Source organism: Echiichthys vipera (genome assembly GCF_963691815.1).
Source record: "Echiichthys vipera genome assembly, chromosome: 3".
NCBI classification, from domain to species: domain Eukaryota; kingdom Metazoa; phylum Chordata; class Actinopteri; order Perciformes; family Trachinidae; genus Echiichthys; species Echiichthys vipera.
The window spans coordinates 28,050,764-28,122,852 of record NC_139828.1 but is presented as its reverse complement, the minus strand read 5'-3'; positions in this window follow the sequence as shown (position 1 = coordinate 28,122,852).

Genomic DNA, 72,089 nt, shown 5'->3' with positions numbered 1-72,089 from the left:
TGGCAACAGCCAGGTTTCAACCAGTAGAGGGCAGTCTCTAACACAGTGTATGGATCTGTGTACGTATGTAGGAAACTTAAAACCCGGAAATGAGTTAGCATTTTTGCTCTTCCGGTTCCCTCGTCTGACAGTCAATTTTCCTTCAAATTCTGCACAAAAGTTCAGTTGGACTCAAGCGTGAACTGTTTAGATTTCTGAGGTCAAGGTCTCGGTGACCTCACAAAATGTATTTTTGGCCATAACTCATTATTCAAAGCCATAACTCAGGTCTAGAAGGGGAGAGACTTGGTCAGACACTGAATTGCTGGCACTTTTCTTCTAACTGTGCTGATTGTATAGATCTTCAGATTGAAGATGCGTGTCATGCATCAACATTTCACCAAAAAAGACACTTAATACGCTTAATTAAATTCCTTCAAAGTCTTCACTACATGTATTATATGAGTCTGGACAGTTTGGATGTAAACTGCAACTTGACTGGTCGGCGGAGGCATACAACTGCATATAGGCAGTAATTCTAGTCTTTATAGCTTTGATACTTCCTGTACTATCCAATTTGAATATAGTATTGTTTTAAAAATGTGGTATCGAAAAGTATTGAAATATCTTTTTACAACTCTACAGTCCTTTCTAAAGTCACAATGCTTTTGGAAATCTGTTATTTGGTGTTCCAGGTACCCCATTAGTGTTGCAAACCATGACAAGCTAGTTGCCTTTATATTCACTCCTCTTGCTCCTTTGTGACTGGTTTCCTGCCGTGCTCTCAGCTTTTTGCGTTTTGAAATGCTTTTGAATGCCACATGTATTCAACTGCTAGACATTTATTGAACGACCACTTATCTTCACACTAATTAAGTTTTAAGAAACACATCCATCAAGCTATTGAGGCAGTTAATTTACTATTGCAGTGTGAATCTGAAATTCTCCTCAGGATGATGCACATATTGCACACCACCTTGTGCTGGGTTCTTCCACAAACTGGCTTAAAGATTATATGAAAATGGCCATTGATAAATCTTTTTCACTATTGTAAATGTTGCTAAAATATATCAAAATAAATATGCATTCAAACAATATAGTCTTAATTGTATAGTGGATGTTTTTAAATGTAAATATTTGTATATTATCTTTGATTTTACAAAGATAACATGACATAGACTTTAAATATCCCTACAGTACTGTAGTTAGCAACCAAGCTAAAATTCATTACCGCAATTTCTTCCATTCCTAACGACACCTCCCTTTATTTCAGCTCCTCTGTCTCTGCTCTGTCTTCCCCTTTGCATAATAAACCTCCACCCAATTTGTCATGAAATCCCTCATTTGCTGGATACTCAGAAAGGCAGATTATGCTTATTTTTCATTTGGACAGTGGGAGATGGAGCCAGGTGTTTGGCAGCAGCAGAGTGTTCAGGTGTAACTGTGCCGGTGATGGGACATGACGAGCAAACGCAGATGAAGGATGAGGCGTGGAGGATTTTGGGAAGAGGGGCACCCCTCGACTTGCTCCCTCAAGAATACCCCCACTGATAGGGAGGAAGTAAAACTTTCTTTTGAATGACTTCTTGCTAGAATCAGCTCCTATTTCTTAATTAGCCAGTTGGAGCCATATTGAAAATACAGCTGTTAATCTGGGACAAAAGAGAAGTGATGATTCTGCTCTGCTCAACAACATTAATTCATGTCTCTCCAGACAATAGTGGTGTGATCTATAACATAACGTACATTAAATCAGTCGGGTCTGGCTGTAGTCATATTACGTGAACAACATTGGCATAAAAGCTGTCGGGTTCCGGGTTTATTGGGACATGATTACAGAGCTTGAATACAAACGATATATAATGGACCTCCTCTTGCATAGTGATCTACTCTTGTAAGGTGTGTTAATGAGGAGACCAGTCCAATTGACAGTCTACTCTCTGCTCCATAAATGTGTGTATGAATGGTTTACTTAAACCTTGTTTTCTAAACCCTTTCCACTCTTGCACAATATTCCAAATTTTCCCTAAACCCTTATTTCCTTTTCGGACATCGGGCACAATAATTCAATATCATGAACACCTTTACAATCAAATACTGTCGAGTACACTCAGAGGTTTTGTTGTACAGGAGCCATATACTAATAGACCTGTGTGAAGGTTAAAACGTGGCGTTTACTGTTTCAAATAATGACATATATTGAATAACCTTGTTAAAGTGCCCATAGTGTAAAATGTTTTCCATTTCTTTTTTGATATAAATTAGGTAGAGGTGCTCTTTAAATGCTGTGAAAGTATCAAAACGCTCAATCCACAGAAAAGTGCACACAGTCTGTATTCAGAAAATGTGTCTTTAAACGAGCCGTCAGGACTTCTGTGCGGTTTTGACGTCACAACTATACTATATATACTGTAGGTAGAAAGTGTTGCTACACTGATGGTACAGTCGTTCCCCCCAGCTGCAATGATGGTGCAGAGATGCTGAAATCAGAGATACCAGAAGACCTGGAAACACTGACCAATCAGAGCACACTTGGCTTTTTTAAGAGACAGGAGCTTAAACAGAGACAGACAGTATGAGAAGAATAATGTATTTTTGGAACATTAAAGCATGTAAACATGTTCTAGTCATCCTGACCACATCCTCAGTCAGGAATTCTGTTTGATGCCTTCAGGGTGGCGTTAGCTTTGTATTTAGTTGTTTGTATCTCGTGGTCCAACCAGCAGATGGGCCAGAAAGGAGTGACGGTAATGAGCTGTGATTGGTAGCAATACACCAACACAACAGGACAGGAAGACCACAAGATTATATAAATGATGCAGACTTTAAAACAAAGGTTTTTTTAAATACTTAATGCTGAGCGACATACTGTGTATTTTAGTGAAAAGCATTTTAAAAAGTGTCTATTTAAAATGAAATCTTTAAGTTGTTATTCTGCTGTAAAAAAAAATCATCTTTTTTGAGTCAAGTGCTGCACGATTGCTCTATTTTCAAGTTCCTATCCTTAAGCTTTCAGTAATGCTTGATTTATACACTCAAGATTACTGGTGGTGATGGAGAGTTCATTTTAATAATACAGGTCTCAGAGTTCTGTTCAGAATGACACGTGTAGCGACCACAGGGGGCAGCAAATGTAATGTGATGGCAGCTACTCAGAAAAGCAACAAAAGAAGAGAAACTCAATTGTCTGAAACCACGGGCTGACAGGATTCATTGTCATTCTGTTTTATAAAGAAGGCAGTCGACAATGTTGCGTCACTGTCTTTTGTGTTCCGTATCACCTCCACGTCTTACATGTGTTCTTTATTGGTGAATCCTATCTGAACAATGAAAGCTAGTATAAAGAGAGACAGTTACAGATTTCCGCTACATTGAATGATCTGGTAAACGTTAAAGTTGATGCAAAAGAAAAAGAACGCAATGGTTGTAATAATTATTTCTTATATAATTATAGTTGATTTTTTTGATTATGATAATTGTACTACAAATTTCTCTGCTGTGGGCCTAATAAAGAAATGTGTTATCTTGTTAATTAAAGGCAGTGGAGGATGAAGTACTCAGATCTTTTACTCATGTAAAAGTACCAACACTACAATGTAAAAGTACTCGGTTATATATATATATATATATATATATATATATATATATATATATATATATATATATATATATATAGTACATTATACTGCCTATCAAGATATAGAGTAGAGGTATAAAGTAGTATAAAATGAATATAACTAAGTGAAATACATGTAACTCTAAATTGTACTGTACTTGCTAAATCTAATTATTATTATTATTATTATTTTTATTACTAACTTTGTGAATGACCCCCTTTTTTCACTTTACTTGTTGTGCTTTTGAAGGCCAGTGATTGTGGCATTTCTGTATCTCCTGTCATGTTTGACATCCCTGGGTTTGACATTCAAGTAAAAAAAAAAAAAAAAAAAGCCAGCAAGCTCATAAGCAGCCAGCCCTCATCATGTATGCCCCTGAATTAAAATATCCTCTGCTTGAAATATTGACTTTAATATCTTATTTGACAAATGAATGTAACCTTTTGATGTTAAATCCATACTCGATGTTGCAGAATATTATAGAAATACGCAGAAAGGGGATAGGAGGGATTATTATCTTTTTTCCTGCAGAGAAATTACATTTTATGGTTGTAACACCAACCTCCCCAGTGTTCTTTTTAGTCCATGAGGGAAAAAAAGACAGGGCCATTAAGGCAAAATGAATGCCTTTTCTATTTGCCTCATTTCCTAAATGCATGATAATAAGGGCCAGCCACTGAAACTAACAATACTCCTTAATGAATTGAACTCCAAAGAATTAACCTACGTTTGCATAATGATTCACAGATGTTTCCATCAATGGTTGATATGCATTAGTTTTGTTGTTTTGTGGATTCATGTTCCATTTACCAAATACATGTTCATCTCCTCATATCATTATGCTGCAATCAAGACATTATTTGATGATTTCTGTTTTTGAAAAATAGGTTTCTTGTTATCAGAGTTGTCTGGGGTGACATTTCTAAAAGCTATCATATTAGAATAATGCCACAGTTGATGTATTGGGTATAATAATGGTCTAATAGGGAACAGTAGGTTATAACAAGTATAGAAAATGCTTTTAGCTAATGGACTCTTTTAATAGAGATATTGGCATGAGAGCATCACAAAGACAGAGTTGTACTAATATAAAAATTAGCAAATTGTTTACCCCAGGTGGTTGAAAAAAGGTAGGACTCATGTTGCCATGTCATCAGCCCATGTCACACAGGCAGTTTAAGTGAGACTAAATGAAATGAGTTTAATGACAGACGTTTTTTCTCTCACTTTAATAATTTCTTGATTTCTCAATTGCAAACAAACTCCTTAGGAGAACCGATTTCATACAATTGGACAAGGATTTCCTTTGAGGTTTTTATCGAAGTGGGTACAATGTTTTCATGAGCGAGACTCCCTGAATGTTTGTGATTCAATTCCTAAAAAACAATTAAAGGACTCCCGCACACTGGCCGCTTCGAGCTGAAGTTGGTAACTTCCTATGAAAAATGTTTTGTTTTCTTTATATTTGCTTTATCCTGACAGCACAACGAGACAGACAATAAGTGGAAAAAGTCAGTATTTCTGCCTCCACCTTCTGTTGCTGTCTGCTCCAAGAGCCCTCTCTGGGTGCCCCTCATGGCATCGGTTAGTTTTCACCGAGCCCGACCGGCAACAACCAATCAAAGCTGAGGAGTCTCTGATGCAGCTTCAATGACTGCCCTGAACTCTGATCAAAGTGAACCTAGGCAGTGCTGATCAAAAACGAATCAATATTATGTTAATGTAATATATATATTATTACTATTTCTCACAAAGTGTTTTGAGGAACATATTTTTTTGTTTTAAAATGAGAAAGTTTGTCCTGCAGGTTAACAGTGCAGTGAGTTGCTCATGGTGCTCTTAAAACTGTAGAAAATATAGCTGATCTACTGTATATCATGTTCCATAGCTCTAATGGTAAAGCATTTCCACCACTTAGTGGTTGCATTTACTCCAAAATGGACCTAGTACATTGTGACAGTTGGCTGCAGCGATGCATCGCTAATGTAGCACTGCTCCAGTAGAGGAGAAAAAAAAGACTGCAAGTAAATGCTCTAACTATACAGGTTTTAATCCGCCCAAAAAGCCTGAAATGAAATGCTTTTATCATGTTTGTAAGGCCTAAAGGATACACACTGATTTGATAAGCAATGCTGAGTGCAAACAAAGCCATGTTTGTTTATAGTGAAAACTCCACAGGGTAACTGTAATTATCTTTCATAAGTTAATCCTGGCCTAATTAATTCTAGTTGTTTTCTTTAATGTATTTACCCAGCTACTTGGACAGATATTTCCACCACATGTTCTTCAGTATGATGAAGTGGTTTGTCCTAGTTTATGTGCTGATGAACTCTTCATTGGCTACAACAGAAGCATGTCGAATCGCCATAAGTCTCCTGATCAGCGACGTTGGCTCATGCACTGATGCTAGGTAAGTTATTTCCTTCTGGGCAAATTATATATTATGTGTCCAACTAGCATATCTAAACATGAAAGCAAAACAAGGTTATCTCACAGCCCTCACTCCTTTGATACAGTAGCATTGTTAAATAAGATGTTAATTGTAGTGTCTTTGCTTCACAGAATTGTATCGTCTGATTCGCTCTGGCTGATTGACTTTGCGTTACCTCAGGCTCATTATTTGCATAATGAGCATTTGGAGTTGAAGCAGCGTATTGTTTGGCCAAGAGGTGAGGATGAGATGGTTGCTTGAAATAGGTTTGGAAAATGTTTTTTGCATGCACTCTTTGAGGTACAAAACTGCAATGTTTACATGGTATTTAAAACAAAATAAAAGTTTTTAAACATCACTTAACCCCCCTTCCCACCGGACAAAGAACCCACTAACATCTGGCTTTTGTCTTTAGTGGGAAAGGTTACAATCAGCCTTCATTTCTAGAACAAATTACTCTGTACCAGTCACAGGTATGTATATTTATCAGCTTTCACTCCGATGGGCAGTGATGGTCACATGACACCAGGGTGGACAAGCGTTTTACAGCGCAATGCTATGACATGTCACCTCCGTTGGTAACTCCGTCCGTCTCCGTGCAAGCAGCGATCATTCCCAATTAGTCAGCAGTGCGTTTAAAAGAGAGATTAATTCATCACGGATATAAACAAGTACATAACTCTAGCATTTTCAGTAGCCTACATGGTACTTTCTACTTACCAACACTGTTTGTGACATTGATTTGACACCGCAGAAGTCAAGGGGTGTTCAAATACCAATTGTTTCCTTCACGGTAATGATTCCAATACGTGAACTTGTGTATCTTCCCATATCACAGCTGTATACTACTAACCATGTACAGTATGGACATGGTATGATTGCTATCGTTGTATGGCCACAGGTTATGCATACAGAGAATAAATACTATAGAACTTGCTTTTATCATCTATCAAAATTAGAGAACAAATAATAAATACTTGATTTATTCTGAAATAATGTTATTTTTTATTGTTCAGAATTTGATAGAATGTCCACTGTGGCTATACCACTGCTGTATAAGCATGTTTTTTTTTTAAATAACCAAGGCACTTCAACAAAAACCTTTATTATGTTAAAAAAGCAGTGAGCAAAATTAGAGTAGTAGAACACTTTCAGATACCTCCCAGTTGTTGGTGTTAATCTGGCACTTGGTGATACTTTACTTAATTGTTGGACACACCCTATTTATCTGCAGCTCTCCTGGTTACTTTATAAGATGGAAGCTGCTTTAAGTAGAGACCCTGAAACAGCAGGTTATCCAGATGAAGGCCAAAGGGATGACCCTCTCAACCATTGCAACAGAGGCTGGTCATTCCAAAACTATGATTTCAAGCATATTGAAACTTAACAAGTACACAGATTAATTTTAGTCCCTCAAGAAGGCCGGTCGTCCACATAAAACAAGTGCACGAGAAGGATGGAGTCTAGGATTTTGGAAAGACTTTCAATGGGGAATTGGTTCAACACTGCAGCTTGAGTTGCTCACCAGTTCAGTGCTGGACAGGGCAAGGATCTGTCTCGGCAAACAGTGTTTCGCCGTTTAAGACTGTTTGATCTGAAAGCTCACTCTGCAGTGACCAAACCTCTCATCAGCAGAAAGAATCAAAAAGGCTAGACTTGGTGTGGCTGGTAGCACAGTGGTTAGAGCAGTCGCCACATGTAAAGAGGCTGAAGGTCCTCAAGGCATCGGCCGTGGGTTCAACTGTGTCCTTCGGCTCTTTGCTGCATGTCTCCCCCCCCCCTCTCTCTCACCCATTTCCTGTCTTTCCTATCAAATAAAAGGCTTGAAAACTGCCCAAAAAATAATCTTAAAAAAAAAGGCTAGACTTGCATTTGCTAAAGGGCATGTTGTGTGGACAGGGGATAACTGGTCCAGAGTGCACTTCAGTGAATAGAGCAAATTCAATTTATTTGGGTCTGATGGGAAACAGTGTCATGGTTTTGGGGATATTTTCTGCAGGAGTTGGGCCTCTTGTACAGCTACATGGCAGGGCTAATGCAAATGTGAACCTCCTTCAGAAACATGCAATACCTTCACTGCAATGGTCTCCCAATCAGCTGCAATTATCAATTCAAGACAATGTCCCCTGTCACACTGCAAAACAGATTAAGCAGTTCCTTAAAGCTAAGATAAGTGAAACAATGAAATGTCCAGCCCAGAGTCCAGATTCCAGATCTGAACCCCATAGAGAATCTCTGGAAAATTCTTGGCAACAAGTAATGTCTAAGAACCGCACTAGAGTTACTCAACCGTGGAAGAGACTGAAGAAGAATGGACCAAGATCATTCCAGAGCAGTGTTAGAAACTAGTGATGTCCTGTGGGCGCAGATGTGCTGAAGTCATTCAAAGCTGTGGCCTCTACATTTCTTAATCCTATAGCCCGAAGAAAATATGGTTATCTTCTCTTCTGACACAATGGTCACTAATTTTACTATTTATGTTTTCCCCCAAAAAAGTGTGTAGTTGAAATGCCTTGCCAAGTGTTTGTAATTTATTCTCAAATTTTGATCTCCAGTGTAGTTTGACATGGTATCGTGGTATCGGATCGGTGCATAGCCTTGCGTACTCTCTGATACTGATACCAGCCTTTTAGGCAGTATCAGAGGCATTTCTTTTTCCAAAGCAGGGCCCCTGTGACTCCTGTGGCCCCTGTGGCACACAGTCAGTTTCAAATGAAATGTATCACTGTCACAGTCTGAAAACAACAGTAGATTTCAGAGAACAAGTGCCAGCTGTAAGGTGGCTTATAGTGGGCCATTTCAGGGCTTTGCCTGCAACAGCAGCTTCATAGCAGGACAGTTTACCCTGCTGCTCTCTTTCGCTGTCTCAGCTTAACTCCATCCTCTATCCGGGGACAGTCACCTGCAGAGGGGCAGATGGTCTCATTTCTCCCACTGGGACTGTGTCTGTCACGGGCAGCAGTGTTGCAGTGCCAAATTCTGCAACATCTTTTTTGGAAGTATTCAAAGCATTGGTAATGCTTGTTGTAGAATTAATTTAACTGACTGTTTTCTTTTTGAATATGTGTATGGGGATCATCTATACATTTCAAATGAAGAGCTGGCAAGCCTGTTGTTGATCAAATCAGCTTATGTTGTAGATATGTCCACCCCTCACTGCAACAATAAAAGTTGCTTTTTTACACTTTCAAAGGATTGATATAGTGATAGTATAGTATAGTATATATACTATAGTGTTTATATTTTGACCTCCTGTCCACATGGGGCATCTTATTTTGTGAGTTGGCATTTATTGATCAGATAGTCTGAATATGTTGTATTTGTGATTTCTTCATCAACAGGAGCTGCCTGATTGGATCATTTTAAGGGTTTTAATGAAATATTTCTTCATCCAAAGCACAAAGTGCAAAACGGAGATTGACTTGGTTTAAGTAACACAGTTAAGGGCCGTCCATACCACGCCGCGCTAATTGCGATGACGTAACGATAATGTTCACGTTGCATGCTCTAGCTGATATTATCACATAATACACTACTACAGCAGACGTTGCAATGTGACATTACAGGGATATCCGTAGCAATATTCTACATATTTGTGGATCCAGGTATATTTTATGAACCAAAAATTGTAAGGTTATTGCGGTTCCTGGGGAACAATGCCATTTTTGCCAAGCAGCGCACAGAGCTCCAGATTTGTCTTAATCCTGTATCTGCATTGGATGTTCTAGTGTCAGGCCACATGACCTCCTCATAAATGTGGATGTGTGTTCCCAACTTGAGTAATGTATAATTGGCTGTGTAAACCGAGATGTATGACTTGTGTTTAACATAGCCGTTATGTTATGTTCGTTATGCTTTTGTCAAGAGACAAAAGCGGCAGGAACATAAAACTGCTTGACTGGCCGCCACTATCCCAAGCAAATCAAATATATAGGTATGAAAATTACTACAATATCTTCACTCTATACAGCACCCTTTTTTTCTAAATAAAAGTAATGTAATAAAAGTAATAAAAGTAATGTGCATCATTTGACCAAATGAAATTAAAATACATAGAAATTAAAGTTGGCTCTTTATTTTCATGTAAATATTTAAAAAAACAACACTCTTTTTGATTGGACAGTGCGGGCCCAATTACTGCTCAGGCCAGTTCTGAGATAAGCTAAAGGTATTTCCTCAGCAGTCTGACAACAGCTATCCGATCCAAAATAAATAGGTATTATTTTCCTGCATATACAGTGGCCGATTTGCCTTCCATGTCCCACATCTCAACACCTCATTAATATTGCATGAATTTGTTAGTGTCTTCTACCTCTTCTTTACCCGTCCACCCCCCAACCTCGGTGTCTGCTGAAGCCAGAGGGTACATCTGATAGTCAACTTGCATCTCCTGCTTTTACCAGACTTGCAGACAATGGGATAGTCTCATATGCATCCCAGGATTATCCTCAACTGTCTCCCCTTCAGAAAGTCATTATAGAGAAGTGTCAAAATAAATTAGATCAGTTTTCACTTCTTTCTTCAACGCTGTGAAAAACACATTTTATGTGTAATTTTCACCCAAATAAGCTGGAGATACAGATGAGGAGACTCTTCACAGTTATGAATGAAGAGTCTACTGAATGAAATCATCGACAGAAGGAGGAGCAAGGGCAGGCTTAGAAAAATAAATATTCAGAATGGTTCATGATCATCTGTGTTGTGGGTCCAACGTCAAATTGCTTGACCTCTCATTACTATGGAAGCATTTCTTTAAAACGATTAACATGGTTAGTGGTTATTTGTCTGAATTTAACTGGTGTCCATGTGCAGAGCCACTCCCTCATTACAGCAGGCAGTGAGGGCAGCAGCATCGATATGATGTGGTAATGAAAGCCCTATCGAGGCCAAGGGAAAAGGCTACAGGGAAGTGGGAGAAGGAAAACAGGTGGAGTGCTCTGAAAAGAAGGTCAACAATGGAAAAATATTTCTGGGGTATTATTCAACCCTCCTGTTATCCTTGGGCTCAGTTTGACCCCATTCAATGTTTAACATCTCTAAATACATGGTTGACATAATTTAACATATTTAATGACTTTTCCTTTATTTAATTGGGACAAACCTAAAATTGACATGATTATATTTTTCCATTGTCATGTACACATACTTGTTGCATTGGTGTTCCTTTTGGTCAATTTGATAATTTGTATGATTTAATTATTGTTACTATTATTATTATTATTATTATTATTATTATTTATTTATTTTTACAATAAAAATATTTAGACATGTTTGAAATTGTTTTTCCTGAGGTCAAATTGACACTGTAGGTTATACATGCTACTGTCCTTGATAATGCAAATTACTTTCATTCCAAATATTATAATTAACACAAAGTAGTACTTGCACATAATATACTTACTTCAAAACTCACAAACAAATATCCCTTGATCCAATTTTTGGTCAATCAGTAAGATTTTTTCTGAATATTTCCAATGTCATGTTATAGGCATTCTGGATGTATGAGAAGGTGTTTGGGGTGCTGTGTTTAATTTAAAATGCTATTTAGGTAGTCAACAAAAACTTGAGTAACAACTTTGATTATGATCATTCTCTGGATGTTAAATTGCTGGGGTCAAATTGACCCCAAAGCTAAATGGTGTAAAATTTGAGGGTTACAGGAGGGTTAAAGGTGCATCTGTAGAACAACTTCCACCTTTCAGAAATAAAGCTCTAATTATGCCCATCTATTTAAAGCACCCTAAACATTTGCATGGGTGCATGTGAGTGAGCATTTGAATAAGATAGATGCAGACGTTGGCCGAGCAATAACCAGTGCATAGACAATTCATTGGCATCATACTACTGAGAATACAGTAGCCTAATCTGAAAGCTATAATTTGAATTTGGTTGTCAGCATCAGCACAGACTGACTTCAGTTGGCAGGTGATAGAAGCTTTGTGCCTCGCAGAGGATTAAATTAGTTTCTGACCTCTTGTGTGAAAGTTCTTTTCTGTGACCACTGAGACCATTTTCAAGGTAGCTATTAGCATCAAAATATATGAAAAAATATTTGATAAAAGTAAAAATATTAAGGCTGAAATTCCAGTATGTGCAATGAATAAAAACTATCTGGTTTATATGGAAACCAAAACTACCACTTAATTGCCATAACCCTGCAAATTCATTAATTTCTTTGCAAATCATGATTGAATCTCAGTCACAGAACTACATTCTTTGAAGTACCTCACACAGTAGGCATCTCACATCAGCTGTCAAAGGCAGAATTACTGCTTTGACATCACTGATTGGATTGTGGCTCGATGTGCCACATACAGTAGTTTCAGCTCCTAAAGAGGAGCCTAGCTGCTGTTTTTTATTCAACAATAAGAGAAGGAAAACCATTTTAATATAGTTTGTCTTTTCCTCTGTACACTGTATCTCAGAGCTTTCATGCAGTATTCACAAAGCAGAAAAGTGTAAAGAAGTCATAGTAATAGAAGTGTATCATTATAGTTTTGTAATGTTCTTTGTGTGAGAGCTTTGGACAAACCAGTTGTTGTGTTGTTGCATCATTACCTAGGAGTTTGGATGTGAACTCTTTGTAGTCAAATCTTGACTCTGCGAAATCCAAGATGGTTAGCTCTGTTACATTAGGCTGATATTCAGACTAAGATGCCATTTTGTTTCACCTTATTCATTGACGTTCCTATCCTCCACGGCAAAATCTCCCAGCAGCAAGCAGACGGAACGGGCTGTAGCACTAGCTAACTAGCATTAGATGAGTCGACTACCCATATAGCTAACTTACTGTGGCCAACCTTATGTTGTGAATTTAACTGTAGGGTAGCCTAGTACTGTTGTTCGTGGACAATCATCCTAAAAAATAAATGTGAGCGTTTTGATCGCTGTAACATTACTGTACAGTTTAGCCACCAAGAATTAGCGTGTAGCTTATCATCGTAGTAAACTGGATGAAATATCACATCAATAAATTAGGTCTCTACTGGATTAATGTTACCGTGTCACAAAATAGCACATAGTTAATGAAAAAAAACAACAATGCTGTGTGGCAGGAAAAAAATATTATTTATTTTACTGAGTATAACTGACATTGTGATTTACAATCACCAAATATCGTCAGTGTTTACTGTTTGGCTTTGTGACAGAGGCCCTGAAGCCTCAAAGTAAGTACACAACTAAAGAAAATATATGACATAATTGACATTTTTATACAAAAATGTTACATATATCTTTAATCAGAAAAATGTTAATGTTAGTCTTGCATAGCCAGACCTATCTAGATGTAGGTCTAGCTGCAGCCAATATCAGTATGCTATAGGGCAAAACGTTCTGGCTGTTTTTTTTTCCATCAAACCAATTACAGTTGCCTCGGGGTGGCCCTGATGGGGCCAACACAAAATAATCGGGAACTTGTTTTGGTGGAACATTTGCACTAGGGGAGGAAAGCCTTGGCATTAATATGACTTAATCCCCATGCAAGATATATTATATACATATTCTTTATAGACCTTGTGTCAGGTTTCCCGAAATGGCAGACAAGAGCCCAACAGCACGGCACAAAGAAGTTCAGGCGCAAAAACAGAGTTTAATTCGAAGCCTGGGTCAAACCAGGTAATCAGTCAGCACGGCAAATAAATCCAGCGGGAGCAGGCAAAAGGGGTAGTCAAAAATCCAAAAGGTAAGTTGAAACACAGATAGGCAGGATCATAAAAACTAAACAATGGCGAGTTAGGCGAACACACACTAAACGATCTGGCGGAGAACTGAGAGAACTGGATCGGTATATATACTCGGAAGGGGTTGATTAGCTGATGAGGAGAAGGTGAGTGTGGGGGATGGGACAGACCAGGTGAATGAAATCAGCAGGTAGTGCAGAGCAGAGGGGCGTGGCAGAGTCGGAAATGACATGAGAGTTAGTGTTGGCAAAACAGGGAATAGACAGATAAAAAACTAAGGCCTGGCTGAAGTTGTGACACCATGACAACCATTCACCAAAAGAACCAAGCGATCTTCATCGAAACTTGCCATTTTCTGCTTGTAGGTTGCTGGCTAGGAAATTGTTGATTTCTGTAGCGGCAGGGTTTTAGAAAAAGGTAACATACAAATAGTGGAAGGGGAGGCAAATACATGGCCAATGGCCGGCTTATACACGCAGACAGATTATCTATCTGTTGACTTACAACATGTACAACTGTTTTGATATAATTTCTGTGGAATATCAAATTTTTCATGTAGGAAAATGGCAATGGCAAACAGTGGTTTCTGTAACCTGTGGAAAAATAGTTACACATGACACAACAACAGACATATTTCCATTTAACAAGCTAATGGTGCAAACCAATATTATAATATTATCTTTAACTTAAAATAATGCTGTATAGTACAGACCCATGACTGAACCATTAGGACCTATTGTGCTGTTTTTGTAAGGTGAGTGTGGATCAAGACTGATTCGCTGGTGTCTCTCAGACAGTGAGAGACCCAGACTGCACACAGTCCATCTGCATGCTGAGGTCTCCGTCTGGCAGGAAGAGAAACAAGCATCTTTTGTTTCGGATAAAATGATGAAAACAGAAATGCTGTTTCATTGGAAAAAGATGTAAAATGTGAGGCTGCCCCATTAACTGCTGGTAATTGCACCCATATGTGTGACTGATATCTCGGTTTAGAAAATCTCTTTCTGATAATGTTAATAAAAGTGACTATGAAAGACCAATAATTCCCTTTAACTATGACTGCAGCATTGAAATGATATGGTATATCTACTGAAGGACGGCACACCAAACAAGCTATTACTACGTGTTTAAATGTGGGGGGAGAATTCTGAGAACTCTTTGGAGATTACATTTTGTTAATTGCCATCATCCATCAAGCATAACATTCATAAATGGGATAGCAATTGGACATTTAAGATAATGCTCAACTATTATGATGGACGATGGTTTCAGTGCTTGTGTTCAATCTGGTTAATGTCTAAGATAATAATTTAGCTTCAATCAGTCTTATTTGAAATATTTGAAATTACCACTACCTCCTGAGGCACTCAAGGGTTCTTGTGGTCCACAACTAAGAACACATATAATGTACCAAAAATGCATTATATACTCTGGGCTATTATTTGTTGCAATAATAACACATCTTAGGACAGTATTTATTAGTAGTTGGCATATTTGTATTTGACATGAGGCTGTCACAAATTAGCTATCTGTTAGCTATGTATCTTATCTAACCAACAATGTGGAGAAATACATAACAATTACAGTACAGTTAAAAGCTTTTACAGTCAATTAGAACAAGGTCTGATAAGGCCCTTCTTCAGCTGGAGTGATGGCAGAGAGTCCAAGTTTAAGGCCTTCTGAAGGTTATTCGATGTATAAGGAGCACTGTAAGAGAATAACAGTTTTCCTAGTTCAGTTCTGATGAATGGAATGTGGAGCAGTAACCTATCTGAGAGCGAGTTTCCAGATTATGTGAGTTCAGAGTTAACAAGCATGAGATATGTAGTGGATGCATCTGTCTTAAAGCCTTTATAGCTGAATATAAACCAATGCTGGTCTTGCCTCACAGCCAAAGAGGGCCAGCTGACCTTTCGGTAAAGATGGCAGTGGTGGGTGTTGTAAGAATCACCATTTATGAACCTCAGGGCTGAATGGTAGACAGCATCCAGTCATTTCAGTGTAGAGGCGGCAGCTTTCCCATGTATAACATTCCCATAATCTAATACTGATAACAAAGATCAGTACACTGCTGTTTCTGTAGTAAATAGGGAAGCAATTCTTATTTCTGTACAGAAAACAAACTATTGTTCTTAATTTAGTAATCAGTGTGTATATATAATGCTTGAACTTGAAGTTTATTGTCCAGTCATTCCCCTGCTGCTCCCACAGCTAAATGAGCTAACTAAATGACAGCACCTCCACTTAGCATCAGTTAGCGGTTAGCATTACTTTTGCAAAAAAAAAAGATTTTGAAGCTGTTATTTTAATGTAAATTAGTTATGCAATGTTGCATTAAGATCTATAAAAAAACTCTGTTTGCAGTAACTCTCATTTTCGTGTTGTATTGTAGTTTCAAAAGTTTAACTGCTGGACACGTCATGTCTCCTTCACTGAAAAATCCGTTCTCAGTGTATGGGTGCTGAGAGTGTCACGTTTCCACACACTGCGAATTTACCACGTTTGGCTCCAAAGTAGTTATGATGTCACAAACATGTCTTCAACTGTGCTTTAACATGAGCGCAGGGACACTTTCCCCCTTCAGGAGATGAATGTGAAAACCACCTTTTAATGTCAAAATGAAGTTAAGTAACAATACACTTTCACAGAAGTACAGAGTAACTCTAGCTAACTTCCCCCACTAATTTCCCTGGGTTTTACAGTATAACTAGGCAGGACTTACACTTTAAGTGTAGTTACTCTCTAAGACACAGCCTAGTTATACTGTAAAACGCAGGGAAATTTGTGGGGAGGGCGAGCAAAAGTTACTCTGTACTTCTGTGTAAGTTGGTGTAAAGCATGATGTAAGTTAACCAGCGTTACTTGCTAAGACGCAACCTAGTTACGCAGTAAATGTACGGGGGAGACAGGGGGAAGTGAGTGGGAGTTACTCTGTACTTGTGTGTAATAAGACGCAACCTACGTGGAAAGTGAGCGGTAGGTACGCTCTAAGTCGTGGGTCGTATTATGTAGTGTTACCACTTTGTTTTAGTGTTAGATTCATATGTTATATTTGCCCAATATCAGACATCAACTGTCAACTCGTTACACTCTGTTTCAGTCAATTTGGTGGAGTAGGTGGACTCAAAGGTCTGGACCAAGCTAAGTGTTAAATAGCAAAGTTCAGAAATGGAACACACACACACACACACACACACACTCTACACTGAGGCATCAAAGCTAGTACTAGACTCAACTCTGTCATTTACCTCTAAGCTTCGAGTCTTGAGCTAAAGCAGTTTTCTTCTTCTGTATTTGTACGTACTGTAATCTACTGCACAAGGTTTATGTTTTGGGAATCAAAGGTTACATCATCTATACACCGTGATCCATCATCTCAGTTTGACTTTCAAAAGTGTCAGTGTCAATAAATGACAAGCAGGTGGAGCTGTGAGCAAAGTTAAGCACAGAAAAACTCCCAGTAACATTACAGTATGAGACTTCTTTTTTCTCCAAAGAGAGCCATGTGTAGATGATTTTTTTTTCTCCTGAGAAGGTTCCTTCTCATATAGAGCTTATTACTGTGCAGCCTGCTTCCACACAGTTAAGTCTATGTAACATCAAACCTTGCTTGCCTCTCTGCACTTACTCCATATCTGGCATAACTAGAGGCTAACAGTCTCATTTTAATTGATGTTACTTCCACATCTCTGCTTCTTCCTGTGCATTCCGACGCTAGTGCTGGTTGGTGCTGTAAGTGACAGTGTGGAGAGGCGCTTCCAATCCGGAGGTGGCAAATAATCAGAATAATTTGTCTGCTGTGTGTGTTTGTGTGGGGCGATGGCCTGTATGTACTGCTTGTCATTTTTTCAATTACTCGAGCTGTGGTTAAATGTTCATTTTCAGCAGTCAGCCCGGAGCAAAAACTACTGAGCCCCATTAGGTTTTACCCACAGCCTCACACTCATTAGTTTTCTCCGGTCAGACGAGAGTGAGGGAGAAGCTGGGCCCGGTCTTTCTAAAGAGGTCAGGGTGGAGTCTTTGTACAGCCACGGCAGGGATTGTTAAGGAGTTTCCAGGCAGTATCCTACAACAGTAAGATTGCTGTGAAGACTTGGGTGACCTTTGTAAGGCAAATCAGCGCACACTCCTAATTGACCTTATCTCTTTTTCCTTCTCCGTGTTTTTCCTCCGTTCTCTCACATGTGTAGGAAACTACTGACCTATGAGAGAAGCTGCTAAACATGACAGCGCAAAACTAAGGATAATGGTGATGTTTAAAATCCAGATTTCAAGAAAACTATTGGAATTGTACATTCTCTCTGCCGCTAATAGGTACGGGGGCTTTTATCTTCCCTCTTGCATCTAGCATGGTGCTTTCAGAGCAGTACAGGCATCATTAACCAACGTCCTCTGTTTCCATTGACCTGAGGGATCCTGTCTTGATTTTGTGCTGCTTCGGCTCTGCCAGCTAAATGGAGGTTACAGGGAGATTGCATCCATTATTGAGGTATTCAATTCAAATGTCACCCGTTTCCACTTGGCACTGTTTTCTCTTCCCTAATGTCTGCTCGGGGCATGAGGGAAGTGGGTGGCGAGGGAGGGGGACACCAGTTTTTGTGTCTTGTTGTCTCAGCACCGAGAGGGACTTTTTCAGCAGACATTAGCAGGGACGGATGCAAGGTGACACCGTTGTAAGTCTCGTCACTTCACCTTGCACTCTGACACCCGAACATTCTCTAGCTCTCTCTACGCATGGTGAGTATCCTCCTGAGCACAGGCCTCTAAAACAAGGTTGATTGTAACTATTCATCATCCAGCCTCCACTTAATTGGACCAAAAGTAGATTGTAGGGTGGCACAAGCCTCTCAGGTGGGTGTGGACGGAATACAGTTGAGATAAGACGCTCAAAGTACTTCAGGTGCTCACATAGAATAAACGCATTTTGTCTCCACGCGCAGGTTACCCATTTAGCCACTACAGACTCAGCTTTCATTACCCGGTTACCCTCCTGTCAGTGTAATTCAATCCTATCATCCCTCAACCCAGTTGAAATTAACAGGTAATTTGTAAATGTCACTTTGGGTTAGACACCTCATTTTCTTCCTTTTCCAACAATCCAGCACCCACAGGCTAATTTTTCTTGTCTTTTGAATAAGGCTTTCATTCACAAATAGAGTTAGGGTCCACTAAATAAATGAGAGTAATTGATGAGGGTAAAAAAAACGTGATTTACCGTAATCAATGACATACTACCCAGGATTCCTTTAGTTACTGTAATGCATGTCTGCCGTGATTCTGAGGCTGTTCATTTGAGAAATGAGATGTGAGCAGAGGGTAAGAGTATTGTATTTAGTATCTTGTAACACAAATACATGCCCACACACACACAAACTCATTTTAAATGACAGCTCTTTTGTTAAGTCAGGGGCCAACACATAGAAAAAACAAGTTTAACCTACATGTAATGGCACTGTAGAATTCTGACTAGATTTATCTGACTAGATTTACAAAGACTGCTTAAAGGGCAGGGCAAGTTTATTCATAGAGCACATTTCATACACAGAGGCAATTCATAGTGCTTTACATAATATATTTAAAACATTAAAGGAAGGAGATACATCTGAAACAGCAAGATGCAAATTAACGTGTTAGAAATCTCTTTAAAAACCGAAAAGAGAAATAAATGCTCGATAGGTAAAGATGTAAGTGCAAGGTGGATAATGACGAGTGCTTAAGGCTGAGTCAAAGGCAGAGGAGAACATAAAGGTTGTTAAGCTGGATTTAAAGGTAGTTTTATCTTCTAAGCCTTAGGCAAGCCTTATCTTCTGTAAGGGGGGGGGGGGGGGGATTCAAATCTTGTAGCAGACTTGAATTTTAGAAAAAGTGACACCCCTACGGGGAACATGTGATTAGCGTTGTGAATTCAAACAAATCCACGTGGTGATATTTTGGCAACAACACTACTTTGTTAGGACAAGAAAAAGATTGTGTGTGTGGTACATTTGTGACATGACAACAGGATACGAAAGCAACATTATATGCTGTCCCCTCGGTGAAAGTCCTGTTTTTGTTTTACCCATCCACCACCCCAACCTCCTCCCTACACGGACTTTGTCACTCTTACTTCTGGAGCCCTTGCTGAACGTCTAGTATTCCCACAGATAGATTTGCATTCAATACAGACGCTGAAGGGTGCCTTGTCCGAGGGCTGGGACAAAACAGCAGCATTTGATGCCCTGGAAATGAGCACATGCTGCCCAAACACAAATATGAATGAAATTAGATCATTTATCAATATGGCTCTTCCATACTCTCAGTTTTTTTAGTGGACCAAATAGATCAAATTCTAAATATACAAAGAATCATTTCTGGGTGTTGGTGACTGTAAAAACCCTTTCACCCTCTTCCAGTCCCTTCCTTTGAAATGAGTGTGGATAGGAAGCAGTCTTTTTGGGCCAGTGTGCACCATGTGATCCTGCAGCACTCCAAAGTCACCTCACAGTCCAGCACTGTTCCCAGGTTCTGACAGGGTTCAGGAGGCAGAGAGGGTTCAGTATTGACAATTATAATAGCGAGTGTATTTTGTGTTTCTGATTTTTGTAATTTACACTTCCCTCATGCTCCCACCAGGGATGCTATCAAGCTCTCTCTCCTATTCTTTCTCTTTTCTTCCTTCTTTCTTCTCCCAGTTTTCTAGGGGAGTCTTCCTTATCTGTGTAAGGTGCATTCTTGAATGCAATATTTATTTTGCCTCACTTTACCTAAAGCTGCTATAATCTATATTTTATTTACACAATAGATCAATTGTCTGTGTGTAATGTGATGAAACTACATGTGATGTGTAAGGGGTTGATTGTATTGACATTTTTATTATTACACATTGTTATTTTTATTTCAGCTTATTATTTTGACATTACTAAACCTTTACTGTTTTAATTCAGTCTCACCACTCTCTTCAGTGTCATTTCCAGATGCAGTAGCCAGCTGTTGTCAGTGGAAAAGCTCTAAATCACAAATTGCATATTGGGCTTTACAGATAGACTTGACGTGAACATTTCTTGTGTGTCTAAGGATTTTAGTTACGTGCCGAATATATCGTTTGGTCTTCCTCATAAATGTAATGATAATTGCTGAATTTGTACTCTAAATTTCAAACTGTTATCTGTAACTAGTCCAAGGGTGCACTACTAGCTCCTTGAAGATGCAGAGATAATGCAAAATTGCATAGAGGGTAGGCGCAGTTGCACATGTGCAGGCGTTGCATTCATAAAAGCCTTCACAGAGCTATCCTGCATTTATTCCTGTAGAATCATGTTTTTATCACAGAAATATCCAGACGGAGCCTTTCTGATTATATATCATACATTTTACAACAAAAACAATACTGGGGAAACAAATACTATGTTAATATCAGTAATGTGTTGATATTTAGGGAATGGCTATTGGTGCAGAAGATATTCAGGTTTTTTGAAATCATCATTAGGAACATGAACATAATGACCAAGCATTTCACTTAGCTAGAGGAGACTAATAAGGGAAATTGTTCCATTGAATGCAGCGCAGCCTTTAAGGCCAGGAAAAAAAACAAAAAGAATTTAGGCTACATTACAATATTACCACAGCCCAAATCCCAGATAATATCTACTCTCATTCTGAGGATATTATATTTATTGATAAATTGCCAAGCTGCAGGTGGGACAAGCATACAATTTGTTCGTGGCAATAAATCAATCCAGACAAAGCATCATCGGCTTTCATACATAATGTATTATTTATCAAGAGTCCAAAATGTTTGAGCAAATTTGCATAAACAAGCCAAAATTTAATGTGGATCACTTCAATCTATAACCTCACATTGTGACCTCTACTGTTACGGACTACTTTGATCTAGGGGTTATCACTCTTCCTAGCCTGGAATGAGCAGAAAAGGTTGAAAACAAGAAAAAAAAACATATACATGGGGGCTGCTTTCAAATACCAGAGAGAAGGCCTTTGCTGGAATAGTGGTTAGCATGTTCCTACGAAAAGGCCTCACCAGCGCTGGTGCCGGCTCTCGTGAGTGATGAGCTCCTCCGTGTTACTTCAGTTCAGTTTAAGTTGCTAGTGGATCAATTCTTGGAAACGACAGTGCAGGTCTTCATGAGCTTTGCAGTGACGTCTTTTATCCCACACTGCGGAATCACACCCCCAACCAGCTCTCACATGAAAACCAGCTCACAAAGAAAAGAAAGAAAGAAGAAAAAAAAGGAACTCTAACCTCTAACTCCTAACACGACAATTGGAAAAACACACACACACACACACACACACACACACACACACACACACACACACAAACACACACACACACACATATATATACATCTCACATTTTAGGGCATGTAATGCTTTTGTTCTATAGTTGTCTCAGAGCTGTTTCATGACCATCACTCAAAATAGCATTCAAGCTAATTTCCCAATCAGTCAGTGCATCAGCTAAGTGGAATTCAAGACTGATTTCACCATTTGATACGGTGTGCCTGCAGCCTAAGAGCCTCTGTGTGATTGATAAATATAAGAATTGAGGAGACATTTAGACTGGGAAAAGGCCTCTCTCATTAAAAATATGGTGTTCGTAATGAAAAGGAAATAGAATTAGCGCTGAGAAGGATGAAGGGGAGCAAATTGCTGTAAATATTGTAAAGACTGATCGGCAACCTCCTCCTCCAGCCACAGCAGAAAGTCATTATGTGGGTTTTGGATATAGGTTCCCCATGACCGCATATTTATTATCTATCTAAATAGAATCACTTACCTCTGATGCTGGCTCTGATAGCCAGTCACCACAAATATCAGTTCCCCCTGGTGCCTCTGTCGGCAAATTTTACATAAGGCCAAATGATTATGCGCGCGACCAGACAGGATTGCATTTTGTTGTTAACTTGATCCGTTTTTTCCTACGAGAAATAACCATTTGTGGGGGAGATTTTCTTTCCCTTTAAGAGTGTAGATCCAACACTGTTTGACATCCTCCATGGTGGAAAATGAGGTCAGTGGTAGAAAGTCAGTGCACTTTAAAAAACAGTGAAAGAAAAAACGCCTCTTCATAGTTCCATGACTGTTATGTGGCCATAAGCCTCCTCCATGATCCCGTATCTTTATTCATTGCACCTTATTTGTCAGTATGGTGCAATTTAGCTGTATTTTTTTCCTGTGCAGCCATTGTTCAGGCATTAAGAGTTATGACAATAAATAAATGTATTACAACGAGGGATGCAGCACAATGCCTATTCATGAAGGCAACATATGCAGTGCTGAAAAGCATGTATGCACATAGGTATTGGCCCATTTGTCAAGGCAGGAGAGCTAATTATCTCATACCATGCGATATTGTTTTCAACCCATGCATTTCATTTTGCAACATTAAAACATACGTGGTGGAGGCAACAGAAATGGTGTCCATGAGTATGAATGCATTAGAACATTTTGGGAGGTGATGTTGTATTAGAACTCCACAGGCATATCAGCATGCTACACCTCTTTTGGTTTGTCATTCATCTTCCTCGGCAAGGGCGGGGAAAAAAACCAGTGGGCAGTGACGCCTTCAGCCAACTTGGCAAGTTAATGAAGGTAATTTGATTTTATACATAATGGCTGCCCATGCCACGAAGGGCATAATTGCACTCGAAGCCTGGGCGTCATTTCGTGGTACCAGCCGAGGCCCTGTGTATTTCCTGAAGGTTGTGCAGAGGCAAACAAGTTCCTGATTCAAGTGAGATGGGACTGATAGCTCGGTTTCATCTGCTAATAGTTGATCTTATTTCCCAGGCAGCTGTGAGCTCTACTGTCACAGTGTGACGGCAGCAGCTTGGTTTTAGTGAATCAAGCCAGTTCATTACTACATGGCAAACAAACACCATAGTAGGCCTTACAGTCCTGGGATGACTCTGAAAGGAACATGGTGGTGTCAACACAGTCCTATTTGATATTGTGGAATCTGTTTTTGTGTGATTTTTGCTGTCGGTTTCAGAGATATTTTCCTTGTGACAGTGGTACATCGCTTTCTTAATGCAAGTACTTGTTGTGTATGAATAATAATACTGAATTGTGATTATAGAAGTACAGTGAGCTACTCTTAAAACTGCCATGTTTCTATAGTTGGAGATGATCTTCACAATCTGTTATTAAGAAATGTTGACCCCTCTAAACTGAAAATACAAACAAATTATTTTTAAAATTGTTCTTTAATTCATTACATTCCATTTCAATCTGATGGATAGATGAACGCTAACGACGAGATGAAACAACATAACAAGCATGACATTTTTATAATTTCCATCTGTTTTTCTTTCAAAGCATCCTTTTCATTGACATTTCCCTTTTTTTTCTTACAAACATTTACAGAATTTTACAAAAATGTGGCACTTGAACTTTATTAGGTTCTGTAAATAAATAAATATATTCATTAATACATCAAGTTCCAGTGTAAACACAGAAACACTAAAATAACTCTAAACTAAACTAAAATAAGACAGCACATAATGTAATGGACAGCGCACAAAGGAATCACAACCTACATGGCATATACGTATTACATTGTCATGGAATTATTTATGTTCTGAATGATTGTCATCAGTTAAACATATGAAGAAAACAACGCCTCTCCTCTGAATCAAATGAAATGACAAAATAATGGTAAGTTGGATGGAGTCTGAAATACACCATGCTGAAGTTAATTAGTGATTTTTTCTCACCCTATAATTGGATCCTAATCATCATTGGGGTTCAATCTATTTTCCTAAGACCTCTTCATTTGATCATTATCTACAAAGCCGTGGCAGATATTATAGGCCATATTCCTTTACTCTGCCATACAATCTAAATGGATCTTGTTTCAAAGCCTCAAGGACAGTCTGTGATGAGCCTGACTAGATTGTACTTTGCTACTTATCTTTATCTGCAGAGATGTCTGTAAGCATCATAAAGCACAGGTCAATATACTGTTGTGTTACAAATAAAACTGTAATCAAACTTCAAACCAAAGAATGTATAAATATTACAAAGCATGATTGCAGCAAAACTATCAAACTGACCTCAAAACCAGAGCATGACACATCCATATGTAGATTACTTTGTCTTTGGAGGCAGTGACCTTTTAATTATCCAACATTCTGTCTGACAACAGCCGGTTACTAGCTGTGCTGCTGAATGTGCAACGTGAACCAACGTGCATACGTGTAAATTTGACAGCCATGCTCAAAATCACCAAAATGTTGTTTGTATTGACCAAGTCTGGCTTACTGGATGCACAGTGCTGGGATAAAACTTCCTCTTCCTCTTCTCCACTATCTATTTTGCAAGGGCACCATCGCTGCATCGGGAGCTTAGCGCCGCCTGTTATGATTGTGATTGGTTTAGAGAAATGTGAACAAGCGTGTGTTTTTTCCCCTATCTCAGAATGATGGTGTAACCAGACCATACTCCGCCATTGACACAGCACTGTGGAGATCTAGTCTGGCTATGTGAGGCTAGTATTGTCCTCTTACTGTATAACAATGTTCACTCAATGCCAGGCATGAAATAGAAAGCCACTGGACTCCGAGTGCAGAGTGGATAAGCACTCCTACAGATTCTCAATATCCTGCTAAAAGCCTGCTTCTTTCTCAACTCACTGTCTACCTTTACTAGTGGCTGTACACTTAGCAATAAAAGTTCCTCACAATTGTGTGTGTGTGTGTGTGTGTGTGTGTATTTGTTTGTGTGCCATGTCCAACACTATGCTCTTTCTTTCACAGATGCAATATTTGGGCTTTGTGTATGTGTTTAGCTGTTACCTTGATTTAGACAAACGTGAAATGTGTGTATGAAGGAAGATTACAGTTATTTTATAGTTCATTAATCAGTTATTATCAATTCTGTAGATCTGTGTATTTACCCTGGAGATCTAAATTATTACAAATGATTAATACTTGATTTATTCTATTCTGACACACACACACACACACACACACACACACACACACACACACACACACACACACACACACACACACACACACACACACACACACATATACATAAACATATACATATTATTTAGCACAATTTACTTTTTCACTATAAGCTAATGTTGAAAAAATTGTTTGTGGCAGGCACAGCCTAATAAATGAAAATGAGCACCAGTAAATGCGGCAGAGGCTTTGTAATGAGCACATCTTTGATGACAGCATTAGCTAACATTTCTGTACTGGTATTATTTCCTGTTTTCTGGAGCCAAGCCAAGTTGAATATAGTGTAATGGCACTGAGAGTGTTGAGTGGTTTGTTGGAATGAACTACATTCTTTGATTTTAGTTGAATATCAACAGCATGGCATCAATGCATGGCCTGATGGAAAGAGCTGTGCTCTTTCCTCTACAGCATAATGATAGTCTACTGCGTGAACATTTATTTTCCTTGTTTATACAAGAATCTTTTATGTTCCTTTACAGATTTTTTTGACTGTCTGGTTTATTTCAGCAATGTTTTAGACTCTCAACTCCATCTTGTTTGAAGAGGTTTGGGATGATCCACCTCAGCTTGGCATTACCTTCCACCATGATGACATACATTCCTACATGCATGTAGGAATTGTGTGTGCTCTGTTCAGATAGATGTAATTGAGCACACTGTACGTGTCTAAGCTTATGATTTAAAAAAAAAAACTAACATTCTTACATACTTACAGAAAAAACTGTCTACATTTCTTATGTGTACAGTATGTGTGTGCATAGTGCAGAATTGATGTAGTTTTTATTTATTCCACGCTTTCTTTATAAACCTAATTTTTATTGTTGTTGTAGTGCAGTCACGTCAGACCAACTGTTTGTGTGTCTGTCAAATAGAGAAACTTTCTTTTTATAAGGTCAACAATCACGGTTGTTTGCCTCCATAATCTACCATAAAGCCAAAGTCCACTTCTGAAAATGGATCATTAAGATTTTGATCAATCTTGTTCTTTCGGTGAGACAGACTTAGGAAATGCCATCAGAAAATTGCATTTCCCAATGACATTAGGCGCCCAGTTGACCATCCAATTCCATGTGTTTCTATTGAGATGTTAAGATCTGATATCGTTTGGGTCAGAAATCCTGCTTTTTTCTCTAAGTGAGGCAATTAAATTTCCTTGATGGTCTCTGAGAGCACTTAGCTTAAGAGAATACACTTTTAAATCAAAAAGCTTTCAATCATCTCAAATCGTATTTGGGAGAAATTTGCCCGAGAGTGTAGTGTCACATGCAATGCTATTGAGCATGTGACAGAGTCGTGCTGAGATGGGCAATGTTGGAAAAGGTTATTGTGCATGTCTCTGTGGACTGTGCATTGGCTGCGACATGTTGTTTGTCGGCATTACAGTGTAACTTCATATCAAAGACAGGACAGGATAAGAGAGGCTGACCTTAACTGAGGAGAGCTCTGGCAAACTGACACAACATAAATGAAAGATATTCAGATAAGTTTATGTTTTACAGGAGGAGAAAAGAGATCAATTGTGATCCAAGAATGATTTATATAAAGAATGATATTTTCGACACATTTAGCATGTAATATAATATGAATCAAATATTAGCACAGTGTTGGAAATTTCAAACATGCGGGGGGGGGCAGCTTTTGCCTCCACTGTCTTAAAAATCGGGGCATTTACAGAATGTTGGGGACACTTTTAAAAAAATTAAAATACATTAAAAAGTGGACCATTGCTATTATCAGTGCAGTTCTATGCTTGTGTGCATGTATGATAGAGAAGGAAACTAAAATGAATGAATCAGGTAAAAATTGAAATGATGGTTCAATGTAGTTCTAGGATATTGACCTAAAGACAGAATGTAATCTGATAGGACAGAGGTCTGATGATTCTATTCCGGCTTGATCCTGCTGATTGTTCTGCGTAATTTGAATAAAGTTTTTGGAAATGTTCTACCTTAATTTGTGCATTAAATATTACATAGTCATTACACATAGTGAATTGCCTAAATCTTTTAAATCTTTATGGCCATAATTTATTTTCATATATCTATTGTGCCTGCAGTTAACAAAAAAAAGGTGATCTTGTTGTTAGTGTTAAATATTATATTAAATATAAAGAGCTTTAGTTAGTAAGGGTGAAAAATAGGCAAGATGACGGTCTGGCAGTCTGCCTCATTTTCTTTAACTACCTGTTCACTGGTTTACCATCCTGCTCTATTTCACGACAGCTAATTAGGCAAGTTTTATAACCAGGTTTACTTAACGCTGTCATGCGAGGATAAATTACCATTTTGCACTTCTCACTTAATCATTTTAATTACCACAGGCAATTTATCAGGCTGTCTTCGGGGTATGAATAATTGCAAAGATTATTAGATGAGAGTACAAACTGTATATACCAGGATATACAGTAAGAATATATGGTATATTTTGAGGAGACTGAAGGAAATATGGTATATGGGTTTTTACAACCTACTGCTAAATTTACAGCCCATTATATTAAAGTCAAATGTGTTAGATGCAACCATTTTCCAGTCATTCACAGTCTGTCCTCCCATCCAGAGATCATAAGCAATAGACAGAAGGCTCACTGTTATGCAGGTTTACACATTTTAATGCTTATGTGCATCGGGAGTATGTTTGGGAGGGGCGGGCCCTTTGCTGACTTTGTCCTGACATTCATTCCCACATTATATCAACAACGAAAGAAGGGATGCACCACACACCCCTCCACACAGATCAAAGAAGGGTGTGCAGCACTGCTGTGGGCTTACTTGAGAGACTACCAACATGAAAATACCACATCCCAGTCCTCAGTGGGGGGCCGTTCTGTAATTGTGTCTTGTCAGACCTCCAAAGTCCCTCTCACAGCTTCGTACCTGACATTTTCCTCCAATGAATTTATTTTTCATTCTTTGGTATTTTGGCAGCGGTGCCACTTGTGACCAAATTTAGCTCTTTTCTCCCACCATGTGTGCTGCGAGCCAACGATACAAGTGTTTGGAAATTGCGCTGTCTATGAGAAGAGAACGTTACTCCCATCAAGAAAAGGTCAACTCATGCAACTGATGAACGGGCAAATGCACCAGTGGTGTATCAGTTTATGATTCATTGGCTCACATGGGCCTCACTGTACAACACTGCAGTATGAAGAGAAAAGTCATATCAGTGATTCATCTACAGAATCAAACATACCATAAAGCAATGTGTGTGATCAACCCTTAACAAAATGGACATATTTGTGGCACTTTACAGCAAGTCCCTACTGCTCATAAAACTTGCATCAAATTGCAAAAAAAAAAATACACTATCATATTATGAAGGGCTTTGACCACAACAAAGAGTCTAACCACCATGAGTTACCAGTTTTTCAGCATGTTTTTGAGAGGCACAGACAATGATTGCTACATTTCAACAAGAAATAATGTCTCAATGAGTGGATTCATTAGAATAGATTTTCACCCAAATTTTAAGCCTCGACACATCCAAAAAAAATTGTAGTTCATGTTGTAAGAAGGTGCTGTCGGTTTTAATTGTGATTGTATTTCTGGTATAATAAAAACAAAACCTGTGACCTGTCAAGCCACGCAAAGCCAATTACAAATCACCAATGCAGTCCTTAAAACCCATGGAAACATTTCTCTAAGTCATGTTTGGACCAACGGCCAAAATACATGGGCTGCAAACGCGGCTATCGCAGGATGCCCACAGCAGAGCACAACCATTATATCCAATTGAAGCTGCCACATGGGCCACGGGAGAAGCGGCTCACCTCTATTTAGGTTCTATTTTCGTTTGTTTTGTTCTCTCTACGCAGCCCTCCAACAGGCTAAAACAATGTAGAATTGTGTGTAAAAACAAAAAAAAAACAAGTACTATCTGTTTGAAGATGAATAGAATACATACCTCATTGTATCAGAGGTTAATGGGAGGCAGCACAGCTTCCAAACCTGCAGAAACAACTGTATTATCACTAGGCAAAACTCAATATGCCCACAGTGAAGCTGGCAACAGCCAAATTATCTGTTAACATATTCAATTTTGAATACAAACAAACATGAAAGAAGGCCAGAAAAGGACAACATACACCTATATAACTAAAAACAGAATGCTGGTATTTTTGAAACATCATCCACACTTAACCACAGTTGTGAGCTACTGAAAATGGAGTTTTTGTAACCAGAGTCCAGGGTGAACTTTTGTTTAGAAGTCCGGTTTCAGCAGTTGTGTGTGGATAGTTTGACACCACACTTTGCGACGGTAAACAGTCAGTTGTATCCATGGAGACTTGTGGAGCACTCTAGACGTGACCAGCTGACGGAGGCGGATTTTTTTGCGGTTTCACGTGGAGAGAGATATTTTTTATCACACTGGTGGTGTGGACGGGACATTTGTTTTTTTAAAAAAACCCATTTTCTTGTTGACTAGGCCTAAGACAACTAGCAGTTATATATATATATATATATATATATATATATATATATATAACCCTTTTAAATTAGATTAAGGTTTAATTCTAAGGTTTGTTCTACACAAAATAGGTTATTTTAGTATAAAAATCCATATTTTTAATTTAACCAAGTACCCTGTATCACAAATACATGTCTGGCATTTTTAATAAACAAAACACACTGATGTATCGCTCCAATGAACAGTTAATGTGGTTTCTACATATACTATATATTTATATTGTGATAAACTGTGGCTGTTTCATGTTGTAGGCAAAATATCATTACACCTGCAATACGTCCCAAAACCTTAGGAACCCAAGGAACTATTTAATGATAATGACTACAAAATAAAGTAATCCATTGTACCAGACCATACTGAACCTCACTCAACAGCATACATGTCTTACCCCCCCCCCCCCCCCACCCCCCACCCCCCAAAAAAGAAGCAAAGCCTAAATGCAGCTTTTTACTGTCGATAAGGGCTGGGAGAAAGTGGCAAGACTTCTTAGCAGCAGTAGGTGTCAACTTCTACTTCTCTTTGTAAGCTCTGAAATAAATCTGCTGTAAGGCCCTACAAATTAAAGAAGTAGTGACTGCTTAATTTAGTTTCATTTCTATCTATCTTTACAGCAACAAAAATTACAGTAACTAATATACAGACTGACTGCCTCAACTCAACGATACGTTCAGCACAAACACACAATGTAGTTAATCATGTACTGTTCAGTACTACACCTCTGACTTACTGTAGTGCTCCTTGAAATCTCCCTGTGCTAACATGCTGTATGTCACTGAGAGGACTGAAGATTAGCATATGACATGACAGATTACATTAAATCATGTCTGCGCCGTACTTTATGACATTAGCCTCTTAGCCCAGGCATACAGATGCATGCAAATGCTCCCCCAAACCCTCTTATTTAAATCTGCTGCATGACATGGCACCTTTGATATGATTATTAGTCATCTAAGCAACTCGACTTCACCCTCATCAGATAGGAGATGTCAGCGGAGTTGAGAAATGATGGCCACTTTGAACATGAACCTTGACAAACACTGAAAACCAGGCGACTGTCCGAAAATGTTATTTAACAAAGGATCTCTGAGCAGAGATTTTTCTTTCTCTGACGACTAAAACGCTGGACTTAAAGTCTCAGCGTCTCCTGAAATATAAAAGAAGAAAGTTGTCGAGAATGTGCTTGTTCTTTTCATGCTGTCCAACTCATTAGTAACAGAAGTCTGTCTCAGCCATAACTGCTGCCCAGATGGCTCTGCAATCTGCCCCGTGTAAAGAGTGAATCATCATAATCACACATAATCTGCTGTTTAACACATGCCTTTTGCTTCATTTCTTAAAATTATACACTACAGTAATACATGAATCAAGCTCTTTCTTTTGAAGAGCCGTAAGCGACAGAGATTGTGAGTTATCATGCAGCGATCTAAAAGAAATGAGTGATCTTTATATTTCAACCTCATTCCAATTGTCAGTCTCATCCAGTGTTTGCATATACTGATAACCCCCGTCTCCTACTCTTTGGGGAGGTAGGGATTGTAGATACTTCTCTCCAATTATTCCCAGTGTCATCGGAGAAGCCCGCAACACCACTCGAGTGTCTTGTCTGTGCTCTGTGGTCTTTAATCTTAATTATAAAGCTATCATTACAGCATGAACCCTGGGCTGCCAACAGTGGAGCCCTGGGCTCATCTGCTCCGAATCAATCAAACTAAGTTCTGCACTGGAGGACTTTTTCTCTTTTTTCAATCAGGTCATTTTGATTCTCCCTTATCTCATTTTCATAATTATGCTTGTCCCTTCTCTAATGGAGTGAAAATGCTCTACCTCCCGAAGCTTTACATGGTCAAGTCTGAATATTTAAACTGTGTCGAAACCTTCAACATCTGACCTTGCTTTAGAACTTTGTGACAATAGCTGTTTTTATTTTATTCAAACTTGCTATTTATTCACAGCTTCGGTGAATAATCCAAAAAGATCAGGATTTGTTCCCAGCAGTGCTTAATAGAGGCTTGTTAATTGTGGAGGATGAGACAAGAACAAAATAACTTCTGCAGTTTATTGTTTATGAGAAGGTGTTAGATATGGAGTTCTGTTTCTATGAAACACCCTTTTTCTCACTCAAATGTTCAGTCTGTGCTGTAAATCAAGGCAGTAAAATTGGATGACAGAGAAAAAGTTGGCAGCAGCCAATGAAAAATTCTCTCTATCTCTAACGCAGCTGACATCTTAAAGCTGTGATCAAGCAGAATGATCAAAGGCATTCAGTACTCCACTGAGAGTACATCATACATGTGTGTGTGTGTGTGTGTGTGTGTGTGTGTATGTGTGTGTGTGTGTGTAGGGGGGGGGGGGCAAGTACACATGCAAGCCTATGTGTTAAGCATGCATGTGCGTCTGCATGGCTGAGTTGAACTAATCACACACAGACACAAACATACACACACGTGACTTTTTAAATAAACACACAAGCATATGTACGTGCCTCTTGTCTTCCATGACCCTTTCCATCTCCCATAGTGTGTGTGTGTGTGTGTGTGTGTGTGTGTGTGTGTGTGTGTGTGTGTGTGTGTGTGTGTGTGTGTGTGTGTGTGTGTGTGTGTGTGTGTGTGTGTGTGTGTGTGTGTGTGTGTGTGTGTGTGTGTGTGTGTGTAAAATAAAATTTTACTTTTTATAAGAAATCAGTACACATACTGTATATCCACTGTTTGTTTTTACTTGTTAATTAAACTGTTCAAAACTGTAATTACCAAAAGTAAGACCTTTCAGTGTTATTTATCTTTAAGCAGCGCCCCCTACATTAGTGTTCTCCAGGGAGAGAACCTTTTTGGTATAGACTAGCAATGTCAGTAATTTAATTTCATCGGTTCAATATCATATATGCTAATCAACTTCCTCCCAATGGCTACACAGGAAGTTAACCACCTTAGAGCAAAGACTGCATATGAAGATGGACGTCACATCTCCACTTCCTCCTACTATATAAAAGTGAAGTCAAAATATACCAGCTACGGGCGCCCCCTTCTTGCTCATTTGGAGCCACTACAGTACAGTAGTGATCCGGAAGTGGAGCTGCGGTAACAAAGTCCCTCCCATATGCTCTCCCAGCCAATCACAGGTGGTTTCACTCTGTTTTTATAACATCAAATAACTAATTTAGGTTACTAAACTCGAACAAACAAAAGTGTGATCAAAAATTACCTAAAATGACAGAGACCAGCTTGAGGAAAAATTATTTGACATGTACTTTGATTATTTTTTTTATGTCCCATCTGCTAACACGATGGATTTAAGACCTATACAGGAGCAAACCACCAGGATCCAGATGTTTTGGCTCCACCTTTAGGGAGCTGTTAATCTGTCCATCTTTATTTACAGTCTGTGGCATAGAGGCAGAGGTTAGCCGTTATTTAGCCCCGCTGCTATATTATCATTTGAGTCAGGCTGGAACACAGTGGTTGTCTAATTGTGTGCTGTAGAATTAGTCTTTAAAATGATTTACATAGAATCATACGTAAAGGTGTGCCTTGGAAGATAAAAACATTTGATAGCCACTAGTTTAATATATGCAGATGTGAGGACTACCTGTTGCTGTGAGTTTTGGTAATTAGAGATCAAAATTAGAGAACTAATAAATACTTGATTTATTCTGAAATAGTGTTATTTTTTACTGTTCATAATTTTATAGAATATCTGCAGAGGCTATAGCACTGCTGTACTGCATGTTTCTTTAAATAACGAAGGCACTTCAACAATAACCTTTTTTTTTGGGGGGGGGGGGGGGGGGGGGCAGTTAGCAAAAAATTAGAGAACACTTTCAGATCCCTCCCAATTATTGGTGTTAGTACCTGGTGACAATTTACTTAATACTTAACCATATTTATCTGGCAGCTCTCCTGGTTTCTTTACGATGGCGAGCTGCTCTAAGGAGACTGAAACCCTGAGACAGCAGGTTCTGAACAATAAATTGTTTAAAATCATCAGCTATATAAAATAAAATGAGAAAATGCTTATCTCACACAGTATTATACAAAAAATTGTCTTTACCATGTTGATTATACATATAGACTATTTATTGAATTCCCAGAAAACACGATATATGTTGTTATCAAGATGATAATAGCTGATGAAAATGACCTATATTGAGGTAGAAGATTTTGGCCATATCACCCAGCCTCAATAGCGCTACAGTTTAACAGATAGTCAGTGAACTCATGAACCTTACGTCTACAGGGGATAGACTCAAACGAAGTCCTACACAAAGACCTGTAAGTCACATCATTCATCATTAAAGACGACGAAACAGATCAAAGAGTAGATGAACTGAGCTTTTCAGCTTTCAACAGGAGCTGCAGGTACGGTATTGCTTCCCACTATCCATGCCCCCTAGTCATAGCACAAAGGGAAAGGGAGCCTGACAAGTGAGCATATGACAGAGAAGATTATGTTGAGTTCATAGGTCACATTTCTTTAATGCGCAAAACCCTCCAAAATTCCTTTTATTGCTGTCTGGGAGAAAGCGAAAGCCTTATTTTAATGCGATTGAACGGCGGTCCTCATTGGTTTTAAAATATGCAAAGAAGTACATGCTAACATTAACCACTGCCTACATTATGTATCCTCCTGAAAAGTGTTTTATCAGCACTCGGCCTGCTTTACTTTACTTTTAAATATTCAAATTAGCACAAAACTAAAACATCTACCATGCAAAAAAGGGCTCCTCTACATTTGATTTTTAAATTAAGCTCACGATTTTCATATGTTTGGTTAAAAATTATTTGGTTTATTGTAAATTCTGTAGAGTTGCATTTTTTAAAAGGAATTGCTGAAGGCCTAACTACCCAAAGTAATCAATATCATTTCTGTGAGACTGAAATACAGTTTTGACTAAAGTAAAGTTAAAACTGATTTCAGTGACAAAATACCTCCATGGTTTACTTTTAGCATCTTAAATAACTGGTCAGCAACACTGTTATGCTGAAATATGTTTCCAAGATTACTATGTGATGCAAGTATTGCATTTCAGGAGTTTAGTTCCACTTTGGCTTCAATTCCACTTCAAAATGTTTGAGACTCAAGAGTGAACTTGAAAAAGTACTAAAAGCACGGTATGATCATGTGAGAGGGTCTTAAACAAAATGTGTTTTTTCACAGTTACACCATAGGTCATAAACTAACAGATTAATCTCTCACCAGTTACTTTGTGTCCATTTCTCAGTCTTTAGTGGTTGATTCTTTCCCTGATGTGGACTTTATTTAGATGGCAGGAGGTTTAAGAGGGAGAGGGAAAAGCTTTTACTGTGGTTTACATTGGCCATGTATCATTGGGCTTACTAAAAACTGAAGAGCTGTTCCTTGCTTTTTAGCACTCAATCTTTCCCCCCGCTCTTTATTCCCTAACACCCATCACAAATTTGGTCTGGTATGTGACTGCTAATTTATCCTTACAATGTATGATATCCTGTCATCTCCTCGTTTGTCCCTGAGTGTTTCTAATCTGAGATAATCCCAGTCAAATCCTTTGATTGTGTGTTTGGACGCGATCCATCTCTAAAGAAGCAATTTAATGGGCTTCATGGCACTTGGTGTTAAGTCATTTATCTAGTGCATTGGACGTGGATGCTTGTTTTAATAAGTGCTCTTCATGAATCGTATTAGACGTGCCATTTAATTAGGCAGAGTGTAGACCTATCCCATACCAACAAGTTCTCCAAGGTTTTTTTATTTGGAGCTGAGTGCTTTGTCAGAGAAGGTATGAACTCTTCACACTTTGCATCTGTATAAAGTCAAAACCCTGATCAAAAAGGGTCTAAAAATGCACATGAGGAATAAGCATGGGATATAGGCCTAGTGTTTATAGACTGAAACCAAAGCTGCATGGCCCAGGCAAAAAGTCAGCATTCTCACCAGCTGATGATTCACATAAAAGACATGGAAATAAAGAAACGGCATTGTTATTTTATTGCAGGCCAGAGCCACTTAGCCCTAGTATTATAGTACAGTATAATAAATGAAACTATAATTAAAATACAGCTGTTGTTTTAATGTAGCGTGACTGTATGGGCAAGACAGAAGCACTAAATATACAACAGCGTTTTGGCTCTGAAACAGGGGATGTAATGTGACCCCACAAAATAATGTAGTTCAATAATAACACTGGATTACTTGCTGACTGACTTGGTAACACTTGGTGCGCAAATAAACACACATTTTATTTCATTTCTTACGAGTTTTGTCTTTTACATTTTGGATTTTTACACTTTTCTTCCTTTTTTGTTTTGTTTTTTTTAACTACAATGAACCTTTTTACAGCTTTTTTTGCACTGTAAGCTCTATAGAAAAGTTATTACTCTTATTATTCTTCTTATTATTGTTATTTTTATTATTATCATTATTATTATTATTATTATTATTATTATTATTAAGCAGCTAGACACAACAGTTGCTCTTCAATGTTACCATCTGCTTTTTTTAAATAATAGAAGACATGTTTTTGTAATGGCTGTATTTCTAGTTCATACAATTTTTGGTCATTTCAGGAAAAGAACTACTGCAGGACCATTTTAAGCTTAAGAGACTCTTTAAGCAAAAAATAAATTGTGGCCAAAACATTTTTTTTTTCTCCTAGACCTGAAAACATAGACTACTAATGGCTCAAATAAATGTTACTTTGGAACTTTCCACTGATATTTGTACTTGTCAACATGCAGAAATGTGTGGGGAAATTCCAAGATCTGTTAGTCATTTCCCAGCAGTGTGCAGACATGATGGTTTGATGCAACACTGTTATTTTTAAGAAAGCAATCTCCTACATTACATGCTCCTCCTTCATTATGAAACCGTGCCACCCTTACACTCTTTTCTCTTCAGCAAAACTGCATGTGGTGGAAAAAGAATCTACCTTTGTGGTGTTTTACAATCATCACTTTCTCGCTCACAACATCTGTTTTTAGACAGTTATGACATAGAATGCACCGGAGTTCACCGGAAAACTTTTCCTTTTTAATTTTTTCCCCATTTGGTTTCCTGCCCTGACGTGCGGCAGCGTGCAGCTGTGATTGGCTGCCCATTTTCATAACTTCCTCACAAACAAAAACACTGAGCGATCAGCTGTCAGTGAGTGCCTTAGAAAGTGCAGATGTGCAGTAGTACATTTTAAGTTTTGACATTTGTCTCTGGATGTCCATATAACACCAGCAAGAGAAAACAGAGGAATGTTAACAGGAAGTGGATGAAACTGATAGTATCTGGAAGTACTCAGAAGTGAGTGGAAGAAGTCGTCTCTCCACCGCAACAAAAAGTGAACTATGGGCAGTGAGTACCAACCACTGTCTTCACCAGAGTCATGCAGAAGTTTAGTCAAAGGTATGTATGTTGTCCTAAAGTTTTACTTTCCATTTCATGAGGAACATATTTTACACTTTCATACATTAATACTAAAAATCTGATGTGTTTTTAATGTGGTCTGCTTTCTCTGTCACCCAGATGTTACCACACTGAGACTAGGGCCTGTATCTATCCAGCATCTCATTACCCCTCAGAGGAATTGTGTTGAAAATGTATCAAGGACTAAACTCACTCCTACCTCCGAGTCATTTAGCATTCTTCCTGCGGTGGATTTCAACAAAGAGTAGTCTTTTTCTCCTAGGAGAGTGTTTTGTAGCTGTCTTACAACCCTCAGCTGCAAAGAAATTATAAAGCATGATGATGTATCATGGTTTTCTGAAAGCTGTAGTTTGGAATTTTAGAAAGTGGTAAAATTAGAAATGCAGAAAAGAATATGTAGAAATTATGTGTATTATCACATACAATTGCTAGGTTAAGTTAATCATGCTAAAATCAATAACTAGCTATCTTAAATAGCTTAAGTTGGGTTTTTATTGGAACATATTTACATGCTTTAATATATACCTGTATTCACCCTCTGTCTGAAACGCTCCGTTAATGCTCCTGTGTCTGTAAGACACCCTGTTGATGAAGCCCAGTCTGCTCTGATTGGTCAGTGTTTCTGGGTCTTCCTCATCTGTGTCTCTGCATCGTCATTGCAGCCGGGGAATGACTGTAATGTCACTGTGGCGGTACTTTCTACCAATATCCCTTTATCAGGAACACCATATATGCACTAGTTTCTTGCCTGATAAAGGGATTTATAAAACGGATGGCTCGAATCAAGCAATCTCATTGGTTGTTAGCCATGGTATAATTCCTGTATACCACGACTATGACGTCCAATTCCTTGTCACAATTCTATTTCACTCCGCTGTCATCTTTGTATAAAATGTAGGGACTTTAAAATAAACTGTGTATGTTAAAGATTTCAACATATTTCTATAGTGATTGGTTTCCCTTATTTCGAACAACGCTCTGTGTTACCTACTTTCACTGTATTTATAAGACATGAAAATCTCACTTTTACATAATGGGACCTCTTAAAAATATTTACCTATAAACCATTTACATAATAGGCTACACATAAATACACAGATGCAAGCCAGTTGTGTGGCTTAAAAAATAAAGAGTAATTAGCTATACTAAACCCTTACATTGGTTTACAATGCTGATAACAGGGCCTTTAAACGTGCAGTAGTGCACATGCGGCAGTAATCCCCCTCTCACTGACACTTCTTGTAGAAGAGGCACTCCGCTGATTTTGCCCATCAGGTTGAACTTACTCGTCACACAAAGTACTCCTCAGCCTGTGAAAACAGTTATCCTATAAAATGTCTTCTGTGGCTCTGGATGGAGCTTTCTGGGCTGTGAAAAATAACTTCTATCTCAGCTTGGACTGCAAATTTATATCAGAAAGCCTGCGTTACAAACTGGCGGCATAGAATTTACCAGAGAGGGTGTCACTAAAGATGGTTGAATATTGGAATATAAAAAGATGGCCCCTGTAACTTATGAGCCCTTGCAGATGTTTTAAATATTAGGTATTTCTATATGTCCAAAAGTCTTTGGAAATACACTGTAAAAATATGAACAATTCTCTCAGACATTATAGGCCCATCATTGATCATTTAAAATAAATAAATAAATAAATAGCTGATTAACCTACAATTTGCAAGAATGCAGCCTGATGAAATGAATTAATCTGCACATCATCTGATGCAGTGTATGAGCTATCAAAGTTTGATTCACTACTCCTGAAATTGTGGTCATTGCAGACCTAAAGCATTACTTTTGCTGTAGTTGCAAGTGGATAGGTTTACTCTATAATCTCATGTTGTGACTTGGATCATATTATAGTTCAAATAAATGAACAGAAAAATACAATTGGAGTTCTCATTGGTTTTTGAAACACTAATAACTGCTTCCATCTAGAGGTGCTCTAGGCCTGCGCTTGGAAGTCGTGACAGCCGTGGTGTTAACTTACCAGTCCCCCAACCCCCACTCAACCCCACCCCCCATTGTAGCCAGATGGCTGTCACACAGGCAGTTCCTTGTCCAGACCATGCTGATTTCCCATCATTCTTTTGTTAATGAGGTCGTTAGCAATGCAACGGACAATTAAATGATCTCAATCTGGCATTTCCCCCATTTGTTTACTATATAGTGTACAGTAAAGTGCTTGAGACTCATCAAATAACACTGCTCTGTTTGACCGCGTCTGTTCAGATTATGGCTTCTATCATATTCTTTCTCGTGATTCATGTCCGTGGCACCGTGCAGCAGGGAATTAAAACATCACTGACAGACGCCCACCACTAAAATCATTTTCAGACAGTCAAGTAGTATCAACAAAGCACTGGATAGAGTCCGTGTTGGTACATTTTTCATCTGTGATAGTGGCAGATCAGCGTCTCCAACTGACAAACTTAGTTTTAGTACATCATCAACTGGTATGGAAACAACACAGCCTGGAGCTGCTGCGGCTGCACAGAGGAAGTTTTGTAAGCTGTTAAAACATGCGTTGAGGGTGACTTCAGCCAGTTAGTTGAGCACTCACCTTCGTGTGAAACGCTGCTGAACACTGACACCCCTGACAGTTAATTATGGGTGTCACAGATCACGCAGACGTGTCAGCTTGGCTAGGATTGACGCGCCGTATGTTTACATCTCTGTTGTAATGTTGTTTTCGAGTTTATTTTCTCAGCAGCGATGCATCTGTTATTTAGCTCCAGAAGTGCCTCGGGGCTTGCCATAATGATCGTAAAAGCGTTACAGATTCAGGGGAATGAAATTTTAAAGGGGACTTGTGGGTATAATTGGTGAACCTGCCATCACAGTAACTTTGGAAATTTTTTCGGTCAGGATGTTGAAACACGCAGGCTGCCTGTTAGATAGACTGTCATACTTTGTCTCTGCATGACTCCATTATTTTCTGCAAACTCTTCTACACATTCAAAGTTATTTTGACAATGAGTGAAAACCAACTAAACTTGATATATTACTGACATATGCATTTTGACACACAGTAGTATTTGGAAAGTGCCTCACTACAATGATTTCCATTAGTAGGCCAGGTGGCTGGTGTCAGTAACAGGGAGGTCATGGTGGAGCACCCAGACACCACACATTTATCTAAAAATGCCAGATTTATGACTTTTAACCTAAATGTGTGTTGTGAAAAAAGCGTATCTGTTTTTTCTATATCACAGCTTGTCTCAGAGACATTAATGCGGTGTGAGATATATGCCTGGTCAGTAATAAAATCTGCTTACACAGAATCTGATGGGCTACATTAAAAGCCCACCCTTTGATTAAAAGATTTTTCATCCGAAGATAGTTTTTCACCTGAAGCAATCGGGTTCAATGAGAGGCCCAAAAGAGACAGGAGCTTCTGAGGCAGCAGTTTATCCCCCACTCAGGCGAGCGCACAGTTGACAGCTAGCCCTCATTGCTGTCTCCCAGTGTTTTCATGGGATGAAACCAACAAATCTGGCTTCTAGCTACTGTCCAATTTTTAGCTTCAAAGCTCCTGTTTGGGAATCATCACTAACGGAGATATTGGCAATGTTTTCTGTTCAATCAGTGATGCTAGTTACTGAGGCTAACCCCAGCCCAGGGCTAGGACCACGTGTCTGGCAGCTAGCGCATGATGTGTTCCACTGCTCACCTTTTATGTCCACTACTAATTGAGCCGGGCCGAATCCCTTTACAGCAAGATATCAGGCATCCTTTTAGCTTTGGGTTCAAAGGGACTGTTTTTAAGTTGTGAGTTGTCATCAACAACAATTAACAACCTCTGATGCATCTTTTCACCCTGTTGTCAAACACAATATTTAATTTAGGCCAGGCTTCAACACATTTTGTAAATCCTCTTTAAATTCCATGAACTGATGCATAGAAAAATGAAACATCCACTCAAAGAAAATGGCGAAAAATATAGAAATTCCAGTAGTCATGTTAGCATAAGTGTACATATTTGTGTGTCTTTTCAAAAGTTCCATGCCTCTCGCCTGATACATGCTGGAATACGCTAGCACACAACCCAGAGTATGTCTTTACTTTAAGGTCTTTTTAGACAGTAAGTCATACTCATCTCATGTGAATAGACAGGCAGACAAGGGCTCTTTGAGTAAACACCAGGCACTCTACGTGTAGTAACTAGGGATGTCATGAGATTTGAAACTTTGGTACCAAGTCATTTCCAACATTCTGAAAACATGATGGTACTCAGGTTTTTTTTACAGTACCACAGATATAAGTTATGGAGTTCTTTAAGGTCTGACAGGGGTAGCATTTATGCTTACAAGTGTTCTAGTCTGCTGCTAAATAGTGAATAGCCCCTCATCCCCCATGCACCCCCAACCACTCTGATGGTTAGTTAGTCTCTGGTTTACCGCACATCTACAGCAGTATGTCTGTTACTCTATGCTTTTGTTTTTCACTAAAGCCTAACATTAGCTATGATAGCTCACATTACATAATGTTAGCGCTTGTTAAAGCGGACCTCCACATAATATCAGTTAACTTCAACCAGCCTGCTTCAATGTGAAAAAGAATATTTCAGAGAGAAACAGACATAACCTAACATACTTGCTGTTTGGGACGACATTACCGTATGCTAGCTGAGTGGTTATGCCAGGCTTTGAAGCAGCGGGCTGTGGGTCCAGAAGACTGACGTTTACTTCAGATTAAATCACGATCGCCTTGCCCCCAACCTAAACGCCAAAACAGTGTCAGTAAGTTGAAACTGAAAAAAGGTTAGAACCACAGCTAAAGTCTAATTCTGTGAAACACTGACAACGTATCCAAAGTGTTGTCTTTGTTACACTTATCCTGAAATACACATTACATGCAGGTATATAAATAAATGTATGTTGAAGTTCATTATTTATTGTATAATTATTTATTTGGTGGTATCGAATTAGATATCTGGAATAATGTATTTTCACTGGTTCTGGTATCCGCTACCAAATTTCTGGTATTGCGATAACACTAATAGTACCATGTTTTCTTTATAGGCTATAGCAGCATCTTAAAATATATCTTGACCCATAGCGAAATTAGCATAGTCATAACTTTATAGCCTAGCTTAATTTTATTGTACAACATATAATAAAACTGTTATATATATTTCGGGGAACTCACAGCGCGATGTAAACCGCAACAGTTTTGCGAGACTGTGCGCCTTTGTCACTCTTAGATTGCCCTTGCACCCCTTCCTCACTTTTGATTAAAAATGAAGCAATCACTCCCCATCCGAAAAGTCTTTTACGGTTTTGGTTCAGTCTCACCACTCATTAACCTTGTTTCCAGCCACAGCAGACGACTACTCATATCTGTCAGGAGTTGGAGGAAACCAAACCAGAGTAAAATGTACTGATATGAATATTTGACTCACAGCTCCAACTGAACGCTAATGTTATTGGTTGTGGATATGGATAACCGTTTAGATTGTGAAAATCTTGTATTATTTTCTTTATGCATTTTTAACTTGTTTGATACCACAATAGCTTAGTTGTTTCGCTATTTAAAATGATCACATGAAATATTATAGTTTTATTTGAAATCTCTATGATGGCTGCATCAGTTATTTTCAGTTAAGATAACAATGTCATTGTAGATCACTGGAAATGTACGTTCAGAAGTGTCCTATAGGACCGCCTTGTATCGTTTTTCTTTTGGGATGTTTTCTTGATTTTTGTTTGAGTTGTCCATCGGTGGACTATGAGATGTTAGATGCTACTAGCTAGCCAACTCTAACATACTAACATAAAACAGTGTCAAATCAGACAGTGCAGTCCACTCTGTACAATAATAATTTAAAAGGAGCAAACTTGCTATATTGTAGGATTCATCAACAGATTGACCTATGGTTGTCATATGGTTGATGTGAGAGGACAGCAATTACTACTTTTTTGTATTATCTCTTTATTGAGTCAGATTAGATGTTTTTTTTTAATATATTGCCTCTAGCTTATCAACAACAATCAAACATTATCTGTAAACCATTAGGTTATTGAGGACAGGCTTGTCATTTTAATCTTCCAACAGTTCCTGAATATATTGAAAATGTTCTATTGAAAGGTTTTGTCTGCTGCAGAAATGCTGTGTTTTTTTCTGCAGAATAAAAGTTGATTTATTTTCAAGATTCAAGATTCAAGATTCAAGAAGCTTTATTTATCCCGAGGGAAATTATTGTGCAACAGTTTCAATACAAAGGTGGGAAAGGATCAGAGTAACAATAAGCTAACATAAATCAAATCAAAATAAAGCTAACATCAAATAAATCAAACAATTAACTAAGTGTGACAGAGTGCAACAGACATTGTGGTTAAGCGTAGGCATATACAACATACAACAATACGCACAGTTTAGCAGCAGATTGAAATAAAATAAGTACAAACTAAATAAGTGATAAGGAGCGATAAGTGATAACAGTGTTAAAAATGTAGCAGCATGATTGATAATTTTGGTCTGAAGAAAATTTATTTTGCAAATAATAAAATAATGACACCATTCGAAAATGAGAAAACAACTGTGACCGAGAGCAGTTGAAAATAGTCACTAAATAAAAAACTGAATTATTTTTTCCCATTGTCACTCTCACCTTTGCACTGTTGTGTTCATTGTGTTGTCTAGAATGTCAGCCTGATACAATTACCTTTAAAGCCCAGGTTCACTTTGCCACACTCCCACTGAACAAAATAAAGATGTAATGCTCGAGGGATCAGTACAGTACAGTGTGTTGAATGCTGTAATAGGAAAAAAGGTGCCGTATAAGTGGGAATATTTGCAAAAGGAGTGTCATGAGCTGTCAGTTTTGATCATTGAAATCAAATTCTCAGATTCTCAGAGTATTTTCTTTTCTACGACTTATTACATTTTAAGTAAATTTACATTTGACCATATGGGATTCATGGGGAACATTCCCCCAAAAAGATGGCGGTAGTTTATCTTTTTAAAGAATTTGAAAATGCAAATGACAGTTGTCAGGGCATAGACTAACAACCTGTTGATCTTTTACAAATTAAGACTTGATTTTCAAACAAAAATCAAATAGAACCGTGACCTTAAAATCAAAAGTTGAATTGTGACACCCCTAATTAGCAAAACTCATTATCTAAAGAAAGTGCAATGATTTACAACTATGATCAATTCTCAGTCAATTACCAATTTCCTGACCAGCAATGAATCTAAACAAGAATCTATGCTTAGCCTCAGTGCTAAACAATTCATAACCTCTGTCTTCTCTTCTTCTGCAGAGATGTCAGAGTGCTTTATATGCAGAGATGTTGAACTTCAAGCCAGTGACCCACTGAGGAATTTCTGTGACTGCAAGAATTTACTTGCCCATCACGTGTGTCTGTCCACATGGATCCAGAAGGTAAGCAAGGCTTTCCATGTAGGGAACCTTGATATTTCAGTCTGGCTGCTTTTCCTCCTCAACCATTTGTCATAATGTGATGTGAGAAAAATGTCTTTGGTGGTCTTCTAAGAGTGAATAAATGCATTTGCAATGTTAGCATTCCTTATTGAGACAAAACGTTGCTGTTTGCCTCAAGGTAATGAGCTACCTTTCAAATAGCAATACCAATTAGTTTTAATGAGAGTTGCTAACAATGATAACACGTCATCGTTATACATTTGAAGCACAGCTGAAACAGTGAGAAGTGCCTCATAATTGACTGGCAGGAATCCAGGAAGCTATCAGGCACCCAACACCTGTCACCTACTGCCAAATGGCTCATTAACACCTGGAGCACTCCTTGAACTAGCAGTTATATTGATACAGCGGTCACTGATGTGCTTGCTTTTGCACTGCACCTCCCAAAAGATCACTTTACACTCTTCACACTTAATGAAATGTAAGTTTCTGTAGGTGGCATACATTTCTTTTTCTGTTCAGTCATGGCGTTATTGCTGCTCATGCTAATTACTCTTCCTCCATTAATTCCGAGCAAACTGCTGCTGCTGCCAGAATTCTAAAAATGTATAAATACCTCTGTACTTTCCCAGAAATAAAAAGTTAAAGTTAAAAAGTAAGCGAAGAGGTGTGTTGATGTGAAAATGTAAATTGAACTGCAGATTTTTATACCTCAGCTGCAGTATTTCACATAACTAACAAACCTCCTCTGTATGCCAATGAGTTTCTATGTCTCATGACATGAAAATGCATTTTAGGAGCTTGTTAGTTTGCATGGATGTATTCACACATAACATAATCACTGTTCAACTACCTAAAAGGGCATTATAATAGTTATATTATGGTCTGAAGCACTGGGCATCATAGCTTAGTAAGTTAAAGCTGTAGCAATCTATTTTTGTATATGAACAATGGATCAAATGACTTTGTGTAATATGAAAAGGGTGGCATGTAGTGATGAATGCACAGACTTATCACCCAACCCTGCTGTTTTTCTCTAACCTGACTCCACCAGATGTATTGATTCGCATGATTCTCATTTGCTCTGCATATCCATCTGGGAACTGTTGTTTGGAGATCTTTTGGGAAGGGGCGAATACTGGTTGCTGATTGGGTAAACCATCCGTCTATCACCGACATAATGGCCAAATCAACCAATCAGATCAACAAAGCATATGATGTAATAACAGCGCTGAGGCTAAGCTCAGAAAGTAAACAACATGTCGGTAAAGGATATTTGCCGTTTGCGTAACACAAATTTATGGATAAAAGGAACAATTTCAGGTGCCCGATCCATTTTCCAACAGAAGGATCCAAGAGAACTTGCTTGATAGCTGCGATCATCTCATCCATGGAAGTCGCTATGTTGTTTACACTGAACAGTTGCTTCTCGTTGCGTAACACTTCCAGCCACCTCAAAACCAACGCTGATTGGTTTGTGCGCTTGGCAAACTTCTCCAAATTTTCTTCGCACGTTACCAGACTGATCTGCAAGGAAAATACAATGGAGCTCAGAGATCAGGATGGTGTCACTGGACTGGTTTTCTCAGCTCTACAGAATGTACTCTTTCAGCGCATTGATTGATTTTACGTTCCGCAACTTAACTGTTTTGGTTCACAACTTTCATCAACCCTGATTTACCATGGTTACCAGAAAAACAGCTTGGATAAATACACTGTAAACTATGAACTACAAGCAGCAGAGTTAGTGAACTAGCTGGTGAACACACCGCTGAGCATTTATCAGCTAGAGAGCCAGAGTTTTTCTTTTTTGAAGTTGGTGAACAGAAAAAAATTGAGCTAAATGGAGAGTGAATATTGTACCTACCAAAAACATAACTCCAAAGTAATGCTAATATTGCTGCTTTAAGTATGTGGTTTGCCTACTATAAAATACAGTGCTGCAGGAACAAGTCCTAACCTGGAAATGAGTTAGCATTTTTGCACTTCTGGTCCCCTCCAGGGGCGTTTCTAGGGGGGTGACCTAAAACCTGATTGGCTACCCCATTCAGAGCCCTGAAGGGTCGTCTTTAAGAGACTGTAACAGGGTCTAGCTTCAAGTTAGAGTGCATATACTGGTATCATAAGAAACTAAATGATCTAAGAAATCCATCTGTAGCAACTACTTCATACTTACTTGTGTGGAAGGAAGCTAAATAACACACCATTAGGCTAAGGTGCCTTGACCTCTGACCTTAGATATCTGAATGAAAATGGGTTCTATGGGTACCCACAAGTCTCCCCTTGACAGACATGCACACTTTATGATATTCCAGACAGTTTGGGGCAACAACTAAAAAATGCAGTTTTTCTCCTGCAGCACAAATGTGTTATTTCGTCCTATTCTAAATGGTGTATTTGAATATTGGGGTCCATAAACAGTGTTGAACATCATGAATACCAGCTGTATTCATGGGTGGTGATGTTAGTCCCCATAGTAGCCATTTCATTGTAGTGAGAGCATTTTTAAAATGAGCTGTTGTGACCTCTAGGATAATCACAGCCTCATTTTACTTTACAATCACAAACTAGAGACCTGGAGCATTCAACAAACATATTCACTCTGAACTCTATTTACAACTGAGCTCACGACAGCCTTTGAAAGACAGTTGGTTGGCCCGCCAGAGGCCAGTTGGAACATTAAGAGTTAAATGTTATTCCCACGTGTGTGTACACACCAACAAGCTGCATGCCACCCCTGCATAAGTCAGTGCCCCATTTCGGCCTCCCCATGTCAATATAGTCTGGACACCCCCTGGTCCCCTCCTCTCAAAGTCAATGGGTTTTTTGAATGGGTTTTTGGTAATATGCCTTAACACAGGCGAAGAGATTTTGATGTTTATCTCTACAACATAAAACAAATCAGACTACAGAGTTTGATGTGAAATTACTTCTGCCGACTGAATATATGCTTCAAAAACCATTAAAGTGGAGTTAATGTGTGATGAACTTTGTTTAGCTACAGAACCTATATTTTGCAATAACCCAAACTTCAATGTTAAAAATCCCATTAAGCTGACTTCCAGGTTGACCTACAAAAACACATCATCCCTGCAACACTCTTTAGCGAGTGAGTTAAAGGGGAAGTCTAGCTATTTAACAAGTCAAGATTAGTTTACTAGTAATTGGGAGTAGCACTCTGTGAAAACAGTTATGTAGATAGTCTAATGTCACAGTGGGGGACTTTTGAAAGTTATCTAGGCTCTGGCTTTGAGATTACACATTTTTAACCGGGGGCATGGAACTGTGTGGGCATTAAACAGACATGGAGTACCTGATGAAGAGACATCAGGGTTGACTTATGGGAAGTGTAGTACCCAGTATTTATGTTATATAATATGTCTAAAATCTGTATCTTGCAAGACACCCAGTGTTACCGCAGTGCAATGCTAAAACGTTCGAGTACGGCTTTCACAAGAGAGCCAAAGAGCGGATACACTTTAAAACGAATTCAAGCTGTTACTTTTGGACTGTACAATATCATTACTTTCATATGAGGAACACACAAGTGCAACTTAAAAATAACATCCCAATCTAATTCTGTATCTGCAAGTGTCTATACTGTACATAATATATGATTGGTTATTATCACATACAATCATTTTGTATAGTATATTAATTAGGAATAAAGCGTGCGCCTGCTGTTGAATAGTTTGCCGTCCACTCCCGAGTCATGTGGTCTCTTTGGATACTCCACAAGAGGTAGACAACATGCTACAGCAGACCTTTCATCTGCACCACCCAGCTGTCAGAGTGAAGAGCCACTTCCATTAAGTGTGTCTTCCCACTATACAATTATATACAGACACACACGCTCAGCCTCATGAAGCAGACACACACACACACACACACACACACACACACACACTCGCACAGAACACTCTCTGTTGAGACCCGATGTTACAGGACTACTTTAGTTTTTTTGTGTGTGAGAGAAGCAGACAGAGAGAAACAGAGAGAGAGAGAGAGAGACCTTTTAGAGTGCTCAGGGTAGGGAGCCCCTTTCCCTTTTACAGAACAGAAATCAGCAATTGACCTGTCACTTTTGCTCTGATAGCCATCTCTGGAAAGCAGGTCATGCACATATGTCTAAAGTGCCTCTTAACCGCATTTTATGAAGCCAGAAAATGTAATCCAATAATGATTAAGAGAGAGAGAGAGAGAGAGAGAGAAAGAGAGAGAGAGAGAGAGAGAGAGGGAGAGAGAGAGAGAGAGAGAGAGAGAGAGGGAGGGAGTGATAGCATGCAACGTTACCACTCCTCAAAGTAGCTTGAACAAAAAAAGGGAAAATTCCACCTCCTTATTTAATTTCACCCACAACAGCATCACACGGATGTTGTCACTAAACAGCAGCCAGGCTGCATTCAAACACAACAAAACAGCGCTGGCATTCATTTCCACAACTGCTGTTATCAATGTACTTCAGCATGTTTGCAGCAGAGGACCATCTGAATGATTATCATCTGCACTGAGGCTAACCATAAGCTATCTTTTTTTAGACTGCCTCATTTGTGCCCCCCCTCTCCTTCCCCATTTCAGGTTCCCAAAGACAAATAGCATGGCACAAAACTAATTAGTAACCAGGAACTAGTTAGGAGATGCCCTTTGAAAAGCATGTCCTGAGGCAGGATTTAAATATAGGGACAGAGTCAGTGACTGAGTGTGCCTAGGAGATCCCGGCCTCCAGGCGCAGCAGCACTTTGACCCCTGACCCTCATTATAGGGAGCGCATTCCTAGAGGGGTGAAACCCCTCACAGCACAAAGTACAAGGGCATGGGAGGACTGTATGGCTTGTACCACACCAGCTGAGTGTGGTCTGGTGTGTCTCACTGCCCAACCCAACGATGGCCAGAGAAAACACAGAGCAAGGACGCAGGCTTTTGGAAAGTAATGGTATAGATTTCCTATTCGGACAGATAAAGGTTCTTTATTTTTATCAGGTTTTACTCTATTCAAATTAATAGGAATGGTATTCTGCAAAAAACAACTGCTTTTCAGAATTTGTAACCCTATCCATGTGAAATAAAATACATAGTAGTTGTGTTATACATACTAGTTACAAGAAATGAGAAGCGGCATAGGGAAAATGCTGACAACTTGTTTGCTAAATATAGTGTTGATTTAGTGGAAAGTGAAGCACTGACCAAAGTGTTAACAAATGAAAAACGAAGATGACTATCATGTAAACCCCCCCCCCCCCCCCCCCCCACACACACACACACACACACACAGACACACTCTGTCTCACATGGGTTGATAATTCTCATCACTGCAAACAGACTTGGTTTACATTCATTAGCCCAACACTCACAGCAATAAGGCCACAGTGCCAGGGGCAATGGTTCTTTTTATAAAATCACATTGCCTAATAGCAGTGTTCTATAATTATATACCGTTAACATCTATCAAAATGTGCTCCTTCATGCCATGCATATTAGCAGTGGATTTGGCAGTTTGTGTTTGTACAAATGCTCTTCTTGTTATTAACATCTTCAGATAGTTACTACCAGCTTGAAGGATCTTATTTTTGTTTCATGTACAGTTCTAACATGTAAAGTGGTACATTAAGTGCCTGCATTAAAACAACATCTAGTTATGCATGTCTATAAATTAGTTATAACACTACGGTGGCCCAGGGGTAAAAAAAACAACAACACAATAACATTGGCTGAAGCACATAAACAAAATAGAAAACACATTTAAAAGTATAACAATGTTAAATGTTATTAAGTGTTTCCTATTTTGGAGTCTGAGCCTGGGGGCCACACATGTACCTCAAGTTAAAGAAGTGAGACTCAGGGGAGGTATAGACTGAAGCTCCCACGGTAGACACCAGAAGTAATCAAGAAAAAGTTTTGGCCTGTAATTCCCAAACTCTGTTCGCTGCAAAATTTGATGCCATCAGCCACTAGGTGGCGCTTTTACACAAATTGGGAAATATGACCGGCCTCGCCTCTGCGAACCGCCAGACACGCCTCACGTTGGGGCTTGGACACCGTTGATACCTGCTTGCAGGTCTAGTTTTTCCTAAACATTGTTATTGGATTTTCCAACATAAACATTATGAAAAAAAATGTTGCTTGCATGATTTATGAATTATAAGACACATCGATAACAACAAAACAATTTAGACAGTGGAACAAAAAAAAAAGCAAAACCAATTAAAACGAAGGAGTTTAAAAAAAAAAGTAAGATCAAAATTAGAGAACAAAGTATTAATCCTTGATTTATTCTGAAATACTGTTATTTTTTACTGTTCAGAATTTGATAGAATATCCGCTGTGTGCATTTATTTTTTTTTGGGGGGGGGGGGGGGGTGAGCAAAATTAGAGAACTGTAACCATTTGGGTCAGAGTGTGTGTGTGTTTGTGTGTGTGTGTGTGTGTGTGTGTGTGTGTGTGTGTGTGTGTGTGTGTGTGTGTGTGTGTGTGTGTGTGTGTGTGTGAAATTACACAAATATAGATGCAGGGAGATTTAATCGTTTAACATAAGAGATATGTTTTATCTTCTCTCCCTGTATGCAACTCAAAATGGCTTTAATCTCGAAAATGTAAGAGGGGGACAGAGGATTTCCACCTAAGCAAAAGGAATCGTCTCGCTTAAAAAGTGACAAAGGCAATCACGCTCTGTTTCATTTTTTTCAATTGTAAAATGGGTGAGGAGACTCCAAAAAGTACAATATAAGGTCTTATTTGTTATTCTTCAAACAGCCATGGTATTCTTTAGCTTTATAGCTGTTGTTTTGATGGTTCATTGTCCCTTAATTACTTTTAAATACTGTTTCCTTACAGGGATGCGGGAGTGAAGACCGGCTGCGCTGCATTATCTGCAAAGCCAAGGTAAGTGTATTTATGTGTGTGTGTGTGTTTGAGAGGAAGGGTATTATACAAATTCAATGCATGATGATGTCTCATTCTTTTAATCTTACTGTGTGAAATGTAGGTAGCAAGCATTTAGACAAACACCATTTAAGTCATTAAACAGTGGCTGCATCTCACAAAACAGCTTTGAACAGAGCAGATCTATAATACTAATGAGCAATCAGGTCTTTGTTTTGCTCTATGATTTAGCTGATTTTACAGCAGTTGTGTTGCCTCTGAGCTGTAAGCTGTCTTATATTCCTTATTACTGCAGCAGAACACTCGCTGCGGAACAGGAGGGAGAAACATTATAAAATTTGGCAAAGGATACAAGCCATGTAATGACCAAATCTGTATTCATTTCATGAGCAGAAATTAATCACGCTTTCCTGTGGTACATTCTTAATGCAAATTTCCCGTCAACACATTGTGTCTTGTGTTTTGTGAGTTTATTCGTATGAAATGGTGGAGCTGATGTGTCATCACAGATGGGGTTGCATGCTGGATACGGTGGCCGCATTACTAACCATCTCAGATTAGGAAGTATGCTGTTGATGTGTTGTATCTATTCATGCTTGTGCCACGGGTCAAAGCATCAAAAGCTGTGCTACTCAGTGTTTTATTCATTGTTTGCTTTACAGCAGCAGGTTGAAAATGGGATCTTTGTTGTCTGTGCTTGTGTATGTATGGGACAAATCTGTTCTGTGGAAGAAAATGTCACAGTTGCTCTTGACAACGACCTTTCCGGATTTTGAGATATTTTAAACATGAAATCATGCCCACACACAGATTCACACACTGATGAAAGTTAAATGAAACATTTAGTGTTTTGGGAAGTCTCCACTGATTGTTTTTATTCATCTGGATTTTGTCTTTGTCTCCATTTGGGGTCAAAGACCAACAGGTTTAGAGTGTGGCGCTTTCTTTTGAAGTCAACATGTCTCTATTTCATACAGCTTGAGTTTATTATGTACAGGGTGATGGATAGGTTTTAAGAAAACAGGTTTTAAAGTTCAGCTGAACTTATAAGCCAGTAGTAACTACAATGATACTGTGGGTATTGTGCTTTTTTTTTTTTTTTTAGGGGATAAAACCGTTTCTGGACATATTTTTAAAACAGCATTTAAGAGTGTTTCCTTCGGCAGGGCTTGAGCGAAATTTGAGTCAGGGTTGCTAGGAGACATGCTGTTAACTTTTGTTGTGTCACTGACTGGATAAAGTCACAATCATCCTATAGACGTTGATACAAGCCCACCATGTATTGGTGAGTGATTTAAGAAGCCGGTCCCTTTACAAATGTCAATATTTGGGAAGACCCATCATGCTGTTAAATTTGAAGCTAGAATAGAAGGCTTGATTGTCGTTATACAGAATACAATAATTAGTTACGCAGACTTACTATAGTAGCTGGCTTTCCAACTAGTTAAAGGACTTCACCTGCAAAATGAACATTTGTGTATCAATTTCTTACCTAGTGTTTGTTTTTGTTGCATGCCTCCATGGTGAACGGAGAATCCAAAAACAGAGAAAGTTCTTGATTAATTGAAGTAGCAGGGGACTTTGCTTAAGAGAAATTTGCGGATAACTCTGACACCTTCCAAATCTGTGTGTACTGTAAGTTATCACCCATCGGCCATCCAAACAAATGATTTTCTTTGGTTTAGAGATTCGCACCAGTATGGATATTTCACTCCCCATGAGCAGCGGAGCATTCTGTGCGATGTATTCAGAACTAAACATTTAGCTTCTGAAATAATCACTGAAAGCTGCTGTTGCGTAAATGTGCACACACTGTCTCCATTAAGGGGCATTGGTACACATGCCTGACGAAAAATATGCAGAGCAGCGAACAGCAGCTCTGCAGCTCTGCAGCTCTGCTACATTTTCAGAATGTAATTAATATTTTCCGTAATCATGCGTTATTTCACAAACCCGCAACCCATCTGCTGTTGATCAGAATGTCATTTTTAACGAACCCACCCACCCGGTCGACGGATTAATTGTGGTGCCTGCGGTCGTTAACTGTGTTGCGTGCATCACTAGTGTTAAACAATTGAAAGCTAAATCAAAACATCTCTTTACAACCTTTCAAACATGTTGATACATTCGTATAAGTACTTCTCAAACTCACATCTCACATTTGTGGAGGCACGCTTCTTGTAAATATATACTGATTTGTTACCAAAAATCTGTTTAACATCTTGCACTATTATACTTTCATATATATCACATTGGACCAAACCTAAGATAAGCTAAATTCTTCTGTGCTGTAGTTTAACAATTTGCTTTACAACAGGAGTTATTTTCGATATATCAAGAGAGGTTTCGGAAATGCTACCATGAGTTGTCATGAACCTGCAGACTCTCACCTGAATGTGACAATGCAACTCAGTATTGTTTAAATGGAAGTCATTTCGATTTTTTTCCCGTTTATCTGACAGCATTTGGCTGCAGGCAAACCCATTTTTAGACGTTACAACCATTGCTGCTCTTCTTTTAGCTAAGAGGGGACATTTCTTGCGCTTTTGCAGTATCTCCAACTGACTGTTGCACTTGCCTGTGTCCATTGTACTGATGACATCGTCATTAATTATTAATGTTGAGCAGTGGCATCCCACTGAGAGTCCAAACAGCCATGAACAGGGTTAGTGACAGGACTGGTGAATGCTGCGAGTGGCAGCAGTGCCATTCAGAGAATGATTGTTGGGAAGCCTCTACTGTATATTGATATGAACTCTGCCACACTAAGTTAATGCATCAGTATAATAACATTTTTATGTCTGCAGTGGCACGGCCATTTAATATTTGTCCACAGAGAGATGTACATGTACATCAGCAATGACTGTAATAATGATAGTGATAATCATTTGGTCCTGCGCTGCTATCACTCTATAATGCATTACTGCAATCACCCTTGGTTAACATTAAGAGGCTTTAGCCATTAAGACTTTGAGAAAGCAGTGCTCATCACAGTCTCCAATCTAATGTGCCAGCCATTTCATTTTCTTGCTTTTTTTCTTGTTGATGTTGCCTTCTCTTGTATGTTGTTTTCCCCCTTTTGCAACGGGGTCTCAAATGTGGGCCATTTGGATGAGTTATGCTAATTTGTTGGGGCAATGAATGCATTAATTTCATTAGCACATGGCCTCAAAGCAATAATTACCACAGTAGGTGTGTCACCCGCAATCATGTTCAAATTTGCCAGTTAATTATTAAGATTTTGTTCTGAGGGACCTGGATTTGACACAAGTCGCCGAGGGAAAAAAAGAGAAGAGAAAGTTAATGCATTCCAGTGGCCGAGGCTAGGTGCTTGTTGTTGAACACAGTGGGGGATGCTGGGCATTGTGGACCTACTGGCACGATTTTTGCATGTTGACAGCTCACATTCTGGACTAATTACCGCAAATAGCAGAGGGCTAGCTTGTGCTTGGTCAATCCAGGATGGTGTAATTATAAAGAAAAGGAGGCCCAGAGCCGCCTAATGGCCTCTGCTCCTTTAGATTGGAGTCCGGCGTAGAAGACATTGGTTTGGGAGTTGTGAAGGAGGAAGCGCATTCACAGCTCCCTTCTTTGACTGCAAAGGCTGCAGACTTCATATCATCAGTGATTTAAATCCACTGTGTCAAAGGCAGATACCTCTAATCTTACTTTTTCATTGCTTAAAAATGAGAATGTGTGTTTGAAATGTCTTGTTAAGTTGGAAAATGATAAGTTTCTTAAAGATATGAATACCCTTGAACATAACCACTCAACTGATAATACAAGTAGAACACATTTAGACTGAAAAGATGCAGAGATTCAGGACAGGCCAACCTTTTTTTAGGATTTATATCTTTATATCTACTACTTTCCTTAATAGAAGATTATAGAGAGCTTATCCAGCCATGGTAAATATGCTAATTTACATTTCACTGTATTACTCAAATGGATATATTACCAATTGATCATTGATCTACGGTGGCTTAGATTGAGCCTCATTTGCCTCATGTTCAGGACAAAGCATCTGCTAAATGACTAAATGTACATTTACCTAAAGCTTCCTCTAAAAGAACATTTTTGAGACATTCTACTGCAGACATGAAAATAAAATGTATTACTCTGGATTTTGCACATCATTAGCATTTTACAGCTTGAGTGCCCATTCTGTGATTCATGTTTTTAAAAAAGACGTATTTACAACACAATTGCAACTTAAATGAACTGGTTTTAAAAGGAACTGCGCAATCAACGTCATAATATAGAAATCAGTCGAGACTGAACTAAACCCTAGAGCCTTATGCACTACCTACATACGTATAACTTCAAATCTTCTGACACAATTCTGCACCGTTTGTGAACCTGCCCCGCCCCGTGTCTCTCAAGTGTCTCCTTAAAGGTGCTACCATTTACACTCCCATCCCCCTCTTTGAAAAAAATGTTAATCATCGCTTGATTTTATATGGAAAGCAGATTATCCTTTGATTTTGATGAATGCAGCAGCTGCCAGACTCTTCATTTGACTAAAAGCAGGACATTCTGCCGAGGCCTCTCATATGTCACTAAGCCTCTGTCAGGACGGCACTGTGACAGGAGATGACACATGAAAGGAATTCCTCCTCATGGCTTTCACAGGACAATGGGACATGGCCTTGAGGTAGTGTGTGTATGTGTTGCTTAGTAGTGAACCACACTGGCACATCAATGGACACACAGCAGTAGACTGGTGTTTGCTCTGTATATCTTTTCCAACATATTTTTTTTCTTTAATTCTATACATATATATATAATTTTCATTATTTTTTAATGTAATTTTCTTCAAATTGAGCTGGGATTTTATTACCCTTATTTTTTGTTTGAGGAAATGTAAGGTATGATGATACAGCATCTGTTATCCAATTTGATTTTTCAGTAGAGGATGAAATAGATTTGTTGTTTTTTTGCAGTGTTTGACCAACATTTGAAGGTAGGCTATGACAGAAGTGCTTTCAACGTCTGTGGTGTGCATCTTGTTTGAGTTGTTTCCCCTTTTTTTCCACACAGTCTTCACCATCAACCATTAGTGTTCATTAGTACAACATTTAACATTTTGGACCCGTCACACTGTTAAGTTTTTATTTCACTTGGAATGGGGAAGCTACCAAGCTAGGCTAAGTAGCACCCGTTTGGAGAGCTGAAGCTAGTGAGTGGTCAGCAGTTCACTGTGCTGTATTCATCCCACATTATGGAGCAGGTAGGCTATTATTACGTGTGTGTGTGTGTGTGTTTGCGTGTGTGCGTGCATGTGCGTGTGTGTGTGTGTGTGTAGCCACAGCTAACATACAATAATGACGTCCATGAGTTCACCTAAAATGTTATGTTAAGTCTTTTTCTCTCTGCCGTTGTTTTTTTCACATAGAACCTGGCTGGTTAAAGTTAATTCAAACAGTTACTCCAAATTAGTTACTCGTTTATGTGAACGCCCCCACAGATCTGGATTAAAATGGGTAAAGTATCTCTGACTGATGTTATGCTTGGGTCTAATATAACAAGTGCTAACATTTCAGCTGTTGTGGCTAATGTGAGTCTCTGTGAAAAACAACAGCAGAGAGATACAGACTTGCTTGAGGCTCCAGGAGAACTTGTGAAAGTCATTGCCATAGATATACGGTAAAGCCAGAAGCTAACTGACTAACTTTTTCCCTGATGTTAATGTGTACATAGCCCGTGGTTTCCACACATATTAATGTAGTATCTGTATTTGGTACAAATTCCACACTAAATTTTGGCTGAAACTTGTGTCACGTTTAGACTGAAGAGACACAATGTCAAAAGACAAAAAAATCCAACAAAAAGCTACAGCATCTGGTTTGGTTGGATAAGGTTGCACACAAAATGTAATTTACATCATAGCAGGGTCAGTCTGTAGCCATTATTCCAAGCAAAGACTTGGACTCTTGGTAATTTCACCCCTTTTATTTAACCTCCATGCCCTCCCTCTCTCCTGCCATCCGTCCCCAAGCACAATTCATTTGAGTTCCTGTTCGGTAGGGTCCTGAGGCTGATTCAATTAAGTTTCCTTTAATTGGCTTTCAAGCATCCAAACTGAAACTGATGGAGAATTAATAACAGCTCCAGTTGGTCTCTGCATTGTTTGCAACCTTGGAAACATCCTTAAAAAATGGTGGCTAAATCAGACCCATTTTCCATGTGTCTGTTTTGGTAGTTCGATAATACAGCTATGAAGAAAATGTGGTAACAGTTACTGTGTGGTCCCCAGTCTTGGTATGTAATCCATCTCTTTGTCAACACTGTGGAAGTTTGGTGCAAACTCTGCACCCACAAAAACACAGCTGAGGCCAAAGAAAACTCTGCATGAGTACAGTATATCTAACTGTTCCCACTTTTGCTAAAAGATGCATATGGTTTCATGCGTACTCTTCCGCAAACCCATCAAATCCATCAATTAGTGATGGAAGGTTAAAGCATTTTGTATTCCTATAAAGTCTTCACAGTGTGTTCTCTCTTATTTGTTCCTAACTGAAGCACATGTTGTACAAAGCAAACATAAGCCTCAATAAGAGACTGTCTGACAAGCAGTTCTCTGTGGGTATGGTTCAGTCTGTGTCCAGAGAAAGATAAGTCATTTGCTGATGCATTACTATAGCTAACAAAAGACAAGTTGTGAACTGGCAGGAAATTATGGCTGATGAAATAAAGGTTTGAAGTTCACATATCATTAACAGCCATGAAATCAACTTTTCCTCTTACTATACTTTCCCCCCAGAGTCTGCCTTTGTCTTCAAACAGCGCCAAAGCAATCATTATGCTCAGACATAATGCACCATAATGACAGTAATTTCAGTATCAAATTTTCTTAATTCATTGTGGTTAAGTAGCTTACTTGTAATTCACATTTTCTACCCCTCTTAGCGGAGTGCTCAAGGAATGAGACATCTAAAGGAAGATAGGAGAGCACCGTATGCAGGAACATCAATTTAGATACTGTCTCAAATGCGTGAGGCCTAGTGTTCAGAGTTTGCTGTAGTCTTTTCTTAAATAGTGGTATTGAATGTATTTTTGACATTAAAGCTATTCTTACATTACTGGCATGAGGCACAGCATTTTGAAAAAAATTTGAACATGCACAACTCCAATTCCCACCCTCTTCCCCTTGCCTGACCTCTGACACTCCCTAACGCATGCAGTGAGAAAGTGAGCAGGAAGATAGGAGAGCACCGTATGCAGGAACATCAATTTAGATACTGTCTCAAATGCGTGAGGCCTAGTGTTCAGAGTTTGCTGTAGTCTTTTCTTAAATAGTGGTATTGAATGTATTTTTGACATTAAAGCTATTCTTACATTACTGGCATGAGGCACAGCATTTTGAAAAAAATTTGAACATGCACAACTCCAATTCCCACCCTCTTCCCCTTGCCTGACCTCTGACACTCCCTAACGCATGCAGTGAGAAAGTGAGCAGCCCAAGTGAAATGGCTGGTTTGTTTACACTACCGGTGACGTTAGCGCTGACACTAATGCTAATCTTGCTTGCACAAATAACATATAAGTGATATCTGAAACTCTGCGACCATCACATCACTTTTTAGCTCCGGATGAAGCTGCATTAGCCTCTGCCATCGTTGGAAAGCAGAGCCAATGTTGAGTCGCGTCTTGCCTCTTGGTGCATCAGTTCTTCACCGTTTCGTACGATCTGTCAAAGACGACTCGCAAGCAGTGACAGCAGTAGTCAACTGGAAGGGTATGCTGCGACGATGACAGGCAGGAAGCTCGGCAAATCATTTTATTCAGACCGAATAAAAGAAAAGAAATTGAGAAATGTTGTTCACAAGGAATTTAGTGATTTCATCATCTACAGTCCATAATATCATCAAAAGATTCAGAGAATCTGGAAAAATCTCTGCATGTAAGCGATAGGGCCAAAATCCAACAGTATATGCCGTGACCTTCTAACCTGTAACCCTTATTCAGATTTTACACAGCATCCCAACTTCCTGTGAATTGGGATTGTAAAATGAAGATTTGGCTTCCTGGTTGAGTTAACTTCTGCACTGCCGCATGGTCGAAATTTAGCCAGCAAGGGCTTTGATAACCAATTCATCAATCGTTCATTAGTCATTTTCTTCCAAAGCAATTTCAGTCAAAAGCAACTGGACTTGGTTGTTTGTCCAGGAAGACATTTCACCTCTCATCCAAGAGGCTTCATCAGTTCATGTACGCAATTGACCAGGCTGGGACCGAAGTCAAGTCACAAATGAGAACATTCACAGGCCTCTTCTATGATCCTAAACTGAATTATTTTTCAATTTTGAACTGTTGGTTTTACAAAATAAAACATTTAAAAATATTGCCTTACTCTGTGAAACTTGCAATGGACATCATCCATTACATCCCTCAGTGCCCATTGTGATTTCAATATTTGTTGGACAATACAGCTCTATAGCACGCAGGAAAGGAAACATTTTTTGTATTTTGTGTCTTTTTAGTGATTTAATTTATATAATAATAAGCTAAATCTCAACACTAAGTTCTGTGGGTTTGTACAACGTTTGGTGCACATCATTAGTTTGCAATGCGGGTTAAGAGGATTACCTTTTAGCATATATCATTAATTGAGTTTACTTAATCAGATGTGATTTTTAAATGATTAGTATTAATATAATAATTGATAACGTAATTATCATTACATAGATTTTTCTTCAAACACTGTATTCTGCTAAAAAGTAGGAAAATTAAGCAATAGCTCACTTAAGCTGTGCAACCACAAAAAAATCACAGCCTAAAGTACGCTATTGTTCTTATGAACCAGGCTTCCATGGCAATATGGAGGTAATGGACACATTCAAATCCAGATAAAAGTTTTTTAAGAAATATTAACGTCACAAAAAAAGGACCTGCCACTTAGGCGGTTACTATGCAAACATACGTACATACATTAGGAGCTAGCATTCACTAGTGTCACACAATAACACAAATAAATGAATCGATCGAAGGAGCGTTAGACCAGCAACTCATGTGTTCTGAAAATGAAAATGGTGAGACAAGAAGATAAATAACAGCTTTAGTTCACCATCAGATAGGGCCGTCTGAAGGCAAGGTAGTGGAGTGATACTGAATTGTGCAAAGGAATTAGATGTTGTACCCCTTGTATGTGGTTATTATATATTGGCTATGAACCAGTCAGATTGCTTGATTTGAGGTACCCATTTTTATAGTATAAGACAATATGGTGATGGACTCATTATAATGATTTGTTGGCGTTAAAAAGCAACACATACAACCTCTTGATAACTACCTGAGGTTGATGGTTGAGGGAGTAGGACCAAGGAAAGAAAGAAATAAGGAAAGTTTCCTTTCTTACTGCATATAATGACAACTCTTGCTACTTCGTGTTCTGACCAATTCTAACCGTCCACACATATAGTTCATTAATCAACATCCTCATAGTGGGCCTTGCTAGTGTGGATCAGTATTTTCATTATAAGGCCCCTCACAGTCATTATGCGCAGAATCTTTTGGTTCCAAACTGAGCTGTAAATTTTGAGAGAATCTGACACCCCTGCCCGAGGGTTACAGCAGAATGCTAACGAGGCCACAGCGACATTTCCATCACCATACAGTCAGTTGCACCATACATCAGCTGCGCTGAACATCTCCCAGCGACACATGAAGTCAGTGACAATTTCAGACACAACACTTTATTAGTATCCCCCTCCATATCCACGGTGTAATGAATGAGGCCATTTAAACAGGATTTACGATATATTTAAAACTTGATTGCTTAGAATTTGAGAATTATTCATAAGACTAAAGCGTAATTTGTCATAGAGAGAGTGCTGTTTTGGTGGGAACAAATGGTTTTGTTGTAGATTTTCAAATGAACTCCTTTTCATCCAGTCTTCAAGTAAGCCATTTGTATGCATATATGTCCACACATTGGATGTAATTAAAGGCAATGAGGCTCAGGTGACAACTCACAATCAAGTTTTCTTCATAATGCATCGTGCCCCTGCCAAGCTAGAGTAACAGATATGAATGCAAATGATTAAGAATAGATTGTATTATACTGCAACTTCTGCTGAAACAAAGGGTATAGTGGTCATAATACAACACGTCAGATTTTACTTTGCTTAAAGGTAACCTCTGGTGAACTTCTTCTCTTATTGTACAATACACTTAAGGAATTCTATTATCTCCCCTTCAGTTACATTTCCTTGTTTCTACCATGAGAGCGGAAGAGGCTCCTCGCCTTGTTACAAAGATTATTGTGCTCACTTCCTGAGGCAGTGTGACCATGCTTTGTGTGCAATGCCCAGATCATCTCATAATTACACAAGGATCCTGAGGCAGAGGGTGGGGACCCAAGTGAAGGACCAGTTACGTCCACACACACACACACACACACACACACACACACACACACACACACACACACACACACACACACAGACTGCTATAGCTCAGAGGCATGGCTTACTATTGCCACAGCCAAGAATGAGGCCTCTCAGGATAGATTTACACACAAATAAAACTAGTCTTATCTTGGCCCACATGTGAACGAGAACTGATTACACGGTCTACATTTCAATGCTCAGATGAAATGGAGTCAATTTACTATGGCCTATTTAAACCAATTCCAACCTGCATACACAATGAAACCAAAACTGATATTATTGCATCTATTAGGACCTCATATCAGTTCAACTGTCCACTGAGGAACTGTTTAGAAACTGTTTGGAGGTAAGAGATGTGCTGATTTTTCAGTGTTTTAACTCTTCGGACACACTTGAAACAAAATTAAATTGTTTTTGTCTTACTTATTCACTAAAACGGAAATAGAATATATCTAGACAAGGTGCTATGTCTTCCATTTCCCAACTTTTTTGCTTTACCACAGTAATTAACTCTGCAGACACTGCATACAATTACTTCTTTCACTATTATTATCACATCATTATCCAGCACAGCGACTTGAACTGTCAACAGGCTGCAAATAGTTTACAATGAATCCATTAAACTGGCACTCTTTTGCAGATTGACTTATTATGGGCGCAACATTACACTCATTACACTTGCCAAAATTGCCAAAAAAAAACAACTACTTCCAAAATACTGGATTGGATCAATGCTTCAAGAATTCACATTTATATATATATATATATATATATATATATACATCAAATTATAATAATCTGCTGGCTTACCTAGAACCGTGGGATGCCCTAAAGGCCTAGAACATTTAAAGACAACGTCCTGAGTTAAAATCTGGTTGGTGTACAGTCTTTGTAATTGAGACAAAACCAAAATTTTGGTTTGGTCCAACTAACAGCAAAAAAGAGCACACATACTGTATTTGCTTCACTAAAAAGCAAAGGAAACCAGAAACTATTCACATTTGAACTTGAACCAGGTCTTTTCTGGCTTTTTTTACTTAAAAAATGAATCGATTATCAAAATAGTTGCTGATCAACTTTCTATAGATCAACTCCTTCATTGAAGAAGTACTTGTTCTATCTTATGGCTTGAATGAAACGCGGGAACAAGCTGAAAGAGTATGTATCATACTGTCAGACAGAGTGGAATAACATCATTACAGAAGGGTTTACCCCTGGATTTTAAGAGGGTTAAGGTGTAAATGACATAATTTGTTGGAGTTGGAGTTTTCTAATTGTATGACACATTTAGGTAAAAAAAAAACATGATAAAAAATATTACCTGATGCTTAGATCAGGCAGGCCACAGTGTTTGCAATACAAAGGCTGTCTGTGCCACTGTGTGCTGTACTGTGTGCAGCAGCTACCACTGTGTGCACAACGAGCATGTTAGGGTGTAGGCTGTAACAATACTGCTTGTACCTCTGTGCATGACATAAGCCATTATGTGGCAAGTGTAAATTTGGGAGAAACCTGTGAACAGTGCAAGAGGACAGGGAGAAACCAAGCTGATGGCACAAGACCAGTGAACACTGATCCTTGAGTTGGCTTTTCCAGATGCTCTCCACATTATTTTTACATTCATATGGCTTAGGTGAGGTGCTAAAACACTTTAGCATTGTGCCTAGGCATTGTGCCTAGGCCTTATATAGGCAGGGAAAACCCTAAACAGTATGTATAAGTGCACAAGTAGAGAAGAGTCTGAAATACACTAAACTGACTCATTCATGTCAGTTTCACAGCATTTACCTTTTCAGTAGGGTTAGGTACCAAAACCCTAAACAAACAGTATCTACCAGAACAAATGACAAGGCAGATTTTGATGCCTCATTTCGTCGCCACTTAATCTATTAAAAAAAAAAATGTATATGTTCACGATAAAAGCCTTGCAGAATTAATTATCTGAATTGTGAGGAGCAACAGATTCTTGTTTGTATGATATCATATGAAATATGACTCTATTTAACCCTTTGATATGGCAACCAGTATGTGGCACCGAGTACATGACCAGTTAAATTTAGGCACCAAAATGACTTTGTTAAGATTACAAAAAAAGGTTGTAGTTTGGCTTAGTACTTCCACACAAACACTTGTCTAACGGGGTGAAAGTCCTGTCCGCCATCCCGACCCAGATTTTTGTACTTATATACTACGTCACCTGATTTTCTTCTTCACCCCGGACGTCATTTCTACAGTAATAAATATATATTGATATACAAGTGACATTACATTACTTTTCTTAAGTACATGTACAAACAGTGACATCGACAGCCTGTGAGAAGATATTCCATTACCTTTTTATCAAACTCTGTGTGTGTGTGTGTGTGTGTGTGTGTTGCATGAACGCTTGCACACGCGTGGGTGTGTTTTTAAAATCCCACACAGTCATATCGCAATGCCTCAGCAAAGCTCTTGATTAGCTGTGGTTTTATGTTTGGATGGTCCATTTAATTAGGTTATGTACGAGATAAAGGCCAGCCAAAAGTAATCACAAGGATTATTTACTCTTGTTAATTGAGGTTCCATCTTAACACCACAACTAAAGGTTAATGTTCTCTTGGTATATTATTTACTGTCCACACTCCAGAGGCTGGCTCGCACCACACACAGTGGAGGAGGGAAAGGAAACTCCACAGGTATGGGGGGAGATGGAAAATGATTTGTAGCGTAATATTGACAGTAGTTGAACTTTGGATATTCAACACCCCCGCTGTAAGCCTTCTGAAATACTGTACAACCTTCATTTTAATAATCTTACTTTAGCTCAGGTGTGATGCTCAAGTTTCCTGGAGCTTTAGGCGGGCGCAGCCCATCACCAATCCTAATCTCTCCATTAACTAACCACAGATATTCTCCATGCACATGTAAATCATAGAGCACGCTTTAAAGTGAATTGAAAGGTAGATTTAAAGTGACATTGTGTGATTAATTCTGCTGCTCTCAAAATGACCCTTCGTTCTGTCTTCATAGGACAGCTGTTCTAATAGTCTTTCCTATAGTGATTAAAATTACAAAAATGTGAACCTGTAGGTTAATAAAAATGGTAATTTAAATAGTATCTGATTTAATTGACTCTGAAGAAGTACTTAAACGTGTTTGCTCTCTGGAAAATCTACATGGCTCAGCGGCAAAGAAATTGGAATATCCAGCTGTCAAGATAATAAATTTGACTATTTCATCACTGTAATCTTCATACAATCTCCCTTTGTGCTGGTCTCTACGGCTTGCAGCTAATGTAATAAATCACTTTCATGTTTGGAATTGTTTCATGTGTTTTAGAGTAATTATAATGTACTCAAAGAGCCCAAGTGTGGTGATCAGCCGGTATTCTTAACCTTTATAGATTCAAGATTTGGAAAGTTTCATCCAAACTTCCACCTACATCAAACTTCTGCAGTGTTACCATATGAAAGGCACTTGCTCCATCAATGCACGAAAGTTTTTACTTTTAGACATAGTGGTTCATTTGAACTTCCCCTTTTTGAGCAATAATGAACAGTATATAAACAATTAACAAATATTTTATGACACTTTAGTATTGTAAATAGAAATGTGGACATTTTTTAAGCATTCATTAGGGCTCTTACTCAAAGCTACTATCTGTAATTTTACCAGAAGGGTCCATGGCTTTTACAGGAAGTCACAAGTTAAAAATGAGTAAGTTAGAGATTCTCTAGTCTGCTTCTATTTCTGCAAAAATTGTTGTTTTTAGTTCCAGTTATACTCCTCCTACATATATCATGTGTGTATGTAAAACAACATATTATTGTAACGTATATGTACTTGAATTATTCAATATTAAAACATGGAAAAGAAAAAAAGTCAAAACTGAGTCTAATAAAGAATTGTGCAAAGGTTTGGGCAGATTGGTAAGTAGGACTGGGTGTTACGATCCCTGAAGTTTCAGGGAAGTACTGGAAATACATTTTAAATTTCAGTCAATTTTTTCATCTTTTTTTTTTACAACCTGGAAGTTTGAACTGTTTATGAAAAAAGGGAAAGAGAAAGCTGCTGACAAAGATGTAAAAACGCTCTTGAGGCCTTTTGGCACATGGCCCTAACGGCCCCTGACTTCAGCTCGGCGGTTTTCGTCTCCTGTCAAGAATTATACTGCCAATATTCAAATCCTTTTCATATCTGTTCAGAGCATGCTATCTGACTGTTATTGTCATATATAGCTTATTTTCTTTTTGTCATAACATAAACCAATCTTTTTCCAGTTTAAGTTTAAATAGCAGCTACACTCATTAACTTTTACACTGCAGATATTATGTGTTTGTCACATACTCTATTCTTCTAATCATAACATAATTTTAAACCGTCAACTATTTAGACCGTCAACACGTTGCAAGGAGAGTGGTGTTGCGCCGCGAATAAGAAATGTTTTTCAGATTTGGTATGAAAGGCCCGTTTGTGGCAGATGCTGCAGGTAGTTTAGAAAGTGTTATTATTTATATATTGAAAAAATGTAAAAGCTTCTTTGAAATGTTCCAATGCTCATAAAGTAGAAATGTCTTGTATGATATTTACTTTCTCTGGGCATTATTAAGGTTAATAATGGATGAATGAAAGGATATTTCTGCTTTACTGTTTACAGCTAGGAGTGTTGTAGTGTTTTACCATTTATTGTTTGTTTATATACTGCTTAGAAATGCTAAGGGGGTTAGAAAATGTGTTACCGACATGGTTTGTTCTCTATAAGTGTGTCACATGCGTATGATTGTGGCTCTTGTGGTAGAAGGCTTAATGCAAACCAGATCATTCTTTCGGGGGGATAATTTCTTTTTCGTTTTTCATTTCTTATTTATATGATGCCAAAAATATGCTCCCAGGGCTATCATTTTTCTGTGGCTGTTTGCAAAACCGGAGAGCCAAGAGGATTTATCTTCTTGACCCATCACACAAAGACAATGAGCTGCAGAATACTGGTGTCCAACTGGGAGGACTGAGGGCGGGCACACCCAGCCATCCTCAGGCCTCCTTCCAAAGACAGAGTCATGTTACAGGTGAGAGACCCATTACACTCGTCTGTGTCAACTCTCAGTGCCTCTCTAAAAAGCCAGTGTATGTGTGTCGGTTGCAGGGATTACTGTATGACAGTGTTATATCTCTGGCTTGTTTTGACCAGCTGGGGCTTCAGGTTTCTGACAATACACAGCATTAGATATCTGCAGTGACAAAGCAGCTTGTCTCTGTCTCCAGTATACACCAGTACAGTATCAGGCTTCGCATGGCAACTTAGCAATAAAATGGTGTTGCAGAACTCCTCACTTTTTAGGAGCTGTTTGCCCGGGGGCTAAGGCTAATGGTTTACTCACTCCCCGACAGGCCCTCAGGCTCCAGGTAGTCTCACATTGTCAAGTTGCTCTCATTAACTCCTATAACTCCTGGAGAGATAAGCGTTAGACAGTCACATACTGCAGGCCTTACACGTGGAAGTGCAATAGTTTACAGACAAAAGTACACAGTCAAATTATAGTTTGGGTTTTTTCCCCTTAGAAACAACTTTTACAGAAATTGCTATACTAAAGGACTTTTTGTAGTGTTTATTGCCTAATTTAGCTGTTGGCCATTAATAAGATTTGTGCTTTAAATCTATGTTCTACATTAGCAGTAGAAGAAGTTTTTACGCAAGTGAAAGCACCATTACAGCAGTGTAAAGATACTATAGTTTCACCTAATTATACTTAAAAGTATGTATACAGAATGGTCTCTTCTAAAGTGCTATATAATAATAATATTATATCCTTATTATATATATATTATAATATAAATACATTATAATTGGTGAATATAAGGTGGATGTCATTGTAGCTGCTATATACTCTATAGTGTTACTGGTAGTTTAATCCATAATAATGCATCATATTTTATCAAATGATTATATGCTTCCGATACAAAATCTTGATGTTTGAAGTAACTAGTCACTAGAAAGGCACCCAGAGAGCACAGAACTCTGTCAAGGGATGCCCTATCTGGCATTCTTAACAAAAGTGAAAAATCATTTGTGTTGCCGTGCTGTGATTCAGATCCACTCCAAATTTTAATGGGTTCTTCCTTGACCCATGCTACACACATCCGCCAAGTTTTATGGAAATTGGTCCAGTTGTTTTTCTGTAATGCTGCTGACAAACAGACAAACCAAACCAAAAACATAACCTTCCTGGCAGTGGTAAGTGGAGACAGAATTGTAGTAGAGCGCTTTAAGTACCTCAAAGTTGTACTGAAGAACAGTAGTTGAATTTATGAATCGTCTGCAAAAATAAGAAAAAGCATTTACAGATACTGTGGCAGCAAGTTGGACTCCATCAGCATTTTTTTATTGTTATCATTATCAACATGCCGACTTTGCACCTGAGCCCTTTTGCACACAAAATGTGTGTAAAAACAGGAGGATATAAAACCTACCGAATGCTAACATTTTCACTTTCATGTTATCCACATCAGTGGGCAGATTGTGCAAGAATAGGAACATAAATTTGGGGACTTTCCAAATGTATGACAGCCATAATGAAGTTTGGTGTATGTTGCTGACAAATTGTATTTTCTACCTACCACATGCAGCTCTCAGTGATGTGTGCACTTTTGGATATTTCTGCTTTACTCTTTACAGCTGAGAGTGTTGTAGTGTTTTACCATTCATTGTTTGTTTATATACTGCTTAGAAATGAGAAAGGGGGTTAAAAATGTGTTACCAACATGGTTTGTTATCTATAAGTGTGCCACATGCATATGCTTGTGGCTCTTGTGGTAGAAAGGCTTAATGCAAATTGTATTTTCTACCTACCACATGCGTACAACACAGTGATGTGTGCATAAACACTTTCTTAAGACTAAATGAATAATCTTTTTTTTTTTAAGTAACACCAACTTTTTGGAAATAGATTAGTCTTTTTCAACACTTTAAAACAGTCACTTTGCAGTGGTATCCTTAGTTCTAAATTATACATCGGACCTGTAAATGCCCTGGGTACTCTCACAGTCACCTGTTCCATTGTTTCTCTTGTAATCTTGATTAAATATGGCAATCTTTTTGTTTGACAATGTTTGAGCTGCTGGACTGTCGCTCAGTAAAATATGCACCCAGGCGTAAAGAAATGAGAGTAAATTATACACTGCTAAGCCCATATGTTTTCATAAGACATGGTCTCCAATAGAGGCAGTCACTTTCTTAATCTGCTCATCCATTTATTCCCTGTACAGCTGACTCACATCATATCAAATTCACGTAATATTCCAAAGAATTCAGTATGAAAAAATGTTGATCTTCCCACCACATTTAAGTCTTCTGTTCTGAAGAGTGTGGGATGACTCTGTTATACATATATATTTATTTTATTTATTTGTATATTTGATTGCTTAGTGGTGTAGGGACTAGGACTTTTCCTTCTCCTTTGAATGTTTATCTGGAGTGCCTACCAACACACAAACTGTAAAAATAAGACGAGCAAGTCCGTTTTTTTCCGGGCTACATAGATCAGAAAATATGGAATTCAACAAGCTGTTCAGGCTTTGATCCCCTTACTATGTCACATGCAGGCTCATTAGAATATACCATTCTCCATCTGAGTATCTCCAACCACTGCCGGAAATGGAAAGCTACCTTTGCAAAGATGCAGCATGTTTTTCTCACGCCATCAAAACTGGTCTTTTTCGAGTGGGGAGGCTTAAAGAGACAGGTGCTAAAAGAACGTTGCAGACAGAGTGAATACAGCTATATTCAGACAGACAGGATGAGAAAAATACTGTGGTTTTTTTTACATTAAAACATGTAAACATGTTCTAGCAGAAACCCAAAATACAAGTATGAACCTAAAAATAGCAGAATATGAGACCTTTTAATTTATTTTCAATCAGTTTTATACTGTGATGAATATTAGTCGTAGAGCAGTAGAGCTTGAATAAAGCACCATACGTCCATTTCTCCATTAGGCGTCTGGGTAAAAGGGACTACACAGCTGTTTAGCTGCACTGGAATTTCAAAACCCTCCCACCACTGTCGACCAGTCTGCAAGAGTTTTTTGGAAATAACACTGTGGTATGAAGCTTTTTTTTTTTTTTACTCAAAATGTTTCTCTCTTCTCTTCTTCCATTTGCCCCATACTTGTGCTTGTTGAGGTTGAAAAAGATTAGGGGAAAATAGTGCATCATAAACTGGCTGCAGGCCTCGGGGCAACAGTGTCTGCTCCAAAGCTGGATAATCTCATATCAGTGTGGCGTGTTCATTTAGCTTAAAAGATAGGACCGTTTTAGAAGCACCTCCTTAGGTTATTATGAAGCTTTTCATACTCAAGATGATAACTCATTCTGGCACCTGTGTAATTTACTAATGACACATGATTTTAGCCTGCACTGACTGCGAGCCGGGGAGGAATCACAGTACACTGCAGAGCCTCTGCATATACGCCAGCCACTGACATTGAGGCACAACCTGGTTGGGTTGTTTCTAACTTCTTTAATTAGGTGTGTTTACTCTGTATTTTATTTGCAGAGATCACGGAGGAGCCTGGGGAAAGGTAGATTTAATTAAGGGACATTGATGAAAGCACACAGCTCGCACAATCTCCAAAGTGTTTCCTCTGATATTGCTGCAAAATATCCTGATGACAGGTGGTGCTGGGGAGGAGTTGACACGGCTGCGAAATAGAACAATTTGGATTCATTCTCACCATGTGTAGGTGGGAAAGTGTTATAGGTCTTCTGTTATATCACTGAACTCAGTTAAACTGCTAAATAAAATCCATTTAGATACACAGACTTATGCAGGAGAGTGGGATTTTCGGAGTGGATGTATATATAAAAAGAGATGTGATTGCGCATAAAGGAATTGTGGTGGTCGGTGAGATAGTGCAAATGTACAAGCAGCTTTGCAATTAGCAAAAGCAGGCCTGCCACATTGTCAAATGCCCTCACGCTCTGTCTCTGCGATAATTGTCACAGCCCCTCTCTTTTATTACAATCTGTCACAGAGTCAACCATATTCATTATGAATTCTTATCTGCTTGTGCTTTAACATTTGCCAGATGGCACGTCGGTATCAAAAGCTAATAATGATGTAGTAAGGAAATTAAGACTTTATCAAAAGCTACTTAATGCCGGAAAAAAGGAAAATCAAAATACATTGATGCATCAGCTGATCCTTGATGATCCCATCTGTGAAATTGTAAAAGGTGAATCATCCTATCTTATAGCTACAGAATATGCAAATTGGATAGCAAAGCTGAAATTCGATTGGGTTTATCTTAACTAATCTCCTTTGGTCACAATTAAAGTTTGATGTAGAAAGAAATCCCATTTCATACACAGATATAATCAGGTTTTCTAATCTACAGTACAGAATTCACTGGTAGAATAAAGTGGTAATGAAATACATATAGAATATTCAAGTAAGATGTTGGACATGGGCAGCTACACAAAATACAGTGTCTCTGACATTTTATACACCTGCCAATTCCCAACAAAGGGATTTACCCTTGCCACAAGCTGCAGATGCACCAGCCTAATTAACACATGCACAAAAAAAATGAAAAGAAAAGAAAAATTATTTAATTTGATTTATCACAATTTTGTCAAGAATTGGTCATTTAGAATCCTGATGTATTTAAAACTGAACCACATTTTAAAAAAACAGCAAAATAAAAATGACTAAAAATATTAAATGAACAAGACTAAGAGTTTACAGTCATGCTTGCACTTTTGTAAATCTGCGTTCCCACCAAACGCGATAGACGCAAATTGAGCTGCAACTCTACATTAAAAATCAATGTTAATAGCTCGACGACACACGATTCAGCGGAGACAGTGCAAATGGAACGTCTGGCGGGGATAAGCCCGTCTGGAGCATCTGAAGCGTCTGAAGCGACGCAAA